The sequence below is a fragment of the Pararge aegeria genome, chromosome 16 (genome assembly GCF_905163445.1).
Source record: "Pararge aegeria chromosome 16, ilParAegt1.1, whole genome shotgun sequence".
Taxonomy (NCBI): Eukaryota; Metazoa; Arthropoda; class Insecta; order Lepidoptera; family Nymphalidae; genus Pararge; species Pararge aegeria.
In genome coordinates, this window is record NC_053195.1 from 9968372 (window position 1) to 10040460 (window position 72089).

General features: G+C 35.6%; 4 protein-coding genes across 4 annotated transcripts; 2 read left to right on the forward strand and 2 right to left on the reverse strand.

Annotated features, from left to right (window-relative positions):
- Nucleotides 1–877: 877 nt before the first annotated feature.
- LOC120630497 (type 1 phosphatidylinositol 4,5-bisphosphate 4-phosphatase) lies at nucleotides 878–9087 on the reverse strand. The gene is made up of 4 exons (XM_039899743.1): nucleotides 8911–9087; nucleotides 8532–8701; nucleotides 7363–7572; nucleotides 878–3189 (listed from the first exon to the last, which is right to left on the reverse strand). The coding sequence occupies exons 1-4, from the start codon at nucleotides 8951–8953 to the stop codon at nucleotides 2905–2907; spliced, it is 708 nt and encodes a 235-aa protein (XP_039755677.1). The 5' UTR covers nucleotides 8954–9087; the 3' UTR covers nucleotides 878–2904.
- A 195-nt stretch (nucleotides 9088–9282) lies between these two features.
- On the forward strand, nucleotides 9283–18022 carry LOC120630530 (U3 small nucleolar RNA-associated protein 4 homolog). The gene is made up of 11 exons (XM_039899780.1): nucleotides 9283–9460; nucleotides 9559–9938; nucleotides 10304–10485; nucleotides 11166–11356; nucleotides 12390–12545; nucleotides 12973–13306; nucleotides 14256–14439; nucleotides 15161–15384; nucleotides 16268–16441; nucleotides 17581–17676; nucleotides 17896–18022. The coding sequence occupies exons 1-11, from the start codon at nucleotides 9360–9362 to the stop codon at nucleotides 18010–18012; spliced, it is 2139 nt and encodes a 712-aa protein (XP_039755714.1). The 5' UTR covers nucleotides 9283–9359; the 3' UTR covers nucleotides 18013–18022.
- On the reverse strand, nucleotides 16540–21217 carry LOC120630531. The gene is made up of 6 exons (XM_039899782.1): nucleotides 21132–21217; nucleotides 20536–20642; nucleotides 20085–20198; nucleotides 19316–19454; nucleotides 18419–18523; nucleotides 16540–16713 (listed from the first exon to the last, which is right to left on the reverse strand). Exons 1-6 carry the CDS (start codon nucleotides 21215–21217, stop codon nucleotides 16683–16685), a joined length of 582 nt encoding a protein of 193 aa, XP_039755716.1. The 3' UTR covers nucleotides 16540–16682.
- A 15575-nt stretch (nucleotides 21218–36792) lies between these two features.
- Nucleotides 36793–38778, forward strand: LOC120630519. The gene is made up of 4 exons (XM_039899768.1): nucleotides 36793–36916; nucleotides 37132–37545; nucleotides 37713–38114; nucleotides 38257–38778. The coding sequence occupies exons 1-4, from the start codon at nucleotides 36793–36795 to the stop codon at nucleotides 38631–38633; spliced, it is 1317 nt and encodes a 438-aa protein (XP_039755702.1). The 3' UTR covers nucleotides 38634–38778.
- Nucleotides 38779–72089: the final 33311 nt, after the last annotated feature.

Here is a 72089-nt window from a genome sequence, read left to right on the forward strand (position 1 = left end):
AAATTCAAAATTCATTCATATCAAGTAGGCCTACTTTTTAGACTGCCGATTAGCGCAGTGGGCAGCGACCCTGCTTTCTGAGTCCAAGGCTGTGGGTTCGATTACCACAACTGGTAAATTTTTTTGTTATTGTTGTTATTTATCTTAATATATATAAATCTCCTGTCACGATGTTTGTCCGCGATGGACTCCTAAACTACTTAACCGATTTAGAATTAAATTGGCACACCGTGAGCAGTCTGGTCCAACTTAAGAGATAGGATAGCTTAGATCTTTAATTATAGTCGCAATTTTATTTTATTGCAAATTATTTGTCTATAATTAATTGACAGTCACATGTTACATCGCTAAGCCTTAATTAGCGTATATATATATACATACTACTATAACCATTTAAGGCTTAGCTAAGGCTTAGCGATACTGAATACTTTAAAAACAAAATCAAACGCAGACGAAGTCGCGGGCAACAGCTAGTATATATATATTTTATAAAAATATTCATCACTCATCTTAGTACCCATAACACATGCTACGTTTACTTTGGGGCTAGATGGCGCTGTGTGAATTGTCGTAGTATATTTATTTATAATTTATTACGTCAAGTCTGCCTATTTGTAGTGAGTCTTCCACCGGTTCCATACAATCAAATAATTAAATGGAACTTATATATTTCACAACTCTAGCATGCACAATTTATACCTCACCACTCAGAAGGTTGTCCTTTATATAATATAAGGATAAACTTCTCGATAGTACCACGTTCAGTGGTGGTTCCAGTTGAATGTCCAGCATATCCAGCAAACAGCGTATTAAAATGACTACTATACGCCGAAATTGACTACTATACGATGTAAATAGAAAATCACCATGCATATGCATGGTGATTTTCTATTTACATCGTACGTAACCTTGGCGAGACCATGTGTAACGCGCTTAAGCTTTATCAAAAAAAAACATGTAATTTTGGATACGTGACATCATGTTTCATAGAGAGGACTCAATAATAAAATATAATGGAATAATATATGGAAACAGCTTACGAAATAAAAATTAACTTATCTATCTATTAAAAATATTAAAGACAAATATAATATGTTATTAATTAGTCATATTTTAAAAAGAATCAACACACTTCTACAGATTTCATCTAACACAACGAGTGGAGTTAATTTATAATGACGCCAATTTGTTGTAAACAAAACTCAATTTTGGTTGCTTAATCTCTTTACAGTACTCAGTGATAAATCGGACCCCGCTTTTCCATTGCATCCCCCGTAGGCCTGCCACCCCTCTACGTTACGTACCGTTTTCGTAACTAGTTTTTGTTGTAATTATTAAACAAGTGACTAATGATAGTATGTTTTTTTTCGACATTTTGAAATATTCATTTAATTATAGCAAAAAGCTCACATTCCAATGCTTTAATTTGAGTAGAGTCAATGTTGAAGCGATATTCGAAGGCTATGATGTGGTCACTAGCTTCATTGATACATCTGTGGCCAGTAGTCTCTTAGTACAAGATTTGTTCGCTCGCTCGAATCGAGGAGTCGTTTTAGTGTACTTATAGAAATACTTGAATATCGAAGTAAATTGAATCTTATCTGCATAAGTTCAAAGCTCAAATTTGCCTACAATTTAGCTCGGGTTTTAAAATCGTTTCTAGAAAATAATTCCGTTTTTATGCTACTTTCTTATCATGGTCAGAAGCTCTATGTTTGCCACAGGTTCAGTGGTAACAATAGAGTTCAGTGTGAGTTCAATGTGAGTAGAAAGTTAGACAACCGCATCCTGACAACAGAACCTCGTGTCCGGGCAATGTGTGGAACAGTGTCCTAAGTCAACCGTATTCAAGAGTTTTATATACAATCAATTGATTACTTACCAATATATTATATAATTTTTAGCTTTACTACTATCAATATAAAATATATAAAAATGACAAACTGCGATCAAGAAGTGTCCTGATAAAATGAATACTTAAATACAATACCTACAAGAACAAAGTAAGCACAAGTTTATAGACGTATTCTTAATTTGACGAGGTGGTAAACACGTGTCATGTCAATATAGTGTGTGTTATGTTCACGCAAGATTATTTGTTTATCTAAGTGATAGATGGGATATTACATTGAATTATAGTAAAATAAAATTCAAAAACAGAATACATACAAATATAACTAAAATAGTTCTAAATCCTTTTCTCCTATCAGAGAGGTCTGTACCCAGCTGTGGGACACTAATAAGCTAACGATGACAATGAAGATACAAACATATCAATTAAGAATATTAATTAATGGTGCTATTTTAAATAATTTGCCGTTGATACATTAGTTTTCACCTTTTCTCCGCGCTATTTATTCTATCCTGTAAAAGTTCATAGTACCTACAGATAGTTTCAAGATTGTTATTGCCTTTTCTTGCCTTATGCCTTATATTATATAACATACTATGTTATATAATTAAATTTCGGAATGCGTACTTATTTTTAGTAGGTACTTACTATTAAATCGAATCATAACAGTTAAGGTGGTAATATTTTTTATATTAGTCCTAGCAAACCTTCCAGAGGGGTCAACATTCCCGCGCGAAACATTGCCTTCATATACAATTTTATAAACTTTTGTTGACAGGTACACATAGTCCCGCGCGTAAATGCGCTAAGCCGCACATACGAAAGAATTTGCTTCTAAAGTTATCAATCCTCGATATTCACGCCGAGAATGTGTTTCCCGCCTATCGATCACGTCACGAAACAAAAAAAACGTATAACACAGTCTATTTTCACAATATAAAGGTTATTACGCAATTTATCTAATAGATCCTATAATATATGTGTATACATAATGCAATATGGAATCGAGATATTTCCTAGTCACACTATCACAAAACACCGTCATCGAATACTTACATCGGCCCCTCGATCGTACTTACTTTCATCGCGAAATAATATATGGCCCGACTGCCTAGAACGAATGCTAGTAAAAATGCTCCAACGTAAGCGACGTAGATTCCTCCTCCGTGAGTTTTTGCTGCCGAGAGCGTGCCGAGGGTGACTCCCAGGGCGATAGTGAGGAATATGAGCGCGAGTACCGCGAAAATGATTCCTCTCACCCGAGCCATTCGCTGTCCCACTGAAGACACTTTCCGGCAATGAGGGCAGCGCACCGGTGCATTTTTCAACAACTGGTACTGCAACAAAATATTTCATTTATGAAATATTTAGTTGTTAAAGAATCATAAACATATTACTCGTTACTCGTTGGCGACTTCCCCGGCGCAACGTTGAGCGCTGTGAGTTTAAGTAGGAGGTCCCAGGTTCGACTCCAAGCAGGGGCAATTTGGAAATTTATAATTTTTGATTTTTTCTTGATCTGATCTGGTGTGAGGCTTGGGCCGGGGCTAGTTATCATCCTACCGACAAAGACGTCCGCTAAGCGATTTAGTGTTCCGGTGCGATGTCGCTGGGAAACCGATTAGGGGTATGACTACCATACTTACCACTTGGTAAGATCGCAGTCAAGGGCTTAGCTTGTTGTGGAAAAAAAAAGTACTTAAATTCTATACGCTGCGTTTGATTGCTTTTCTGATATACGGACTTTTCGTGGTTTAAAAAAAAATACATAATTCATTATTTTGATAATGATTATGATTTTTTATACGTTCGGGAGGGAGAGTAAAACTGAGGGGAACAGCTAGCACTAAATACGTTCATCCTGTTGAAATCGAATAAATTTTTTAATGATGCCTTTGTATAACATTGGTTTCCTAGTAAAAAGAAAAGTGGAACGAAGTCTTAAAAGTGCCACTATACCTAACACCTTCTATGATTTCTTACTGGATATAAAATTGTCCTGTTTTCATTATTTCATGTACAATTTCCATAGTTTAACTTTTATTAAAAAAAAAAAAAAAGTACAATATGGTGCGATAATCACTAATTAGTAGGTATGGTTAAAAAACGTTGAATAAAGTTGGTGGTGGTAAATGGTTGGTTTCTACAATTCGTCATTCGTAACTTCTTGTCAATATCTTCGTAATTCCGAGGAACGTACTTTAAGCTGTAGGTTTGAGCAATTAAGTAGGTACTACTCAAGCGTCGGCATGATAAAATGTATATTATGGCTATACTATTAAGTTGCAATTTAGCTTGATCGTGCGATGTTATTCGTTACTGATACTTAGAACATAGTGTTATAAGGAGGTTGTACTTATGCAGTGTCAACTTTGTGTCAATGCATTCAATGCATGTCAATGGGTAAGGTCACGGATACATATTGACACAATTCTTTAAAATCCAATAAGCTGCTATGTTTAGCGCATTAATCAAACTCTATTACATAATATTATTCAATAATCGTTTAGACTTTAAACGATTAAAAAAATTTTTCATTCCTCTAACAAGTTGGCTCTTTACTGCTATCTCACCTAGTGGTAAGTGATGATGCAGTTACAGTAAGTTCGTCCGGGAGGTATACAACGGGTTCCCTGGGGCATCTAACAAAGCCAACAAGAGGGACATGCCGTGGTGGTTTTTAGATTGGGTACCCCCTTAAGAGGGGGGAGTCCCACATAACTTCCGCCCTGCCCAAGGGTCGGAGCAAGCAATAAAGCTTTTCTAAAACGCCAAAAAAAATGGGTATAGTAAGTTTGAAATTTTAGAGAAAAGTGAATATACATTGGTAGTTAGTTTGATAGATGCAAGCATCTTAACATACTTGTAACAACAGCCTTCAACGCTTTCTGATCTATCTATCGTGCGTGCGTTAGTCAAAAACTCACATATAAGTTATTTCATTTTTTTTTTAATTCCTTACTAGTTTAGTGGTAGGTGATGATGCAGTCTAATATGGTAGTAGGTATATTTGTATAAAACCCACTTTCGGTTTACACGCGTCATGGTACAGGAACACCAAATCGATGGCGACACTTTTGACCACACCAGACCAGAGAAAATGCAGAAATTATAAATTCCCAAATTGCCCTCGTGTGCGTTTTACGCAATTCAAATATCACTTGCTTCGACGGTGAAGGCAAACACTGTGAGGAAACCGGCATAGAGTTCTGCATAAAGTTCTCAAAGGCGTGTGGAGTCCACCAATCCGCACTGGGCCAGCGTGGTGGACTACGGCCTTAAGCCCTTCTCATATGGAGACCCGTGCCCTGTAGTGGGCCGATAATGGGTTGATATGATAATGATGATATATTAAAAAATAATCAATTAACGCTAATATTAATGTGTTCACACTTACATACGAATTTATATAAAGAGATTAAGATAAAAGGTGTTAATGACCGATTTTCGGCGCGGCGAGTTTATGGACCTTGTCTTATAAAGACATTGATTCTATTGGGGATATTATTAGATTTCAAATTTTAGAGTCAAGTGAATGTAGTCATACATCATCCTTGAAAGAACATCCGTCGATAATTTCCTGTCGGGGTTCGAACCCGTGATCTCCCACTTGAAACCACAGTAAATTTGACATTCAAAGATGAAATATTTTTATTTTGACGTTACATTTTATGTGTAATTTTTTGGTTTCTCATGATATATTGACCTGATCTTTCGCGCGTTTTTAGTTAGTCAACAACTCACATATAACATAAACCTGTAGGGCTAGCACAGGGAGGAGACAAAAATTATATCCCCTGACTATATCCCCCGACAGGGGATATAATTGACGTGTTCACCTGCTAAATAACGAGAACATGGAATAGGAGAAGTTAACTCCCGTTTATTATTACACATATATTATTATTTCTACTAGTGCGCCAGTGCTCTGGGAGTTGATAAAGTTGTGGGAGAAGAAACATTTTTATCTTTCATACCCCTGCCCCCAAATCGGTCTCTACGCGACTTCTTACCGGAATACTTAATGGCTTAGCGGCACGTCTTTGTCAGTAATGTAGTAAGTTAACACAACGTGGGCAGTGGGCACTAAATGCACCTCAGTACCTCAAACTTCTTTGACATTAAATAAATATATTACTACATAAATTATGTTGAAAAAGTTTTATATTATAAAACAATCATCACATCAAAACATGTTCGGATGTTTGATAATGTATGGATATTACTGAGATATGTATGTATTAAAAAAACTGTTATAAAATATGTCAAGTCTTTCTAAACAACATTTGTAAAGTGGTTATTAAATGCCAGTTGTTGCCCGCTGTTTCGTACGCGGTTTTTAGATTTTCCATGAATCCTGCGGGAACCGTACATTTTCCCGTAATAAAAAGCTGCATTGACACATAGGCTATCAGCTATGGTGTCAATCCAGGGTACAAACAATCTCCATTTAAAAAGTTTAGTCAAATTGGTTGAGTAGTTTTTGCGTGAAAGAGTAACAAACATGAAACATCCACCCATCCATCTTTACAAACTTTCGCATTTACAATATTGGTTAGATTGTTTGGCAGTGTTTAAATACATATCAATCTGGCATACACTTGATATGTTATCTCAGTTGCTTAAGCAATACTTTCTGAACTGTGAAGTCACAGAATGAATTGATTCCAGATTGTCTAATTGCTTTCTAAAATCAAGGCCCAACAAACTCACAAATCATTCATCTTTAACATAACCAAGATCGAATTCCCATTTGCAAATTTTGCTTATTTTGGGCATAGACATCCTATCATAAACTGGCTACAACTCTGGTGGGGAATATAATAAAAATAATACTCCTATAATAGAGTAGAGTATCTCTACGTGATCAAATCAGAAATGAGGAGATCCGTAGAAGAACTAGAGCGACATAGCTCGGCGAGTTGCGAAGCTGAAGTGGCAATGGGCGGGGCACATAGCTCGGAGAACCGATGGACGTTGGGGTCTTAAGGTGCTAGAATGGCGACCCCGCACCGGTAAACGCAGCGTAGGACGGCCCCAAACGAGGTGGACAGATGACATCAGGCGAGTAGCTGGGAGCCGTTGGAGGCAAGCGGCCCAGGACCGTGCATTGTGGAACTCCCTACAAAAGACCTATGTCCACAGTGGACGTCAATTGGTTGAGATGATGAATACTCCTAACCGTTAGCTTAGCATTATTATTATTATTGTTATAAAATAGATTAAGCAGCTTTGGGCTGATGTGACTATTTAATTTCTTGTGCTTTTTGATGTTTGTCCAGTCTATTCTTAAACTGTGTGGTGACAGCAGATCAGAATACAGCTGTCATCACCACCAGTTGTCTTCTTCCCACGAATGTCGTACGAGGCGACTAAGGTAATATAACGGAGAGTGGGCGGCAGAAATCACGAACCCACCTGTACAAATTGGTGATTACAGTTAGAAGCCTTTAGTCCAGCAATGGACTGTAATAGGTTGTTCATTATGATCATGATGAAAACAAACTTACTAGGAAAGTATCCTGGCAATGTGCACATACAACCCTGCACATGCCAGGCACAGTGGGCACAGGTGGAGTTACTGGCGACGGTGCTAGGTTGATGATCCTCTTGCAGTCCGCACGGGGACATGCTATGCGCTGAGACGAAGACTTGCATATCAGCAGGCAGTTGCAGGGACAACGCACATATTTCTTCCCTGGTGGTGCATTTCTTATCGGCTGTAGTACAAAAAATAAACCACTAAACTATAGATTAATTTTAACAATTGTTATTATAACCATTGTCTTGCTGAAATAGAAAAATAAGTGTGTAATGCATTAAAAATGCACTAAGACTGATTTCCTAGTATTAGTTTGATATTAAATACAAATCTTCAAGAGATTAACACATTTAAACCAAAAAAACTCTTAAACTTTATTGTTAATATATATTACTTTAATTAATTCTGGTAATAAATTTAGCTTCTGTGTTTAGGTTATTGTCTTTAAAACTCAGAAAGCAGTCAGTCAAAATAAGGGATTGACTAAAATTTTTTACATTACAAAGATGCATACAGTAACGGAAAATCCAAGTGTTTTGAATGTTTATTAAATTCTCTTGAAAGCTAAAAAGTATTTTATAGTAGATATTATAATGGTACATACATGCTTAGTAACAACTTCTTTGAAGGACAATATAGTATCCAGTTACACAACAAATAACATAATAAAAGAATATCTAATAGTAGCTATGCAATGTTTAGATGTTATACATTACAAATCATTTTGCATGGTTGAGTGGAATTGAGTTATAACAATGCAAGTTATTTACTTGCAAGTTCAAGCACTGGTTTATATAATGTTCGCTGGTGCTGTTTTTGATGTTCGCAACTCTTTAAAATTATATAATTATATATAAGTGGTCTTAAAGCAGTGCCATCCTTCTTCACCATGTTCTTTATGAAAAGAACAGAACTAATTTTAGACCTTAAAATTAGTTTTGTGTACACAATGAATTCGCACCACTCTACAGGGTACTAAAGTTTATTCTTAACTAAACAAAACAACTGAATCCATTGAAGAAAATAAATAAAAGTTCATATTATTAGTATCATGTCTAGGTGTTTAGTGTTACTAAAGCATATAAAACTCGTAATTGAAATTAATATGTAATCCGGTTTGGCAGGTTGGTAACTTACAGTAGCTTCATTACACTCTGAACATTTGACAACATGCTGTTCCCGTTTGCCAGATATATCTATCATCGCCTGGCAAACGCGACATGTTACCATCGGCAAGCCTGCTTGCTGGTACGGCGGAGGCAGTTCATCAGGCCCAATCGGCGAGATTGTGCTCACGTTTTCCTCATCTGAAAATAATTTAAGCCTCGCGTGAGGTAAATACGCAACAATTGCTAATTTAGGTAACCAATAGACATAGCTCCATTCGCACTATAACAAATTGTTAGTAGACTAGTGATCGGGTAATCTATAGGTACTTTGTTTAGCAACAAAATAATACAAATAAATTCTGGTTGAATCATCAGCTGTCAAAACAACTTAAATCATTATCACTTACCGTCCCTTAAAAGTGGTTGATTTTCACTTTGTCCGTCTCCCATTGTCTTTAAACTAAAGATTTCACAGCACAATTTAACAACTTTGCTCGAATTACGAATCCTAGTACCTACAGAAATTAATGCAACTCCACTCCAGTCTCCACTACAATCACAGAAAAATATCACGAAAACACAGAGATTACACCAACATTGAAATTAAATACAAGACAGAGTTTACTTCTCTGTTTACGTAAGAATCAGAACCTCTGGCGTAGACCACTGATCATATACTTAAAAACAATCACTTAAGTTCTATCCAAACATTCTTCTAGGGCCTGCGGTCTGAGTTCTAATCTATGATCTAGGGCACATGTTACTGTCAGTGTCAGCTGTCATAACATTGCCATGCTTTCATTTTATACCGAAGGTATTTCAGTTTTCGCGATTATTTGAAAATCTTATTATTGAAATGGCTTGTAAACTTCATAGGGTACGATATTACAATCCAAAACCAGTTCAGGTTAACTGTGTTGCATTTAGTAAAAGCAATAAGGTTCTCGCTTTAGCCAGGTACGTTTTGTGTTGTTTGTTTGTTCTAAGCAAGTAAAAATACTTGAGTTTTATGAGAATATATAAGAACAAAATAAAATTTGTAATAATACTTACAGACAAGATGCATCAATTGAGATATGGGACTTAAATTACGCTCCTTACCTTATCAAGTTTATACCAGGCGTAGAGAACACATCAGTTGAAGCACTCGGTTGGGTGGATCAGAGATTGTTATCGACAGGACTTGGTGGTGCGATGGTTGAATGGGATACTGAAAAACTTTGTGTTAAGAATACCGTTATTCTTACTGGTTATGCTGCATGGTGTCTTGATGTAAATTTGACTAATTCTGTTGTGGCAGTTGGAACTGAACAGGGCTACGTTAATTTGTACTCAGTTGAAAATGATGACATTGTTTATAAAAAGTTGTTTGATAAGCAAGAGGGAAGGATAATGTGTTGCAAATTTGACCATACAGGAAATATATTAGTGACAGGTAACATAAGAACTGCATTTAACTTATTATTGCATGTCTTTCAATTTGTCAACAAACTTATGGGCTTAACATTCAGCTTTTAAATTATTCATAAAATGTATGGATAATTTATCTGATTCCCTAGATTTGTGTACCAAAATATTTTTGTCTTCATACAAAAATTCATGTTACCCAGCTATATTACGTCAATATTTTGCTCTTCATCTGGTATAGTCCACATGGCCCACTCATAATGGACATCAATGATTACCTTAGTACTAGTAGAATACAAAGAGTATGCTTACCTAATATTGACAATTTGTACACTACTTTTATCAATTTTAGTAATTCTTTATTGTTTGTTAATTGGTCTTTCTAATTTTTAGGTTCTGTAGATTCTATAAGAGTGTGGAATGTAGAGACAGGGCAAGCAACCTGTCGAATGTCAGTGGCCAGACGTGGCAAGGAAACCATAGTGTGGTGTCTTGCTGTTTTGTCTGATAATACTGTAGTCTCTGGAGACAGTTTAGGACGACTTACTTTCTGGGATAGCAATTTGGGTGATCAGGTAACAATTTTAATAAATTAAAAAAAAACTTAAATTTAATAAAATAGGAATGGGTAAGTGTAAATGTTTGTTTCATTTAAATTAAATAACTGGAGATTAATCTTCAAGATTTCATTTGGTTATCCATACTAAGATTACCTTTGGTTTTGACACACATGTTGCTTGCATTCTGGAGATGGACATAGGAATAGGATAACAAAAGTTCAAGAAAAGCTCCTGTTAAAAGTTACTTGTGAGATTAAAAAATAATGTATTTTTAATCTCTGCATGGCATGGCCACTTAACTTATCCATGCCATTTTGCTTAGACATGAAAAAAGAGACACTAATCAATAAGAAGGACTAGGTTGAATTATTTGATCTCTTAGTATATAATAATATTCAAGAAGTTTAGGTTAAAATTAAATTGCTTATTACCCAAATCACTTGGCTTGATTGTAATATTGAGTATCCTATTGGTACTCTATATTAAGAAATAATGTGCTTCCTGGAGATGGCCATAGGATATATTTTATCACAGGAATGTAAAATGGTCCCTTTCCTTTCTCTGAAAAAACATGCACGAAGTCATAGGCAACAGCTACGTTTTTATAAGATATAATATAATCCTTAGTCCTTAAATTAATTATGTGCCTAGTTAACTGCACTCCTTGTTATTAATAATGTCTATCTGACTTTCAGATAGAATCATACACAACACACAAGCGTGATATATTATCTATAGCAGTGTCAGATGATGAGAAAAGTCTGTACTTCAGTGGAGTAGATCCAGTCATCATGCAGTTTGTCAAAGTGAATAGTGGCTCAGGCAAACAGACTTGTGCAAAGTGGGTCAAAAGTGTGCAGAGGAATATACATGAACACGACGTCAGGTATGCTTTAATTGTACAGTATTGTCCAGTAGACAAAGAAGAAAATAATACCCATTATCTTATCAATCTCAATAGAAAACGATGAGTAACAGGTACAGATGAATATCTTAATTATATTAGTCTTACAGGTCTATTAGTAGTAGTAGTAGAGTATCTATTTCTGAAGTAATTTTAAAAGGACCAGGTGCTAGTAGGCTTTAACTTGAGATTGATTATTTTAATAAATAATATATGTTTATTTTTATTCACCACCTGCCTCTTTTCTTTAGCTGTGTTTTACGCCTTTGGTAGCGATAAGGCCGCCAAATTGTATCCTTTGTGTTCAATTTTTATTTACAATTTTTTTTTTATGTTAATGTTGTGTACAATAAAAGTGTATTCATTCATTCATTCAATATATATTATTGACCTCACAAACAATCAAACTCACTGAAAAGTACAGGTTTCATTATTACAAAACTTATTATACCATCCACATCTAAATTGAATATGCACAATTTGTTCATATTTTAGAAAGATTCAGCTTCCTAAATATCAAACACCATGTGCATAAAACACATGTTACATTAGTGTGTACTTAAAAGTCTCAGCATAACACAATGCAATATATTATTGGCCAAAATTGGTTTAAGCTTTTTTTAAAGGCTCTTTGCTTTGGTCTACACAATGAAATTGAAGCCTGAAACATTATAAAATCGAAATCCAGTGATTGTAACTTTGACCTAAGTTTAGGTCACTATAATTATTTAACATGTAGAAATTGTAGGGCTTACATTGTTACTTATACCCTAAAAAACACTGACTATTTAGACTTTTTAAATGCTTAATTGCTAGCTTATCCTAGGAAAGGATTTATAAAAAACCATATAAATGGGAATGGAAAGTTTTGTTTAAAGTTCATAAGTTTTGTACTAAAAGTCGATTTTTTTAGCTTACTGTTTCTAGTACCATTCTTATTTGACCTATTTATTTGAATTTAAAGTTTTTATGCAACAGAAAAAAAATTAAATTTATAATTTTCTTTTATTTACAGAGCGCTTGTAACACATGATAATAAGCTAATATCTGTTGGAGCAGATGGTTATTTAACAATTTCTAGTTATCCACCTAAATGGGTTACGAGAATACCTCCAATGATTCCATACCCAAGGTCATCTGTTTGTGCTCTGAAAAAAATATTATTATTAAGGTAAGATCTAATAATATACTCAATCACTGGAATAGACAGTGCAATATACATTCAATTGCAAACATTATAATAATATGGATAAAGCTTGAGTTATTCATAATATTATCTGTTATGCTGTCTCTTTCTCTTTTTTACAAAATAGTTTAAAATTACCTAGTTACTTATTTTTAAGTTTGCCTAAACAGATATTTAAAGGTGTAAAATTTTAACAATTTGATTGTTAAAATTTTGTCCATCCTTTGCTTATTGCAAAAATCTAGGCGATTTTATTGCTTCTGATACAAATTATAAACTCAGACTAAACTAATTTAAAGACCTATAAAGTGCCACTATTTATATTATCTACTGAAAAAAAAAAACTATGATTGTCGTCCTGTCAATCAGCGTTATTGATTTTATGCTCTGATGTTTGCCTTACGGGTTACAGGTATAGCAACTATCTTGAAGTCTGGAAGTTAGGTTCATATGCAGTGAACAAAAGTGGAAATGTAATTTTAAATAATATTTCTCATATGAAAAACATCAAGCAAGAAAATAGTAAGAGTCAGATAGAAGAAGATTCTGAAAATATTATTGGTAAAGAATTTGACCAACAAAGTGTAAACCAGAAACAAACTTTAAAACTAACAGAACAGCCAGTGAAACTTGTGTCAATACAAACAAAAGGCAAGAAACAAATTAAATGCTGTGAATTGTCTCCCAGCGGGGAGTTAGTAGTGTATTCTACAGATAGTAGTATCAGAATGCTAAAATTGGAATGTGTAAGTATCCAAATGCCCTTTTTCACTAAACATAGAAATCGCCTAAATCGAATGCCTAATGATTTTGGCTATGTCTGTAGAAAAAACGTTTCACTTTTTCTTAGGTGATAACTACTGGTCAAGGTAGATATAATATAACTAGAAATAGCCTAAAATTACCCATTATTTATGTATTAATATATATAAACCACTGCGGTTTGGTTACCAGTCATAAAATTACGTTTCCTTAGTTTACTCAGCCGGTTCTGCAAAAAACACAAAGAACGCCTAGTCAAACACCCAAACCGTTCACTATTAGTAGCACGCATGAAACGCCTAAAACGAGCTGACGTGCTCGACAATTGACGGACGGTCGAGCGATGGCTTCCCCGTCTGTAACTGCCAATAACTCACCCAGCACATCTGATTATAGTCTCGCGACTGATTGCAGATATTGCACATAATGTGTATTCATTCGATCATTCATTAGATATATAATATAAAAAATAAAAAAGTTTACTATTTTCTTATAAAATTAATTTACGGCAAAGCAACATGACCTACCTAATAGTAAGTGGAAAACCGTCGCCTATTAATGGGTCAACACATCGAAGGGCGTATCTTGAACATGCTGCCCGGTTTCATCATTTCGGTGCCAGAGGCACTTGCAACCATACCCTTTAGACATAAACACAGCATTGCAATATTGCTGCTTTGCGGCAGAAATAAGCATAGTGGTAGTTATTTTTTTATTTATTCAACTACAAGTTAGCCATTGACAGCAACCTCACCTGGTCATAATTTATGATGCATTCTAATATGGTAGTGAGATTGCAGTCAAGGGCTAACTTGTAGTGGAATAAAAAAAAAATGACCTGTGCCCACACCACTTGCGAAAAATACTTTTAAATTATTTTCATAAGTCATACTCGTATTTACGGAACATTACGCCCTTTACTTATTTTTACAGGACGAAGATCAAAGCAACATATCGTTGACGAAAGTCCTAATCAGCGGCATAACATGTTGTGATCGTGTAGCGTTCACTGCTGACTCGAGGACACTGGTAGCTTGTTGTAGTGGAGATCTGAAAATATTGCAAGTAGACCCCGAGGCGGGAGCGACCATAGTACAGACCATAGCCTGTGAAAAATGTGAGTATGGAAAGCAAATGCGGAATGCAAACTTATATACTAGAATTTCGGTGTATCAAAATTTCGTTTTTAAAAAAAAATCTTTCTCTTCAAGTTAGTAGGGGATGATAACGTCCAAGATGGTAGCGTGCTAATCTGTTTAAGTATGCTATAATAATAATATAATAATGAAATTCAAACACCTACATCACATATCAATGTACAAAAAAACTTCTTAAACTCAGAAAACAATTATAACCGCAAACTAAGAATAACCAGTTTCATTAAAATAACTTTAGCATTAATTAGATTAGTTAACAGTAAATTGTGTGAATTAAAAAAAACAACAGAGTAACACCTCAGCTTAATCCTGATGGCCGGTTTACTGCTACAGCGCTGATTTTCCTTGACATCCCGGACTGGCTCGGATTTCTCAACTCAAATTGTACCACCGAATATGTGTCAATTAAATACGTCTTTGTGTTTGAGCCAACAAGGCTCAATTCGAAGAACTTAAAGATATCAGACATCCCATTTCCTTATGTTCTAATTACCGCTTTTAAACCAATTACGTCATAACTAAGCCAAACAATATGAATTTTGACTGAGTTAGTTGAAAGGACTGAGAGTAATAGAGACAGCATCTTATCCCACGAAAACGACCGGTTCCCACGGGATTTGTAAATACCGTTGAAAACGCAAGCTAACAGCGATTAAAATATAAATTAACAATTAATTCCAGACCTGAAAACGAAATCGATATTACACTTAGTAGTGTCTCAAAAAACACCATCAAATACTACGTATGTTGTGGTTGCCGATACTCAGGGGTCTATCGCAGTTTGGATAAAAAAAACTAAGAAATTCGAATTTCACGTAGCACTGCCCAAGTACCGATGCGTGCCCTCTGCTATTACCATCGACAATAAGCATGAAAACCTCATCGTAGTTTATGTGGATCAAAAGGTGAGACATATATCTTTTTATTTTGTATATATCTTTCTTTGTATGACTATTGACTATATCATTAGCCTTACTAAAATTATTATACATGCGAGACCAAATTTTACTTATTGATTTGGACTTGTTTCATGCAGCAACGGAGCAATGATTGACGTGATTTATGGTGTAGAGATAGTTGTTGGGCCGAAAAGGGAGCCTTTTTGTTATAATGTTGTAACCCTCTTATTCTAAAATGGCTAAACGAACCTTGATAAATGGGTTTTGATTGTGAAAATGATGATATGAAAATCTTTAGCAATGGGCCTGTTTTACCTACCGCCATCTTAATTTTTTACCGAAACAGTAGCTACGCAAAACCTTTATTAATAATATCCGGCATTTAGACGGAGAATTCAGTTGAAGTTCATTCATTTGAATGAACGGAGAGTACCATAATACTTTTTATCCCAGAAAAAGAAACAGCTCAAATGTGATCTGTATAATACCGTATCGCGGATGAAGAATGCGGGCGACAGCTAGTATGATATAAGGCCAAGAATAGCACATAGCATGATACAAGTTAATACATTTTCACGGCGCCCTCGCCCTACCTTTCTATTTTAACTGGGTAGCAGTTAAAATAGAAAGGTGGATGAATGGATGAAGCGAGAGATATTATGATAGCTGTGCGTATGCAAAGGGAAGAAAAGAGAAAAGAAAAGAGTAGGCTTTTTATAACTCTTACAAAGTCCTATTCTTAAGTTTTTTTTTTTTATTGGGGATATTTTTCATTTTATATCAACATACTTAGTTATACTATTAGTGCATACCTTGGGCATATCCTGTATGCACGCCACTGCCACAAGGTCACCGCTTCACCTTCCGCTCATAAAATGACATCCTATAGATTATAGAATACCAACTGGTAAACAAGCAAGTAGCCAAATGCAGCAGAGCAGAGCATCATCCGGAATGGAGTAAACGTACGTCGCCCGTCATCTCACTCACCACACACCCTGTTCGCGACGCTCTCGTAATGCAAGACGATGTTTCACTTTGGGTACTCGAGCGAGACGCAGAGGTATGTATTATGTTAGGTCGGATATTCGGATGCATATTTCGTCATCATCATCGCAATGTTCAAACACGACGTCCACTGCTGGTTATATAGACGTCTTTTCTATTGACTCCCAAAAGGCACGACGTCGACTGTTGGTTATATAGATGTCTTTTCTATTGACTCCCAAAAGGCACGACTTCCACTGCTGGTTATATAGACGTCTTTTCTATTGACTCCCAAAAGGCACGATGTCCACTGCTGGTTATATAGACGTCTTTTCTATTGACTCCCAAAAGGCACGACGTCCACTGCTGGTTATATAGACTTATTTTCTATTGACTCCCAAAAGCAACTCCACCAATCTGCACTGCATCAGGCGTAGTGGTCTGCGGGCCCGATTTTCATTGTGGGAGGAGACCCCTGTAGTGGGCTGGTAATGGGTTGATATGATGATGATGATCATTGCAAAAAAATGCACAATTAATTATTTATAAAAAAAAAATTGTGGAATCCTGTTTTTTTTTAAATTAGGTAAATAATTTTGATTTAGTTTCCATACTACTTCCATACTAGCATTCGATTAGTGATGCATTCCCAATTCTCACAGGCACCACAGGATTTATAAAATACTAGCTTACCCAGCCCGCTTCGCCGGGCTAGATTTTGATTTATTTTATTTAAACAATAAACTTACGACATTAAATTTTTAATTTAAGTCTCATAATATATTAAATCATTTATTTCTCTCCGTATTCATTCTCTTCTCGAGCGGGTGAAGATCATTATCTACACCCATGTACACCCAACAATAGAATATCATCATAGTAAATAAAAGCTGTATTTGACAATTCAAAAATAGGAGTGCTCCGATCGTCACCAAACTTTACAGGATTACTCGCCAGGTCAATCCGGACATTCGGAGCCTATACGGAACATTTTAAAAGAACTATCCTGAAATGCGATTTTGTTATAAAAATAAAATCTTCCCCTTGCCCTTTATGTTCTTGTGTTTAAAAACACAATTACCCCATCTACCTGGTCCAATTGTGTTTTCAAACCATCAAATTTCATCTAAATCGGCCCAGCCGTTACGCGGCGTTAGGTTACAAACACACGTACAGAAGTGTTATATATATCAATATATGCTTATAAAATTTTAGAATGATGATGAAGAACAGCAGCCAGCGCCTAAAAAAAAGCAAAACTGGTCTTTTAAATCGAAAAAAAATAAAGGACTACGCATTATTCCGCTCAAGGTTTGTTTCTTTCTTACATTACAAGTTATAATATCAAAGACTATTGAGCCTATTGAACTTACCGAATTAATTATGATATTTTTAGTTGTATCCACTGTTTAAGACCCCAGTGTTTTACCTGAAAAAAACGGCCTACAAATTTTCTTTTTTTTTAAGACATTGCCTTGTTGATCGTTAAAGGAAATGGGCGCAATTGAGACCTGTTTTTTTTCATTTCAGTATTTAAGTGGATTCCACTGGCTGGGAGACGATGAAGCGGTGGCGTTGGAAATTCTGCCCGAAAATATAGTTTCACAGTTACCACCTGTTATAGCGACTAAGAAACACGCATTGTAATAGAATCAAATAAAAAAAAAATTATGTACACGCGTTAGAAGTTATACTTCTTTGGCGTAACAAAATAAAAATCTTTTCAAAAATTTTATCTTTTGCCTTATTCTACGTTTTTTGAAAAAACGACACTAACAATAGATAAAAGATATTGTTTTAATTATTGAGTCAACTGTCAACCTTTTCTAGAAAAACTAAAATGTTGACTATAGCGAACTTCATGGTGTCGGGTTTTTGTGACGGTGTAAAACGCGCGCATCGTAAAAATTTACTCTCACCATTTTTCCCAGGCGCGCCAAAAAAAGTAGCTTCAGAAATATAAAACACTTCTTTTCATAATTTACTCTTTTATTTATTGCCACAGCTTCAACTTTCTTGATGATAAAAGTTCCTATCGTTTATTTTATCTAATGGAAATGAGCTTATACAGAGCTGCTGCGGTTCTGCCCACATCTCGTCCTTGATTTCGAATCGCGCTCGCGGCAGTTTGTACGATATTGGATCTCCTTCCACGCTCCTGTAATATTTTTATTATATTTGTCATCACCATCATCGTTATAATCATCTCCATCATTAAACATTAACTAGACTGTGAGATGGTGATAACAAAAAAAAAACCTGGCTATATTTTTTGTGGGCTCTTCTTATACCAGGCCGCGTTTGAAACCCTCCTTGCTTTAGTTTTTAGTTAATGAATACAGTTATCACTATCACCTAATATTTGTGTTAACATGTTTAATGTAAGGACGCTTCATAAGTGCCTGCGATAAGGTCTACATGAATAAATATTTTTGAATTTGAATTTATCAGGGTTCACTCTCACACGAGAATTTAATTTTGAAACATAGACCCGTCACGCTGTTTCAATGCGGGTTGGTGGGCCGTTTTTCTTACAAAGGAATGCCTGCTAGTCGGGCTCAAATTCTATCAGTTTAGAAATTTCGATCTGTTTTTTTATCAGCAAGAAGCAAACAAAAACGTTGTGAGTGGAAATCTGTACAAAAGACCATTGTCAAGCGTGGTGTCCTATGGTTTTGGTGATGATGATGAAGAAGATGTTAATGATTTTAAACATAAATATGCGATATCTCCTATCGTCCTAGGTAAATGTATGTAAGATTGAGGTAAAAGCTAAAAACACTATAAAAATATATTATTGTATTTAGTGACGTCAGTCTTAATGACGACGACCGACCTGTTGATACGAGTACCTCCTGTCATGTTTTACGTTACTCATTACAGCTTCGATCATAAGCGAAAAAACTATGAGTATATAAGTTCAAGGTAAATAATTGTTAACAAAACATACCCTAGGAATACCATTGTCTGCTTATAAGGGTCGTATATTTGTCCGGGCGGTAATGGTGGACGGATGGGGTAGTCACGAACAGTTTTCACTTGTGGTCCGAATCCCTCTAAACCACACAGTGCTCGACGGCCTATTACACCTGAAATCAATAAGTGATACACGTGATCCTTCACTAAATTATAGGCACCTACGTACAGTTCGACTCCTGGGTTGTTAGTTCTAGCTTATACCGCTTTACGATGTGGGGCGTGGACTATTAATTAGGACATGGCAGTCATATCAAACTGTGACAAACATGTGAGTCAATTTCAACGCAATATCCTACCGGAATACGAAATCACTTAACGGCATGTCTTTGTCGGTAGGGGTAACTAGCCACAGCTACCAGAGAAAATTATAATTGAGTACAATTTTTGTTACTACAATATACTATAAATAGCCATTCAACCCCAAATTGGATTTACATTGACGATCCCTTACCTCCCTTTAAGAAATAGATATACATTTTCTTGTTCAATTTTAAGTTAAGAGATAGGCATACCTTAATTTTCCATTGCGAGTTAGCGAGCGCAGGTAAGTTATTAGCTCACATCAGGTAATATTTAGTGTCAGGTTCGGTTAGATTTCGGAGCAGCTGATTTCAATAGACGCAAAGAGTTGTAGATATCATAATAAGGGTAACGGATATTCATAGGATACCGACCTAATCTGAAAGGCACAAGTTAGTCTCGTTTCCAAGAATTCGCTTCTATAACATTTAAGTTATTACCGGCACTGGTGAGCGGAAGTGGTAAAGACGAAGGTTTAACAACGACGGAAATCTCTTTTTCCGGTTTGCAGCTCACGGATCGAACGGCTGCTCGATACTCATCCAGAGACATACCTAAGAAAACAGTACACAGTGGTGAGTTTTGAAATAGAATGTTTCCCCATAAGTATATCTAAGTTTGTATTTTTTAAACGCTCCAGTAAGAAAAAACTCATAAAGGTAGGTACATGATACTGGAAGCAACATAACTAAAGTCAATATTGCGTTTAGTGGGCGCCACATTGAATTAGAACAAAGAAAAAAAAACGATTCTTAGTATTTGAACTGTCAGTAACAGCTGATACCTCCTAACTATGCTAAGTATATATTATAATTATTTTGCTATGAGTGTCTTCTCATATGGATCCTATGTTAGAAGAAAGAAATTACACGCGTATAAATAAGAACCTACCCATGCTCAGGGCTTCTTCTTCTTGTACCTCGCGTACCCGAGTCAAGAAATCCCATCGTTGATGCCAAAGACGTGCAGCGTGCTTCTCTTTTTTGCTAACCGATTTTCTGAAAACAATTTCATATCATCCCATTACCGGCCCACTACAGGGCACAGGTCTCTACTCCGGATGAAAAAGTTGAGGACGCATTCCACAGCGCTGATCAAGTGCAGTTTGGTATCTAGACTTTACAGGGCTTTGAAAACTTGGAGAATTCTCAGGCATGCAGGTTTCTTAATGTTATTTATTTATTGCTTTAGCAAGTGATAAGAATTCAATTTCTTATTACTGAGCATTAAGGGGTTCGTGCCGGAATACCCATGAAAGGAAGGCTGAAGTCGTGACCAATCCGATATTACCCTTTATATTACCTACTAACTGTAGGTAATTTCAAATTTGTATGCAATGCCATTAAGGTATCTCACTAAATTAAATGATTCACAAAGGTGTTACATTGTTATTTAAATATATTATACTTTAAAGTGGGAGTAATAAAAAGTTTAACTAGAATAACCTATAAGACAAAGCAAATGTTTAATTTGGTAACAATTCTTACAGAATTCCTTGCGCTTTGACGGGATCACTAGATGGTTCTCTGCGAACGCCAATGCCGGCTGTAGGGGCCTGATTTGTATTTTCCATTGAAAATAATCACTAGACATTAATATTATCCTTTCTTCCAGTGATTTATTATTGAAAGTATCTTATTATGCGTAAATGCTAGCTTTGTTTGTCATGGTAACCAGAGCTAGGTCGGAATTGATCAAGCGCGTTTCAAACAATGATCTTAAGTTGGCAAAGTGCCTCCCATATCAATACTACAAGGTGTAAATACACTTTTATTGCACACCTAACAAAAATGCAAAAACAACACAACATACCGTATACAATTTGGCGGCCTTATAACTATTTAGCGAACTCTTCCAAGCATCCAATGGCGTCGAAAACACAAGTACAAAAGAAAATATTATTAATGTCCTAAAAAGCTTGGTAGGTTGTTGGAATGCTATCTACTCCAAAAACGTAAAGGTATATTCTCTCCAGCTGCCTCGAGATTTTAATTTGAAAGAGTGTCATGTTGGTTAGGTCGGTTATGTAAATGGTAATGGTCTTATGAATGTCTTCAAAGATAAGTTGTCTGGATTTTCAACAGTTTACCATTAGTTGTATTATTGCTAGGTTGAGTAAAAACAAACAAATATTCTTTATTCATGTGGGCCTATCACAGGCACTTATGTAGCGTTCATACATATATGTTTACAATATTGTGTAATGTTGATAGTTTCGTTCGACAACTTAAACCTAAAGCTACGAGGGTTACAAATGCGCATGGTCTATGAAAAGCCCACAACAAACTTAGCCAAATTTTTTTGATGCTATGAAGTTAGATCAATTCACACCCAAGCTTTTTATCGTTTAAATAATCCTTAACATTTAATTAATTAATTTTCCTTAATTTCTCTTTACGCTTACGTTTTATATAAACTCGTTGAGAGACATCTTAAAAACTTCATTCGGTAAAAGCAGTAGTAAAAAAATTGCCAAAGATATGTTATTATGATGATCTCGTTAACAGTGCCAGTAGTGGAATTGCGTTACTTAGTAATGCAAACCACAAGGCAAGTACACCGCTTCGTGGTCGATGGTTATTCGTAGGACGCTCTACGCGGTAACGCATTGGCCGCTACGGTAAATTGAATTGAAACTGCGCAAGTTCTGTGGTGCCTATACAATTCAACCGTCGCGTTATGTAGAATGCTATTTAGACTAGGACGTCCTCTGTACAAAGTCTTTGAAACTTCGCCGTTGTAATTATTTAACCTCTGCTATTGAATGAAAGTCTACGATGAATCATATTTATATTTTAGTTTTTTTCCAAAGGCCTAGTAGATACAACGTAAATCAGTGTGGCATTTTAACCATGCATTAATATTAAGTTTATACATTAAATATCACTAGCTTTAGCGGTAAAAGAAAATATTGTGTAGAAACCTGCATGCGAGGAGTCTTTTATGCACGGAATCTGTGTTGGTAACTGAATAGGGGATCAATGTGATAGGTTAGGAAGATGCCAATTCGTTATTTACCACCTGATCCTCTGGTCAAAGGCAGCATAGTGAAACCTAAACCTTCCGTCTTAATATAGAGAATCCTGTGTTAATATATAGTTTTTTTATCATCCGAGACTTTGTGTACGAGGCTTCGAGTTGCTTAGTAACATAACACCATGCAGGGTGTTACGGTATGAATAGGCAAAATGACTAATTAAAAAAAAACTGCTCTATGATGTTCGGAAGAATAGTATAAATATAACTATCTTTATCTACTATTCTATTTATCTACCTAAAAAATATTTTATTTCCGGCGAAAACGTTCGTAGAGTGTCATAGCCGTACTCGTGAGGCAAATTAGTGCTTTAGAAAGACCTCGTTCCATAGCTAAAGAGCATTTCATTTAGATATTGTTAAAAAAATACTTAGCAACTGATAGTTTGAAATCACAAAACACTTGATACACGCAGAGATTATCGAAGTTCAAGCGGTAAAACACTATGTTCATATTGAAGTGACGTCATAATTTTGAATTCGGCGTTTCACCTGTCATGATCGCTAGAATGTGCAGTTTTATCTATTGAAAATAAACACCAAACTCACTTCGAATATAAATAAAAATACGTTTTCATAAACATATATTATTAGATACTCGTAAATACAATATTTTCTCTGTTTCTGTCAGCATGCCTTATCTGGTTATAATAGATCTTGATATTTAACTGTGTAATTTTTCTATTTTACTACAAATAATATTACAGTTAAGATGATAGTGTCCTTACCTGTTAGGGGTATGGCAGTGGTATTAAAATCCAACCAGTTTATAAGCGGCATCGCATCTAAACGCTTAAACGTTTTCCGGCACGTCTTTGTCGTTAGGGTCACAGCTGAAGCCAGACCAGACCAGACCAGAAAAAATTGAGATCGATATTGAACAGCTTCTGCCGTGTACCATAGCCAAAACCAAAGCGCCAGGGATGTCGCCTTTATTCATAACGTTTAATATGTACTAGAAAACAAATCCTTTACAGATATACAGTCAGTAATCTATCTTATCAGGGTTTCCTTTTTCCATCATAGGGTATTAAATCATAAAATGTTGTTTGACCAACGTAATAATTTCATATAGCAATTTTCCCACACAACCCTCACGTAATAAAATATACTGTGACCCAATTTTGCAGGAGCCGCTGAAGTGGAAAGGTCGTAATTCTTTCGGTGTGATCTCATAAAGTATCGTAAACTTATCCGACTGCCGACGCGCGGTGTCTAGACTAAACTCCACTATAAGTCAACGTATAATATTATGTATAAGATACAACTACATTTTCCATAGCTTTAGTCTTCAATTTTAAATTACAACAACACATAACGCTAATCCTATAGGTATAGAAGTGGTCATAGCCTAGTGGTTAGGTTAGGTTTCACTTTCGAATTCGAAAAGTTATGTGCGTTTGAAGCAATTAAAATATCACTTGCTGTAACGGTGAAGGAAAACATCGTGAGGAAACCTGCATGCCTGATTGTTCTTCATAAAGTCCTCAAAGGCGTATGAAGGCTTGAAGCACACCAATCTGCACTGGACTAGCGTGGTGGGCTATCGCCTAAGCTCCTTTTCATTGCAGAAGATCCATGCCGTCGATCGGTAATGGGTATGGCTATGATAAATGACATCCGGTTGGCGCAATGGGCAGCGACCCTGCTTTTTGCGTCCAAGGCCGTGGGTTCGATTCCCACAAATGGAAAAATATTTGTGTGATGAACATGAATATTTTTCAATGTATCTGTGTGTGTTTATGTTCAGTATTATATTCATAAAAATATTCATCAGCTATCTTAGTACCCATAACACAAGCTACGCTCACTTTGGGGCTAGATGGCGATGTGTGTATTTTTGTAGTATATATTAATTTATTTAATAAGAAAACTTGTCTTTTAAGGTAGGTGTATGCATCTAATTCATCATTCTAATAAAACTATGTGTAATGGTACTCGAGTAAAAGCCTATAGACTGATTTTAAATTCAATAATGACCCTATTCTTTGAAAGCCGATTATAAATCTGATTTGGAGTTACATAATTGCTTTATAATTTTAACCCAGATTACGATTGAAATGCCCATTAGCTTTAACCAACCAAAACGCACTTTGAAAAGTTCATCGGAGTAATACATAATTTTCTTGTTGCTAATTTCATATTAAATTTACGAAATAAGTGGCATTAAATTATATTTTTGCTGTCAGCAATTTCAGTTTGCAGTTAACAGCAATTTCACGTTAGTGCATACGGCATTAAAAATAGTGTTTCACACGTTATTTTTTTGATGAAATTAATATCATAGAACAGTAGCATATTAAATCAATGACATAGCAATGTAAAGGACTACGCATCCCTTTTCCACTAACTTAAAAAACATAGTCGAATTTAGAGACTATATGTTTTTTTTTCGTAGTATATTTGTTACTCGATTACTCCGCCGATATATATGGAGAAATCGAGAGAAATGTTCAAATATTATAGGCGCACCTATATGAGTATTTTTTAAAGGAAATCGTCACCATATTCTTTCGAAATACACCATGTGGTCAAGTGGAAATAACGATGGATGACATTTAGATATTATAATTTAGATAGCAAACTATCCACTTAGAGGAGTGAAAAAGATTTTTGATATGAGTACTTTCCTTATTAGGTACTATAAATTTAGTAATTTTACCTTTTCTTGGCACCGACTTAAAAATGTTGTAGTATATATTTATTTCTTGTCTGGTTAACAAACTAGGATTTGTATTGTCAAAAGAAATTTTACAGAAACATTCGGTTACCACAAAATCCCACAGTGCTACAATTTGCTCAATTTATTATACCGGTTTTTAGTTACGGCTTGTTTAATTTGTATAAAATAAATGATGATTTTTTTTTTATATTGATCGATCAATAGATTCTCAAACTTTAAAAAAATCACGCGATACCTACGCCATTTGATCTTTTCTTAGGGCAAAGTTAATAATAAAGATACAATGTAACCTACTTCTATAAAAGCTGCTGAGGCATAAAGGGCGTATAATTTTCCCGGCGTGATCAAACAAAGTGCGTTAGGCTTACCCGCCCGCCCACGCGTCTAGACTGCCGCACCTAGGTACTTAAATGATATTATGTACACCGACATAATATATTAAACGAAACTATGTCGAGATCGTTATACAAGATTCTATATTTTTGCTTCAATAGAAACTTAACTTATTGTGAAAACAAGCTGCAAAACGTAGTATCGTACCTTCAATAAATTATTGAATACTAGCATCGCCACTAAACTGTACCATCATCATTGAAAACTTACAAAGAAGGTAATCTCAGACTATTTATTTCTTCTAAAGTTCATTTGTTATTTGTTAATTCAACAAAATAGTACCAAGCAATAGTAATCGATGGAGAACCGTCAATAAAATAGCAAAACTATAACGTGATTACTTCCGTCAATGAAGAACTATATTTTCCGCCCGCCCCCGCGTCTAGACCGCCCTATTAACAATCCAGTCGCGCGTAAACCCAACCCGTCGAACTTCATTCGGCTTGTCTGATCTTTTCAATGGTCGAAATGCCTATCTATACCTACGAAAATGGACACTTTGTACTCATCAGTTTCCTCAGCTACATCGCCGCTGTGCATAGTCTTACATTCTCATAGAAGAGAGATAGAGAGGGAGGGAGAGAGAGAGAGAGAGAGAGAGAGAGAGAGAGAGAGAGAGAGAAAGAGAGAGTGAGGGAGACAGAATTATAGCATTCGACTACCCACCACGCTGGTCCGTTGTGGAGTGGCAGGATTTGACGATTATTATCACATGCGAGTAATAATTAACGTGACCGGCAGCTTTACGTGCTCTTCGAAGTAAGGGCAAAGTCAAATCCTTTGCTCCGCGTTGTTACTGGAAATCACTCACAGAAAGTCACAACACCAAACAATTGTTTGATCCGTAGTAGAAACATGCTAACCTAACGCAGAACCTTAAGGCAGATTTATTTAGTAGCTATTAAAACGAAGTAAATAAATATTATCGCATACTTATATTATAAATGCAAATTGTTATTTGTAAGTTATCTGTTGCTGCTCTGATATAGGCTTATTCACAACAAGGATATTAATGAAATTTAGCACCCTGGAGATGGCCATTACCCACTTATACTTTTTATATTGGAATAGCAGCAGATTATCTTTCCAGGATATTTTATTTAGTTTCTTCCGGGGATTTTTAAAATAACTTGTTACCTATGCAAGACTTCAAAGATTATACTGATTTTGACGAAATTATGTAAGTATAGAGATAGATTTCATCCTGATTAGGATACTTTTTCTTTCCCAAAAACTAACGGTTCTCTCAGGAGTTTTAAGTAACCGAAAAACCCGACGAAATCTCGGATTATAAAAAGAAATTCCATAATCCATATTCCATAATTCCATTCCAATTATTTAATATCTCCGTGTCTTTAGATAAAGATTTTGGGTAAACAAACAAAGCTACGTTGCATTTCAAAGTCAGCATTGAGGCCTTCATCTCACCTCCAGACGTTTTGCATGCCTCACTTGTCCTCCAGCGTGAAGTCTAGACTAAGCAAATAACCAAAGCGCCTTCAATATTAGATACATTGTTGTATAACTTATCATATTGCTCGTACATTTCTATTATCTATGCAGACCCATGAGCACAAATAGATAATAGACAAGTAAGTATCAAAACTATAATCTTTACTAGGGACGTCAAGGTATTTCATATAAAACTGTCATTTTAAAATAATACTGTTTGTTTTATTAAATTTTGAGATTTGGGTAAATATAATTACACTTTGGATAAAAATATATACATTTTATATACCATTTTAACAAATGTTAAAATTAAATTAAAAAGAATTAAAATTATATTCCATTCACATTTCACAGTACATTTTCATGACATTTTGTGGGTGGGTATTTTATATAAATACGGATGTTTTCGACACAATTCAGTCTTGTATTGAGACTCAGAAGTCACAAACATTCCTTCTTGTGTCTTAGTCGTTCTCATGTTATAAACGACGGCAGTAAGCCCCCAATTTTTACTAACACTAAAAATAAAGTTACCAAATCAGAGGGTAGTTTGTTGAATATTTTTTAAATGTAATTATTTATTTAAATAAATTTATTAAATGTCAGATTTATGTAACTGTGCGTGCGCTGCGTAGCGTTTTACAAGTAATATTGCTGATTAAACAGTTATACAGTTCGTGACGTAAACTTTTGATGTTTGCTAGGACCGCTATTAAAACGCCAGTAAAATTTTCATTTCGGTCAAAAGGGGCAACCTAACCCGGTAAGGGTAACCACCAACCCTCTCCCGTTTTACCTCGTTGATATGAAGTAACGGTTGGCCGTGACTTCGCTGCAGACAATTATCGCGAAGAAAAATTTTCTGATATTTAAACTTTTGTTGAGGTTTTAATTTATAAATATGAATCTATTTGCCTTTTAGATGTCTCTTTAGAAACAAAGATTTAAAACCATTTCAATTTTCGTTACAACTTTATGGGGTGGATATTCATGTTTTATTAAGTTAACAATCATTTATTACTTTTTAGTGCACATACCTGAACTAAAACTAAGAACACATTTAATTATTTTGTAATCCGTGTCTCTTGCCCTCTTAATTCTGTTTACAATGACCCCGAAATTGAATTATTTTATGGTAATATGAATAGTGCACTTCGCAACCTATTAGATAAACTTTGATATTGCATGTTAGGTAAACTTAATTTTTAGATATAGTTTGCTGCATTTTTGCTGGGTAAAAATGTAGGTAAACGTAGGTACCAGATATATACCAGGTACCCTTGTTTATATAAAACTTATCGGTGGAAACCTGTTATTAGTTTTAACTCAACCAATTTGTTAACAATTTAGTAATTACAACTGTTGGTTTTCCAATTAAAGAAAGAATAAAATTAAATACAAATATTTTTATTTAATATTGGTAAAGAATATTCGTTGGATGTATCTATCGAAGCTGATACAAAGCGGCGCGGCGCGACACAAACGGCGCGGGCGTATAAAGTGCAGCGCTCTGCAACTATTATTCGCTTCACCTCCAGACGGTGTTCTAGCCTAGCACTTAGTTCGGTCTAGACGAATTGCATTATGGAAATTTATATATCTAGACTCCTATTTATACGAGTTCAACTAATGTACAGATAAATGACTTTAACTATCTTAATACTTTCTGTTCGTGACAGCTTTTGTTTATTAATTCGTCTCATACCGTATTTGAATGTAAGATTTAAACATTCATTACTCACAAAACCACCGCTGGCAGGTCTAGTCTGAGTAACTTTATAAACTTTCATCTTTTACTAATTCTTTATATAAGAATAAGTACGAGAGGACGTAGACAATTGTATAGAATTATTACTATTCTATCAAAAAAAAAAATCTAAAGAATATTCAATGTAAATTTTAAAATATTTATCCACTATAACATTTATTAAACTGACACCACTAAATAAAAATTTCGCACATTATATTATATATAGTTCACGCGTAGTTTTTTAAAACATCTGCCTATAGAACAAATACACTTAGCCAATATTATTGTTTTGTATTTTAAAACGCAAAGAAAAAAGAGTCCTTTCGCAATATTTCATTAACTACGGTTACCTATCTACGATAGGGATCGCAAGAATCGTACATACGTAGGTGCCTGATTTTGACTATGCAGGGTTGTGGACTAAACTAATCAAGTATTTCAATATCATAAATTACTATACGTAATACTTTTTTATGGTATCATAAGGCACCGAGGGAGTCTGTTTCCTGGAAATTTTTCTGATATACTCTTAAACTAGTACGTACGGTAGCAAAATTTGTTAATGTGCCGAATGTTGACAAATTTACCTCCGACAAATATATAATTGCCGAGAATTTATGCTTTTTCAACAATATCTCGGAAAATGTAAAGGAAATTTAAATCAATGATTAATTTAGATAACAAAATCTTATTCAACCAATCGTTTTGGAAACCTATTAAGAAAATGTATTAAAAATAGGGGGATAAAAGTTCAGACTCGAAGTTAGTCGATGTAAATAAGCCGAAAGTAAACTCAGGAAATCGTTTAAAAACCAAGAAAAAAGCTATGCCACTATAGCGTCATGTGAAGTAGCCCCGACAATTACAAGATACCTCCATATAATTATTCATAGTCCTAAGTACAAGTTTTGTGGACATATTTGTTTCTAACACTACGACACAAATTCAAGCTACTATTTTTGTAAATGCGCAAAAATATATACTGCGCAAACGGTAAGTACTAAGTACCTACCTATATCTATTATCTGCAATCGTTATAGTTTATTAACTATAGGTACATTAATTATAGATAATATGCATCATAGGTAGGTCATGCAGATGTTTATGTAAGAGTATTTGTGTTGTATGAGACGGGTAATTAGCTGAGTCAATTATATTTGTAACTGTACCTAAGTACATATAACTATAGCAAGTAGGTATGCAAACTTTACATGATTTGTTCGTTTACTGCTATAATTAATACTGTATTAAAAATTGTAATAAATTTCCAACCAACCTGAGACCTAAAAACCAATAGTGGTAGTTTGGTAGATTAAGTATCTACTCAAGCATTTTCTTTCAGAGATCTCCGCAAAGGCATATAGCCAGTGGCGTGCATACGGTGTATGCACAGGGTATGCACTAAACGGGCAGATGATATAAAATTGAATAAATCTCCAGTACAGGTTATGAAAAACATAAGGATAGGCATTTTAAGAGTTATAAAAAGCCGACCCTTAAGTTTTGATAACCGGTACTGTAGATTTTCTTCATTTTTTATCATCTGCATACCCTGTGCATTGATACGGTGAATCAATCGTATTAAGGTTAATAGAATAAAACATTGGTTATGTTTTAGTACAAGGTTTGCGATTTATGATAAATATGATAGATCATTGGCGGGCCTAAAGTTTACTCTCCCATGCGTTCGTCCATGTACCAGTAACTTACAATTTCTTTATTCTTCATACGCACTTCCACACTGGTCTTTCAAATAATACGCTCTTATGACGTGTCAACAAATCTTGATACATTATCTACATAAGTCTTTGGTACATACGTTTTTGCTCTACGTACTTTTCCCTTTTTGCCTTGCTCCGCGGCCACGCAACTTCGCTATACCTTTGCTTAACTTCCTGTACGACCTAATTGTGTTTCGTGACAGCCAATCTGACTACCACTAATCTGAAATGGCTAGTATTTTTTATTTCCATCATAACCCATCACGCTCTAAGCACGTTGAAGCAAGCATCTTTAGTAAATAGGCTTAGGCTCCACAACTCATTTGTCTCACTATGATAATGAAGAGTAAAGTGACAAAGTAAAAGACTGGTTATTTGGGCTAAATTCCTTAATAGGTCGAGTGCGGACGAGCGGGTCGGATGATGGGGGAGCGCGACCCCACGCGTCGCCTGCCGTCCTATTTTTTGCCGAGGCGCAGATTGTCGTAATCGCGGACAGACGACGCGCCAACCGTTAGTTACGGCCGCTCCACTTTAAACCTCATCCATTTTAATTTAACAAAAGTGCCGGCCGATAGCGCGGAGGAAGGACTCATTTCCGTCGGCTGCAGCTCGTCTGACTCATGCCGCCAATTTCGATGGTAAAAATACTACCCCTCATATCCTATAAAGGGTGCTGTCAACGCTCCTGTAAGGGAATTGAATCCAAGCGCTTCAACTTGTTGAGTTGCTCTTGCTGGGTGCATGCCTTAGGATATTTTTATCCTGTTAGTTCCATAAAACTATAGACTTTAATTAGTCTTTAACTAGCTCTCAGTAACACAATGGAACTAATTTAATTTAAAAACATATTTTCTTTAAAACATAGTTCAATCGATGAAAAAAATATATTGCCTATGGATCAAATATGGGAAAATGCGAGCCGATGGGAAATACACATTTTTCTTTCTGTGCATGGATTTTGTGGCCCACATACAAAACATTGCCTAAGTCTCTTCACTTAATTAATGAACCATTGGTCTTTTCTCTCAGAAATTTTAAAGATTTCAGACCTGTTTCAATTTTGTGGACTACCTTTAAAGTTGGAAAACTTCGTTCGCGAGATAAAGAATTTTGCTTAGATTTCTAATTTTATGATTTTTTTTAATACGTACGTACTATGTATTTGAAGTGACGATCACTAAAATTAAAGCAAATTCGACATTATTTTTTGCCAAATTTATACATGTTGATCTATAAATTAGGTATAGGTTGATATTGTGAGTGACGGAATATGCGGCTTACAAAGCGTCTCCTTAGAAAGAAATTTGATTTAATCACAGCTCCAAGGAATCGCTGATCTAAGTAATTTAGATAATTTGATATCTATTACTATTTGTCACCTCCCGAGTGGACTTGCCTGAAAAAAAAAGGACAGACGAAAGACTGATAAACGAACGACCACGGCATGGCAAAATATTGAAAGACGACCGACTGCCAATAGACGACTGACTAGTACCACAAACTGACGTCAGATCGACAGACGACTGACGCTATACTGACTAACGACTGATGACAGACCGCAGCCTGACTGACGACTGACTGTCTAACGACAGAAGGTGAATTGGCTTACGACAGACCACAGAATGACTGCCGACAGACTGACTGACGAATGAATCTATGATTTATCCCAACAGTGGTAAAAGGTTAGAATAGAAATTGACTTACGACAGACCACAGATTGACTGCCGACAGACTGACTGACGACTGATGCTATGGACTGGACTGATATATTTCTACCAACAGGGGTAAAAGATTAGAATAGAAACAAGTTGACATCAATATTATATATATATAATTAAAAAAATTGCATTTTGTACCCTGGATGGGTGGACGCTTAACTTTTTGACATTTTGCACAATTCACAAAATAAATATTTTACATCCTGGAGACGGCGAAAGGATAGATTTTATCCCGGAAAATATAAAAGTCCTTTGGTCGAAGGCTAGTGTGGGACAATAAAAAACAATAGTAAGGCGTTTTCGTCTAATTGTTAATTGATGCGCGCTTACATAATGGACTTGCCATTCCATTACCGTCCCTTATACAATGTCGCCTGTGACGTCACTTAATAGCATCTCGTCTGCGACGGACGCCGAACAGTCTGCTCGCTCCGCACTTCGGTACGCGCGTATGCACCTTGAACGTCGTCATTACGAAATATTTCGATCGTGACGCGTTTATGAACTTATAGACGTAACTTCTTAGATTACATAATGCGAATCTACATTTAAATCGCTATAAAATTGCATTCCGATTTCTTAACTTAAATTTAGTAGGATTAAGGTGTACAAGGCTAGCTGTTTGGAAATGCCGATGGAATACCAAAGTATTCATGGTTATGAAAAACTTTTGTTTCACAACGTTTTCCTGGCATCACTACTTTTGGAGAGAATGTTTTCTGAGTAGATACCTATATTACACCAGTAAAAAAGTTACCACACTTTTACCCATAAATATCGTGGTGTCAAGTCATGACAATAGATCATGTCAACAAGTTTCTCGAGCAACTTTAGAAAAATTGAATTAAAGGTACGTAGATACTTATCTTAAAATGATAGCGGACCAGAAAAACTGTTTAGTTCAAAAAAAACAATTTAATGAGTTATTAGATATAGTCCATTCAATAAAACTTAACCCCTATCTTATACAGTCCCGTATATTATACCTACATATACCATTTGAAGTGAATAGACTCAATAGGTATTATTATAATAAGTCAGGTAGAAAAAAATTATGCGAACGCAAAGCTGACCTATTTAGCTTTTAGAATATTAAAGAAGGTTTAACTTAAAATATCCAAAATATTTCAACTAGATATTTGTATTAACGCAAGAAGGTCTGCCTTAATAACAGCCTCACAAAGGAAAATTTCTATTTAAATTTAAATGAAAACCTTTAGAATGTTTTTTTCGATTCTTTTCATTTTGAATATTGTTTGAGAAAGGCTATTCTTATTATTATTTGTAGCACATTATAAAAATCGTATACTACTGTCATTCAGGTTTTCAATGAAGCATCTTCCATAAAACCTACCCACTTAATGACATTAATTAAATTTTCCGAAACTAAGACAACGTTTCTAGAAAATTAGGAAAGGTTGATTGTTGATCTTATTGATCAGTAATTAATTTTCATTGATCTTAATTTAAATAGATAATAAAATAAAAAGTGCTTTATCAGTGAAGGAAAACATCTGCTATGCATGCTGCTATAGTATTTCCATTAATTACCGGAAGTGCATTGAGATCGGCTCAAACGCCTTATAATACTCCAGCTAATATTATGGCAATAATAGTCAGCAGCTTAAACCAATTATATAACCCGTTTTCTATTATCTGCAGCGTGTAAATAACGTCCCACTGGTAGGCACCGACAATTTTCTAATAAGGTGGTAATCAAAATTCTTTAACAGAAAAAACCCCAGTTTTGACAAGACCCGCGATCCGTAGTTGAATATGCTAAATGTTAGCCACTAGACAAACTAAATGCTAAATGTTAGCACTTTTTCTATGATAAAAAATATTATCTTTGTCAAAGAAGCATCATTCAAATCTATATGACGTAACTTTTAGAGGGAAACTCCGACTTTTATAGAAATTTTACGTCCTGGAAAATGCGAAGCGCTTGGCAACATTCGAAGACGTAATTTCTGTAACGAACAGGTTACCTACCTAAGCGTTTTGCCTGTCGCCCTTCACGCTCAGTTCGCCCGATCCATTCTTTGAATGACCGTCACGAATATTTGGCTCGGTCGAATGTATTGTGGAATATTATTTAAATACTGCAAATGATTTTTAGATGACTTTTAATACACCGAGAGCATGTTATTATATTATTAATAATAACATCAATTTATTACGCCTTTGTTGTTCTTATGTGGCGTCAGATGGTGTTAGAAATAGGGATATTTAGACGTAGAAGCACGATGGGTAGTAGAGTCATGCTTTACTGATAATTTTGGAAAGTTCAAAAGAAGTTATTTTGAAAATAGTAACTTTATAGATGACACACAGAAAACTACCTAGATATCTTGTATCTATGAAATGATCTAAGAAACAAATAACACCACGAATATTGCTTTTTACGATAACCTGCTGTTCTCCCTAGGACTAACAATTGTTCATTACGTACAGTGTATCTAAACATAGATACCTACGTAGGTACGATACGTAGATTTTGGTATCATATTGCTAACACAAAACCTATTTCGGGAGTAAGTGCTTATAGAGGAATTGAATTTTAATTTAAATATAAATGATATCGAAATATTTTTATTTACATCACGACTATTTATTAGTACCTTCAAATCAAGAGTGAATAGGCATATTCTTGGTAAGCGCGCTCTACCTTATTCTGCATTATAACTTATCATCAGGTCAGTCAAGCGCTCGTCTATATACATAAAAGACTACATTATTCGCAGAGGTGGGTTCAATCCCACTTATGCGCTTAATGTGGTCGTCGTTATTGCACATGATGCAGATATATCTATATGAATCGGTGGGTTTGAAACGTTGCGTATTAAACGTGATTACGCGCTTCATTTATGGGCGTTAGGTGGTGCGGGGGGACTAATAGGGGTTGGAGACAGGGTGGCCGGGACGTCGGGGTCAGACGGCGGCTTTCAAGGTGAAGGCCGTTCGGCCCGCGCTACGCATACCTACCCACCTAAATATATGTTGCAACTTATACGTAACAAGCTTTCTTGGGCGTTGTTTGCAAATGAATTCCGATCGTCATTTAAAATCAATCTACTCCTTCATCGAATCTTAGCGACGTTCTTCATCGAATTACATAGTTATTTTACCTGGCGCATTTTTATCTGCAGCTAAACAAAAGCTAAGCAAATCGCAACTGTTATTATTTCAGAAAGTTTAAAACGATGCTAAACTTACCTTGGCGATCACTTAAGGCGATCTTACCACAATCAAATAATGAAACTGATGACAGAAACAAAATCAAGAATTAATAAACAAAGAGTCTATGGATAAGATATTTTATCATTATCAACGCATTACTGGCCCACTATAAAGCACGGATCTCCTCTCAGAAGAAGGGTTTAGGCCGTAATCCAACACGCTGTCGAAGTACACATTGCTCGACTTCATACATTAGTGAGAACTTTCAGGCATGTCTATTCTTTACGATGTTTTCTTCCAGCATTAAAGCAAATTATACAGATACAATTTGTAAGAAGGAATATGTCCGCGTTGTCTAAGTATACATTGCGCGACTTCATAAGCGTTTGAGAACATGAGTTCTATTCTTTACGATTTTTTCTTTCACTATTAAAGCAAATGATTATATTTAAAGCAAAGTCATTTAATGGTTTATGAGTATACCGTGCAAGTTTCCATGTGTCCCATGGTTAAGTGATGTAAGATTGACTTTCAATAGGATTTTTAAAGGGTTTTAGACTGCGGTCTTAACATATTTCTTTTAAGAAATTGTGATAACTTAAGAAAAGAGAGGGTTTGTTTAAGTGTTAATTTTGAAATATAGGCAAACCCCGCTTTTGTTAGAGGAATATGTCCTGAATAAACCTAAGGAGATGGAAAATTCATAAGTTTAAATTAACTTTATGATTTTGGCGGCGGAGGTTTGGCGAAGAATTCTAGGTTCACAGACAGCCAGTGCTATTTCTTGAACTTCAAAACACCTATTCTTTAGATTTTTCAGCTATCTCTTTGGGTTATTCATTCGTTTTTTTTTCACAAGAAAAATAAATTAAAATTGGTCACGCCGTTTCTAACATGAACGGTACTAACGAACTTCGAACAGAACTACTCATTTACAACTTTTCAATATACCTAGGTATATGAAGAGTATCAAATAAAATGATTAAAAAAAAGTTCCACATAAATCACGTGATTTAGTCATTTTCATGTTCGTAGTTATTTTATCACGTCATTTCAGCGATAAAAATGTTTGAATTATCAAACAAATATTCACATTTTTACTACATTATTGTGTCTACAAAACATTGAAATATAAATAACTTCATAAATTCTTAAATACCAATAACAGTATATATGTACGGCAAGAACCTTTTTTTATTAGAACATTGCAAAATGTTATCAATCATGAAAGTTATTTCCTTTTTTTTGCTTCATTACTATGTTTCTGGGAAACTTATTCAAAATCAACCTGTACCTGAAATATATGGCACTACAAAAGCTCCCCAACAAATAAAAGGTAAGCAATTTTTTCATTACAATGTTACATTACTCTAAAAGTTAGGAACTTAAATGCTACACAATTGTGTTTCCTGCTAGTTTTCAAAAGAAAGGAGGATTGTTTGCTAAATGGTGGAATATGAGTTTTCCATGTAGCGTAGATCTCCTATTCTCCTATTATCATGAATATAATCCGTTTTCAGTAAATATATATTAATAAGAATTATATTTCAGCCGCCACTCAACCAGGCATAGCATGTGCGCCAGATAAGAGTTTAAACAGCAAAAACGATATTAAAGTCATGATAGCTCATATATATAACGAAACGTTCTTAGATAAAATAATTAAACAGAACTATCACTCAAAAGCCGAAGCAATACGGGATAAACATTTACAGAATCTTAATTTTTTTAATGATTGGTTTAATAATCAGCCAGAACGTTTGAAAAATGTCCTGCAAAGATTAGATAGATTAAAAAAAGACCAGGTAGAACCAGTTGTTGCAATAGTTGCCGGTGTCCTTAGTGATTACCCGAAATTAGAAATATTATTTAATGATAAAAATAATAAAACGAATGAACTTTTAAATAAACTTAACCGTTTCAACATGATTTGTAAGCTTAATTGCGAAGATCAAGCAACAAAAGGTTAGTACAAAATTATAAATTTGCTATTAAAATAATTATTATAAGTATCTAAATGAGTTGTTTCAGATACAGTCTAACGACGTGTTGATATTTTTTAATGATTAAAATGAAAATAGCATGCAAAAACATATTTTTAACCTTCAATAATATTATTACTTTCTTTCTAGAGCATCATAATATAGCCAAAAGAAACGTTCGCGATGAATTTTATTGCAGTTCTTTAGAGGATTTACATAACGAAATTACTCAAAATCTTGATCAGCTTGTTAAAAAATTAAACCATACTAAAATCAACGAACTTTCTCTTAATGACAAATTGTATAAAGATAGAATTGAAAAAATAAAATCTAAATTAAAGGACAAAGCATTAAAGGAGTTCGGTCGAACTATGTACGATGTCCTTAGCTTAGAAGATGAGTATCAACATTTTATGGATGACATAACTTCTACAGATTTATATGCAATTGTTTATGCTATTAAAAGCTTAGGACTGCATATAGATACAAATTTATTACAATTAGAACAAGCTGTTGAGATATATGGGCAGCAGTGTTACAGGTGCGGCGCTAGTGAGTATTATTACTTTTATATTGTTTTATATTTGTATTGTCGTAGTTTATTTATTGATTTATTCATATATTCCATGTGTTGCATGGATTTGCTTTATTGTTGTATATTTTATCTTTGTAATTATGTGTATTTAACTTTTAGATCCTCTGGTAAGACATGTAAGAAAAGTAGGCAAGGAATCTCAAAAAGAAAAGAAAATGGTGCCACCGAGTCTCGTTAAAGAATTAATAGAAATAAAATTCAAAGAAATTTCAGATGAGATAGAAAATGACTGGAAAACTATATTTAACGAACTTGATTCTTGGATCCAGAGAATTGATGCAGAGGAAGTTAGTTTGGCGAAATTTAAACCATTACAAGACCAAGTTAATACGATGACTAACGCCGAGAGAGAGGCTTTGGATGAACTTAAAGAACTTGTACCAAGGATATCAATCAATCAAATATTGGAATTGGTTAAGAATTTGCAAGATTTATTGAAACGCATTTTAGATGTTTTAAATCAGTTGACTAAATAAAAACCATTATAATTGCTTATGATACAAATGCTATTCTAGCTTTCCGTTATATAATATATACGAGTACATAAACATTATGCAATTGAAAGCTATTGGTACCGCACAATTTACATTTTCAGTTCTCAGCGTTTGAATTGTTTGTCTTATAAATAACTACGAACACTTTAGTATAATATATTGCACGATATAACAATAAAATTTCGAAATCACTTTGTCCTCTTTGAGTTATCCTTATAATGCATTTATAATGTAGGGTGAGCGACCGGGCAGATAGCCGATTACCGATTCAGCGATCCTCAATAAATCTGAATAGGTATTGTGCGCGGGCGCATACAAAAGTGTTGTTGCTTATTGTGAATTAAGTTCGTGAAGCAGAGGTTCAAGAAGCCGTTGACATCAATTTGCACGACGTGTTCTGATTGACACATGAGTGTTTCAAGTTTTAAGCCAAATTTATATTATTTTACCCAGATAATAAGTAGGATGCGGAGAGGTCGCGGTGAAGTCGTTTGACTCTAATAGAGATAAGCTTTGTATCAAATTTTCTCATTCACATTTTATGGCATATAAATAATAAATAAATAAATTTAATTCCCAAATGCCGCCTGCAAGCCGGCCTGTAGTAAGGTAGCGAGCTTAAAATGGCGATTCTGGAACATATAGGTTGCAGATATAGTAAGCTTGGTAAAAAATACAACATGACTGCTTCTTTGGTCTAGTGATTACCATATTCGGCTCGGAATAACGAGGTATTACTCTCGCGGTTTCCTTTACAAAAAAAACGTGTTGTTCAACACTAATTTACTTTCGAATTCGATACTGCTTATAATTACCAAGTTCCTACAATAATCATTATCGTTCACTAACCCACAATAGAGTAGCGTGGAGGGTCATTTTCCTCCCTCCAACCAGAGATGAGTGCTATATCCAATCAATTATATTATTAAGGTAATGGCCTGACAACTTGGGAGCTAGACTTGTTTGTAGGTTCATAAAATCCACATTTAGAAATCAATGCACCTTAAAAAAAGCTGAGGTATCGCAGATACGTTCAAAGTTTATCAAACACTGCATCAAAATTTGCCACAAACTCTTAAAATATTCCATTCTTATATACCTGTCTGTATACTATACATAGTATATAGTTGTTGGACTTCAGCCTCCCTTTTGGGGGACCGAGCTACAGCACTCAGCCAGCGTGGTGGGCTACGACCTAAATTATTATTAGACTCCTCTTACCAATGCTCTGTATTGGGTCGTTAATGGTTTGTAACATTTGTTAACATTTTAATTGGTTGAGTCAAGACGTCGTGCGGTGCTGTTGAGGCGGTGGCGACGCGTTGTGTCTATTTAAGCTTTATAGGTATTCAAAAAGTCATAACTGTATATGAAAATAAACAAAACAAAAATCTCCGATGAGTACTGAGATTTATACACATTTTTTGTTATATCGAGCCCCGGAAAATTAAATTGACAAAAAATAGCACTTGGGTATGATCACTGATCTGTCCTTATGATTAGAGGTTAAATAAGAGGTTAAAAAATATCCTTTAAAAATAAAAACTCTCGAATTTGGCAGTTTAATTAACTTTTTGTTGCTACTGAAAAATCTAAGGAACGTGGAGTTTTGTATGTAATTATACGTACCTATCTGTCATACCGATCAAAGTGCAGAGTGCTCGTCTTAAGATAGACACAAATTAGTAACACGGCATGCAAATTAACAAAATCGCAGGTAATATTTTTTTTTAAACTTATAAGCTATAAATACAAAAACATAGCGCGCGATACCTCTTAGCTTGAGGCTTCGTCTCCTATTTTTCAGCTACATTAACGGTATTTGTACTCTCCTGCTCATTTTATGAATGTTGAAGTTGCGCGTGAAAGCAGAACAAACCATCACTTTCACATTCATCATATTAAGCAGAATCTATATAACCAACGTCATTAGAGCAAGTACTAATTTACGATTAGTGGGTAACGCTTCGAATTTCCTTTCGGGGGGACACTTGCTGGGACGGTGAAAGAAAACACTGAGGAAACCCGCATGCCTGAGAGTTCTCTATAATGTTCTCGAGGTCCTGTGAAGTCCACCAATCCACACTTAGCCAGCGACTACGACATTCTCATTGAAAGAGGTGACCCCTGCCCTCTTGTGGGTCTTTAATGGGTTGATGATGATGATACGATTTAATTCGACTTAACACGCATCTCAAGGGTGAAGTTATAAGTATGTTCCTGTATTAATTCTTCGCCCGGCCTTTGAATAACACATGACGAATCGCACTCGACCGAAAATGCACAAAACGATAAATTTATCCGGTCGGCCAGACATGAATTGGAAATTGAAGTTTTATGTAGGCCTTAAAGGAAGGGCATTAGTAACAGACAATCGTTGCATAAAAAGATACAATGCACCCAGAAACCATTAATATTGGAAGCAGGATACGAAATGTCGCTCGTATTGCAACAACATAGGTATAAAGCATCTACTTAGATTATATTGAAGTTGTATACTGCTTACATATATATGTAAATATCAAAGCAGTTTCCCGCGGCTTCGTCCGCTATGAAATTTTAATTTTCCCTGAAATAAAAACAAATAGCGGGACCGTCTACTCCCACCTCCAGCAGAACCATGATATTTACGTTATCAGATCATCATCAGACAGAAATACATAGCTGGCATTAATGTTTCTATCACATTATATTTTTAAGTTTTAAAAAAAAAGTATCAATATAAATAACATTTTTGACTGTAAATTTCGGTGTCTATGATCGATGTTTCGGTGACTTTAAAAATCAGGACTTTTATTCAAACTTTCAACCCCTATTTTATTTATATTTTTTTAACCTTTTATGCCGGCAAGAACTTGTATCCCGTATCGTGACCTAACACCAGCACCAAAAATTTGTCGATTGCTCTAGTCAAGCAACATAGACTTAAGTCTGTAAATGGATGGGTGACTAAATTTGGAGGTTTGAAGGAGAATTTAGCGTTTGTCGGTTTTAGCTTCTATCACCAAAGACGAATGGTAATCGTTAAATTCAAGAGAACAGAACTAAATTAAAACTTAGCAACCAATCAACTTGATTTTTGGCATAGAGTTAGTTGAAAGGACGGAGAGTAAAATAGACTACTTTTATACAAAAAACAAAACTTTACGGCTCCAAAGATATTTGTAAAACCCAGAAATAAACGCAGACGGAGAACGCGGGCAACAGCTAATAAGATATAATGTGAACTCATTTAAAAGGTTACCTCAGCATGATTTAAATAATAACAACAAACTAGCTGGAGCTTTACTCCAAATCTAAATCTTTACGGTAAAATACTACAAATATCTTATTTTTTATTCTACACAGTTGAAAGGATTCTGTATTTAAGCGGACTTGCCATCAACAGCTACGGCAAGTAGGGTTTGCAGATGATTTATGGCAAAACTCGGGTATACCTCAGTTGAGTTTCTCAACCGACGATATCATGTCTAATACTCATAATTCACTCGTCCCACCCAGTAAATGTTGGGAACTCTGCATTGGAATTTATGGACGAGGACATAATATATATATATATATATATATCTCTGGATCTCACGGTCAAGCTTGGCACGTCCAATTTTGAGATAAACTGCCCAATTCAGCTCGGATGGACAGCGTTCTGAAACTTCGTGATATCTTTACGTCCAAAATATATATACTGCTTAAAGATTATAGTTCCCGAACAATGCTTGCTTAGACTCAAACGGTCCAGTGGTTTTACTGAATGCAACAATTTACACAGATTCTTAAACAAACTTCATATAGGTATGTAAAAATAAAAAGGACATGACTAAAATGGCCCTCCCTCAAATATTGTGTGAATTTCTGAAACGCCTTCAGCGTTGAGAACGGACGGACACGGTCATGCTTATTCTCGACTGGTTGAGTCGAGAATAAGCATGACCGTGTCCGTCAGAAAGTCAAAAACACGATTAATGAACTATAACTGTTTTCCAACTGTACCTTTTGGTTGGATCCTCCTTGGGTTTCTATTTCGAATCGTTTCGATGTTTTAAACATACCTGCCGATTTATGTTATATGCTTTATAAATCATTTATATTAGTTTTTTTTTCCTTTACATATCTCAAAAGCTTCCCTGCCTTCATGCCAATTTTGGCATGGCAAGGCATTTCAAGATTGTAGGTCGACGGAGTATGGTAATAAGCATTTGAAATTATATAATAGAGCAAAATAAGCGATGGATGCCGTACATGTGTCGCGTACCTTATTTTTTGTGCGCGGCGACCTACCAGGCGCAGTGTCAGAGTCCCTCTGAGTCAGAGTATGTCTTGGGTTCGATCCCTGACAGAGGCAATTTCTTGCTTGCTTTGAAAAAGTTCACATCACTTGCTTCGTCGTGAAGGAAAAAATCGTGAGGAAACCTGCTTGCCTGAGAGTTCTACATAATGTTCTCAAAGGTATGGAGTTCACCAATCTGCACTGGGCCAGCGTGGTGGACTACGGCCTGAACTCCTTCGGTGACGAAGCGAGTTCCATGATTTTTGTTCACCCAAAAAGTGCTAAATGCGCCCAAAGAAGTTTTCACTTCAAAAACATGTACAACAAAGTGCATTTTCACTTGATTTCATTCAATAAGTCAATTTCGTCATTAAAATGCAATGCGGGCGGGTGTCTGCTGCACGTTGGTGAGTGGCGGAGTCTGTCGGTGCAGGGTGCACGCACCGTCTGTCTGGTCGGCAAGGGCAGCGGGGCATGCAGCGCCCTTGCGGCGTCCGCTGTGCCGCGGCCTGCGCGACCTCTGTGACCGCCGCGCTGCCGGAGGACGCGGGGACGTCTGAAGTGGACTAACTGAAATTGTTTCGCACGGCTAACATGGGTAGGAGACGTTTTCTACACAGGCAAAAGGCGAAAAGAAATGTACAGTAAGGCTAGCAACGGCAGGAGACATTTTAAATATTATAAATAATAAATATAGTACAAAAATACACACATCGTCATCCAGCACCCAAAGTAAGCGTAGCTTGTTATGGGTACTAAGATGACTAATTAATATTTTCATGAATAATAAATATATGTTCTTAGAATATTCATATAAACACCCAGACACTGAAAAACATTCTTGCTCATCATACAAACATTTTCCAGTAGTGGGAATCGAACCCACGGCTTTGGACTCAGAAAGCAAAAAGGACGTCAAATAGTGGATAGAAGCAGGCGTTACTTTGCGGAAATCCATGAAGTCATGAAAATTAAGCTTAATTTGCTATACTCCGCGATAAGCAGGAGAATCTAGCTGTATTGTTAAACTTAACAATTATTCATTGTAAAGTCAACATCTCCTGAGGATACTCCGGTTTCGGAGCAAAAAGTGCGTAGAGATCACATTGCCGAAGATCTGTTTGTTGTGGAGTATAAGGATAGGAGAAATTATAAATTACATCAAACAGATTCACCTGCTTATCGCGGAGTATAGCAAATTAAGCAATTTTCATGAGAAGACATTTTTCTCCACGGGGAAGGGACAGAATATTATCTTCTCCCACGGATTTATCAACTCTCCGCGCCATTAGCGAGGGTAAACTTGATATTCTCTTTTGCTTTGGATACATAAATTCTATCACACACTGCTAGCCTAGCAGTAGTCAGTTTAAGAGAAAAATACAATGCTTTACCGACAAAAGAACGAGGTTATCAATTTGGGCATTTTTTTTCTCCGACATATATAGATTGATTTGCAAAATTATTTTTTTGTTCGTAATGGTCCCACATAAATTTCATATAAATCCGATGTAGACCCTCGGAGACAGACTAATTAAAAAAAAAAATTTACAGTGAATTTCCATTATTTACGCAATCGCAAAACACGTAATGTGTGATTGATCACGTGTGATTGCGAAATGTACACTCGAAAAAGTCGGAAAATTAAAATGATCTGGATCTCAACAATAATAAATATCACCTATGAACTATCCTAATTTAAAAACAACAAAAATCATAAAAATCGGTAAAAGCTAGTTTTCACAAGTCAGCCCTCGACTGCAATTTCACCTGGTGGTAAATGATGATATTATAGTCTAGGATGGTAGCGGCTATGGTTAGCCGCTACCATCCCATAGCCGCATAGGCACATGCATAGCCGTTAACTGGTGTTAGGAAGCATTGCAGTTATATTTAACCCATACCATACCTATAATCGGTTTCTAAGCGACATCGTACTTACCGTAACGCTAAAGCGCTTAGTGTTACGTTTTTGTCTGTAGGGTGGTGGCTAGCCGAGGCCGAAGCCTCCTAATGTACAGTAACGAAGAATTACGAGCACAGGCACACGCCAATTTTATACATAAAGATACGTGCACACAAACATTACATAGTATTGTAAGATTAAGATAAAAACAAAGCTATCACACAAAATGCATTCACATTGCACTACCTACGTACCTATTGTGCAAGTAACTTATGTCGGTACCTGCAGTGTCACCGCAAGGACGGCAGGTCACCGTCGTCCCAGCTAAGCTTGCCATGATGAAAAAAAAACTTTAGGATATTTCTGATTATTGATATCGGAATAAAATTTTCTCTAATCTATATCTTCCTCAATTTTTAATATATTAATTTCTACTCTTTTTTGCCAGTTCTTCTTAATAGATATCTGGAAAAAAGGATCTCAAAAAATAAAATCACGCAACAATATGTTGCAAAACAATAAAATTCGAGGAAATAACTCTTAAAAAAAAGAAATCTTATTCAGAAATTGTAGACTTTATTTTGCTAGAATAATTAGTCATTAATGGTTGAGATTAGCACCCACAGTCTGTTGTAAAACAAAAAACTGTACTGTTCCATTCTATACTTTATTTTATCTTCTGCCACTTTGCGACACTCTAGACTCCTTCTATGTTAAACTAAAACCGTGTTACAAAAATGGTGCGATATCCTCAGTATTTAAGTAGTGTGGCCTTCCTAGTTCCAGCCGTCATATCAGCGTCCGCTCACTTATAATCCAACCTTGTCCTTTTTTGTCACACTTTAATGACCTACCGAACGGTTACGATTTTGAGACTCCGGCCCCTTCTCAATTGCTCACACACAGGGCCTATAAATATACCTAATTGCATTATTTCTACGAGGATCGTGCGTCATCATCCTCATAATATTATTTCTTTTCCTAGGAGAGAGGAATTTAGAGCATGGCCCCACCACGGCGATCCAATGCAGGATGGCGGACTTTGATAATCATAATCACATGTTCGTAGGTATAAAGGCATACGACGGAAGTGTAACGTGCACCCCAAGGGTCGGCTGGTACAGAAAAAAATTTTAACAGTAAAACTCATTAGGTACCTAATTAGACAACACGCAAACAGTGGTGAGCTCTGTGGTCTTACAAGCAGGATGCGTCGGGTTTTATCTCCGACACTTGCAATGGGCAATTTGGGAGTTTGTAATTGGTCAACTTTCTTCGCTGTTAGTCCAGCTGTTTATGATTATGAATAAACTATATACACGGACACGTATATAATCCACGCGACGCGACGTCCTGTGAGGCATCCGTACTTTAGTGGGACATGTAAATGATTTTATAAGGATTCTGGATACCGTTTTCCGGTTGAAATACGAAACTCCTAAATCACTAGGGTCAGGAAGGCCGGATATTTGACGGCCGATTGTCGCAGTGAGCAGCGACTCTGTTTCTGAGTCCAAGGCCGTGGATTCGATTCCCACAACTGGAAAATGTTTGTGATCATGAATGTTTTTCAGTTGATTTGTGATGATCATGAATGTTTTTCAGTGTCTGGGTGTTTATATGTATAATATAAGTATTTATGTATATTATAAATATAAAATTTCATCAGTCATCTTAGTACCCATAACACAAGCTACGCTTACTTTGGGGCTAGATGGCGATGAGTATATATAGGTATATGTGTTGTGGATAGGTAGGTATTGTCGTAGTATATTTATAATTAAAAAAAAAAAAATTTAGGCCTGAGCACGAAAGGGCAGAGCCCTTGTGCAAACGAATGACGTAATTACATACGGCGGTACATTAGTATGATTTTGTGATGCCAAAGTTTTAGCATAAATATATTTGATTACAGGCAAATGAAGCTTTTCACACCTACCCTTCAGGTTGATTGACAAAAGCCTACACTTTGCAGGACATGTCCCACGCATACCCTGCGAAGCAGTGGTGTGCACTTCATACATGCACAAAAGCACTGCATACCCTACAATTTTTGGTAATATATAAAGGGGAATGATTTTATGCCATCTTCCTTCTTTATGCATACCCTGGTCTTTTGACCAGGAGTGGTTTTTACCCTGTGCACGCTACTGCTGCGAAGTGTAGTTATAAAAAGCTATTTAAATTCACTTACCTTCAGGTAGACCATCTGTTTTGTCCGTTAATTACTACTTTAAAAAAATTGCTAAAGGATCAATGAGTAACCAAATATATATTATTTAAGTGTTTCTAGACGCCCTTTCTCTAATGAAAAAGTTGGTCTATGTTATGATATTGTATGAGTTACATAATAATATCGTTCGCTATGCAAGTTTTACGAGTTGGGGTTTGACTTTGATATTAGCTTTTATATTATGTCGTCTGACCTTTTGTAGCGTTTAAGGGCGAAATATTAACACGTTGGGTCTACAATAAATCATGTTAAGTTTTGAGTTGTATAGAGGTTTTTGTGTCAGCGCTCGTTTGGGGAATTACCTATATTTTAATGGCGTGGTTGCCAAAGGAATTACAGGCTCAGAATCTTAACACTTACGCCTCAGTTTGATGGGTACAAGGTGACACTTTGTGCTCCTTGCATGCCTTGAGAGCAGTGGCGTGCACTTCATACATGCACAAAAGCACTGCTTACCCTTAAATTGAAATAAAAGCTCGTCTAGGAGGAGAATTTTTGCCATTTTATGCAATTTTCCTGCTGTATGCATACCCTGGTAAGAATCCCAGTGCACGCCACTGCTTGAGAGGTATTGCACTGCTTATAGCCGATGGTTTTCCCTTCACTATTAGATTAGCCATCTACTGGTTCCGTCAATCATTCCTATAAAAAATAATAAAAACTTTGGTAGGGGGCTTAAGCGTCAGGTACTGAATCTATTTAAAAAGTAAATATCCACTCCACACTCCACAGCCGACTTTATACCAAAACCAACAAGAAGTAGGTACCTGTCTATTAGATATTTTAAAGTAAGAAGGTAGAATTATTCCAGTGCTTTAGAAACTTTTGGCGCAAGCGAAGTGGCAGGCCATTCTTAAATCGCCTCAAGTACCGCTCCACTTAACCTAGTGACCAAAAAACTTATGTAAGGCATTTTAAAATGCACTGCACATTTACGTAAAATCAGCCAATAAAATGTCGTCAGAACGTAAATATTTGAGCAGAAATCCGCAAAGTTGGCGCCTCTCCAACACTCCCTTGTCTGGCCGTAATGCAGTAAATTTTCTCTACCTGTATTACACGGGGGAACGGAGAGGTTGGGAGCCAGTATCAATGAAATACGATGAAGTTTCCACCCAGACGCGGATTGGCGCCCATGCCAACTCTCCAAAAGCAGGTCATCTATTTATTTATATTATTTAAAATAATGACGATACTTTGGCTCAGCGATCCGTTAGATAGCGTTCATTCTGACTAACAATAACTCAAACACTGTTTGAGTGTTATGAATTTTGACTAAAATTGTACTAAATAGGTAAATATAGCATTGCATAATAAATAAATTAGAATAGCTCTAAGGGTAGACCTACAGATAGACCGCTAAGGGTAGACCTATAGGTAGACCTATGATCTACAGGAGAATTTCAGATTTCCAGTCAAGTGGAACTACAAGTTACCACTTGACTGGAATCATGAATTGTGGCATGGCACGTATTTTGCGGTAGAGTTGTAAATAGCCAATGGCCATGTCAGAAGCCTTCCACTAGACCTAATCAAAGAAAATTCTGAAATTATAAATACCCGAATTGCCTCTGCCGGGGTATAGGTCTAGATTTAATAATTTTTTAGAAAGATGCTTCTAAAACCTGGATACATAGGGTTGAAATAATTAAGCTATATTTGCTATATGAGACCTCTTAAAAGAAGTATTTATTACATTGATTCCACTTTAAGTCATGTTTGTATATTTCTTTTACAGGGAGAAATATAGCTTGAAGCTATACGACTTCTGTTCTCTGTGGCTCAGTCTGAATGGTTTTTTTTAAACCTTGCTAAAAGCATATAAATAATTTATCGTTTCTGTGGGACTTGAAACATAGGCATTTAATGTATGTTCAAAAAAAATATATATCTAAATTTAAGAGAATATGACTGAATTAATTTGAACATTGGAATCAGAAATGAAGTTGCAGTGCCAATATACTAGACTAAATAAAATAAGAATTTCGCTTTGTATACTATTTTGCAATAAATTACGGGATGATATCTTGGAGATGTCTCTTAAAAAGTTCAAAGTTTGTAATTAACGTAATCTTATAGAAAAGACTTATTGTAGTATAAAGGAAAACGTTGAAGATAAAAACTTTGGGTGTGAATTACACGTATTATTGCTCTTACCAGGTTGCTTCTTAAATAGTCAAAAAAAAACAACCGGCTAAATCCGGCGCGTTTGGAAACCTTGTTAGTTTTAAGTTTACGAATGTAGTTTTGGTCATCATCTTATCTACATATTTTACATGTAATGTACCTACCTACACATAAAAAGTTATATCTATGTGCCTATTTAAATAAACAAGAAACAACGCAGAAATTTGAAATTTCGAAATAATATTTTATGAACGATTCAGAGGTGTATAGAACAAAATGGTTTTATTTTAAATTGCACCGATCAGAGGTTTATCAATTTTTGAACCCTAATCGGGTTAAATGTACATAGTTTATATGAAAATCCATAATTTTTCGAGATATTTTTCATTTGCTTTTCTGCTTTTCACTTTACCTGTAGCTTGGTTCCTGGTGAGAGAGCGGTAAAATTCCTTAAACTCATGGGATATCAGAAATTCAACGCAGACGATGTCATTCAAGATGCCGGCAGCATTTGCTAGTTCATACTGCTCCCAAGGAATGGAAAAATTACCTTAAGAACCGACAACCCGAATTGATTGTTAAAATGTACATTAACGCGAACGAAGTAGTTTTCATAAAAAAATAAAAAATCGTTTTTTATTTTGATCTATTCTTCGGACGAATGCACAGAACCTTATTTCGAATATTAAAGACGCGCGTTCATAAGTAAGTGTTTAAAAAGAAAATAGTCATTGTGATTGCCACTAAGCCTGCGTGCTGTAGTAACACCGAGCCAAACTTATTTTTGTATATTCATGTACCAGCGATGTCAACAACTTTTCATTGTTATCCATAGCTCACAAATAAGCTGAATCACTCGATAGAGGGCGTATAAAGGTGTCAGTTAAACTCACGGTAAGGGCAAACGTAACATAATGCTGACACATTGACTCAGCCGCACGCTTTTTACATTAACAAAGAAACCCGGATGACGTCAGGCTTTTGTAGGAAAAATATAGCCACAAGGGACTTCTTGGGTTGCACAGCAGCACCAAAACATAGGATACGATTTTCCCTCACCCAAGGACTTAAGAGCGCCGAGATGTTCTCTGTATACATACGTGGATTCGTGACAAATAGTTTCTGCCAAACTCCGTCATGAATAAAGCAATCCCAAATGCCCTTCTCGCTGGAACTGAATAGTTGCGCTTACGTCTAACATCACAGTTATTCTACAAGAATCAAAATTATAAATTACAGAAATTTGTAATTTCTGAATTTTCTCTGGTATGATCTGGTGAGAAGCCGTGGCTAGTTACCACCCTACCGAAAAAGATGTGCCGCAAACGTGCTGTTACGAAGTGCCGTTATAACCAAATAGGAGTATGGCGTCTTACTGTCATACTTGTAACAGATTAGCCCACTACTATCTTAGATTGCACCATCCCTTAACATCAGGTGAGATTGCAATGAAGGGCCAACTTGTAGTGGAATAAAAAAATATTTTATAACGATTTAGAGTTCCGGTAAGATGTGCTGTTGAAACCGAATAGGAGTATGGCTTATAACTTTCAAACCTGTAACAGGTAAGCCCACTACTATCTTAGATTGCACCACCACTTAACAACAGGTGAGATTGCATTTGTAGTTGAATAAAAAAATAGTTTTTATGTTGGGAGGCAACGAAAACACGAGAGCACTGTAGGTATATGCTGTAGGAATCTTGAGTTAGTTATGAAGGCATCTGATGTATCGTGCATCACGTTTAAACCTGTAGGTTCTTAGTTCAGAATACAATTGGTTTGAAAAAGTAGTAGATACTTATTTGCCCTACGTTAACTCTACCTACCACCAGGGGTTAACTCTACCTATTAAAATAAACGGTCTTTCTTTTCAAATTTCAAAACTAAAGAAACACGATGTTCTCGCCTGACTGTTGCACTTGCAGTAGGACAAATAAAAGGACTATAATTGCATGAAATTGCTTTTATGAACAAAGAGCGCCCAGTACAGGCTTGTTTGAAAATAAAAAAAGAATTTTCAGGTACGTTGCTGTTTAATTAAACCTGCAGGTTATTTTGTTTGAACTTTTTTTTACAAGATTTATCTCCCTTGCTCCACCTTTTATTTATTTTTTTTCTTTATCAAAAGCACTTGTTACACATCATATACTATTAGTATTATCTAACTTTAACATGAATTACTCTATTATTTTTGGCAGGTATATCATACAATAATCAATACAAAGTGGCGAGGCGTAAAAAGAATAGTAACGTTTTTGTTTCGATAATTTTTGCTTGCTTTGGTTCTTAGCTTTTCCTAACGATTCTATACGCCATTGTCAATACATTGGTAGTACATAGTTTTTACAAACTTAACAGTTAGTTTGTATCAAATACCATCATCATCGTCGTATGAACCTATTACCGGTCCACAACAGGGCGGAGGAGGGTTTAGACCTTAGTCCACCACGCTGGCCCAGTGCAAATTGGTGGATTCCACACGCCTTTGAGAACAAAGAGAACTTTCTGCGCTGCAAGTTGCCTCACGATGTTTTCCTTCAGTGTTGCTGCTGATATTTTTTTTTTTTAGCTGGACATACCTAAATAATAAATATACTACGACAATACACACATCGCCACCTAGCCCCAAAGTAAGCGTAGCTTGTGTTATGAGTACTAAGATGACTGATGAATATTTTTATGAATTATATATACATAAATACTTAGAAAAAACACCCTAACACTGAATAACACTTATGCTCATCACACAAACATTTTCCAGTTGTGGGAATCGAACCCACGGCCTTGGACTCAGAAAGCAGGGTCGCTGCCCACTGCGCCAGTCGGCCGTCAAATTATAATTAATTCTAATTGCTTGAAACTCACATAACCTACAAATGTTAGAGGTGCGTGCTGGGAATCGAACTCTAATCATATATCAAATATGTAAATTAAGTGTAAATTTAATTAGTAACTGAATTAAAACCCGCAACTCTCTGGCATTCGAGGCTTAAGTTCTTTGCCAATTATTATTGGTGATTACCTACTAAGTTTAAAATTTTATAGACTCATGTCCCATAATTAAAACGGGTAAAACAGAGGGACACAGCTAGTCAGTGGCGTGCATAGAGGGTATGCACAGGGTATGCAGATGATATAGAATGAAGAAAATCTTCAGTACGCATTATAAAAAACTTAAAGATAGGCATTGTAAGAGTTATGAAAAGCCTACCCACAAGTATTTTTAACTCGTACTAGAGATTATCTGCATTTTATATCATCTGCATACTCTGTGTATACCCTCTATGCACGCCACCGCAGCTAGTTCATAATAAATGTAGTAATACAAAAGTTTATTAAGTTTATCTTTAAGATAAGTTTTATCTAAACAGAAATTTTCATTTATCTTTAACTTTAAAAACAACAATTAAAATAAATGAAAATATTTTGCATCGAACATTAAAAACCAGAACAAAGACAGGCATGAATGTCAAGCAATGGGTTAAAGGCTCAGGTTCCCCTTAATCGAGGTGGGTGCATTTTAGGATTCCGTTTTCTTGTATTTATTTTGTAAAACCTCTGTATTATGAAACCGATTTTAAACGTAGATACATTTATTTTTAATCCTCTACAATCTCTTGACTGCAATCCGGCCTGATGATAAGTGATTATGTAGTCTAAGAGGGAGGAGCTCACCTGTTATGGGTTAGGGCAGTTATATTATTACCATACCCCTAATCCGTTTCTACACGACAAAGTACCGGAACGCTTAATAGCCTAGCTTTCTTTGATAGGGAGGTAAATAGCCAGACCGGACGAGAGAAAATTAGAACTATTCGTTGAAACTATAGCGTTCAGTTAATACATGCCTTACATTCATGTTCTGAGCGATGGACAATAAGTTAGTAAGCCCCTAGTGAAAAAAAATCAGAGTTTATTACCTACTTTACATTATCCTTGTCATTTTTAATCCTTTCATATTAAATTTCTTTATTCATGTAGGCCTATCAAAGGAACCTAACAAGCGGTTATATAGCAACAAAACCTTTTTCATTTTGAGGTTAGGTTGATAACTACATTGATTAAGTTAGAACTAAAGCTACGAGGATTCCAAACGCGCCGTAATCTAAGAAGGAACCCACCAGAAACTTAAGTTAAGTTTTCCTGACATCTCTAGGTATTTTTATGAAAACTTAACTGAGACAGGATGCTATAGAATGACATATACAAACAATAATAAATAATGGTACTCTCATACTGCGTAAGTAAAGAATTAACGGTACGAAAACGATTTTTGCCATAATGCGTAACAAAGCAGCCTCTCTTCTACAGCGCTTTCGTACCAGTGACAACGGCATTCTAAAGGTATTTGCTGCCAGATTCGACTGCCCTATACTGTGCCACTGTGTGAGAGTAGCAATCGGGCGAGTGTAATTTTGTTTATTTTTTATTTATTTTATTTATTTTTATTATTTAAACTAATCAATACTAACTTAGTGGTTAAGGAAAAATTGTACCTAATATACTAACAATCTATGGATGGAAACGTCTGAATTAAATGATTATTATTACTATTATATTATAAACAAATTACTATTTACACCTGAATTTCTCCACTGCCCCTTCTTTTAGGCGAGGAAGTTCTCTTTTCTATTCTTAATCTCTTATTACGTTTGCCATAGACCAAAATCAGAATCAAAACCGTGGGCATCGGCCCTGTTTCTGAGACAAACGCTGTGGGTTCGATTCCCACAGCTTTGAAATGTTTGTGTGTTGAACGTGAATGTTTTTCAAGTATCTGGGTGTTTGTCTAATTTTTTATTATTATTTATGTTGCAATTATTATTTATACAAATGTTCATCGGTCATCTTAGTTCCCATAACACAAGCTTCGCTTACTTGTATAGCGATTTGTGAATGTCGTAGTATATTTATTCATTGGCCCGATCCCAGGATCGCGTGATCTGCATTCGAACATGCTCACCACTAGACCAACGCAGTAAATTGATAAAAATAACAATACGGAACCCCTATCACTAGTTTTTCACCCTCTTATATTCGAGTGTATAATTTGGTATGTATGACCAGGGTTGGCCGATTTAACCGGAATAAAAAACAAAACATCAAACTTGCATGAAGTGAAAGAAGATGATTTATGTAGTGGATGGAAAAATACAAGCAGATAATAAATGGTTCATATATTTGTAAAATTTTTCATGGTGTTCATTTTCACTTCGACCTGGGAGTCGCAAACTGTTCTCGGTACTTCGAAGCTAGCTTTCTGTTTAATCATGATGACAATCTTACTTGATAACATGCACCTACAAACTCTTTAAGGAACATGATTTTCTAGAATACAGGTAATTTAAAGTATCACAGACAAGCTAGACGGTACCTGCATTTTTAGTAATGAAAGAAAAATTTTGACAAAAAAACCGACTATGCAAACCTAGAGAAAAAGAGGAAGATAAAGATTTTCTACAACATCAGTATAACAAAGTCAGTTTTTTCTGTAAAATTAATAGAATAGCAAAATATCAGTTGCTCATAATCTATTTCAAAGTACCTATTTATTTAGGAGTTCTCCCGAGACCTCACTAACAGCTCCTTTATTGTGACAAGCATAATTTGCATTACATTGGATGAAAATGGGGCCACATTGAAAGTATAACCTTTCAACAAAACAATACTTTTTCAAATCTTCATTTTCATCAATAAATGACAGAGTTTTGAGGTAACAAATAAAAAATACAACCGAATTCAAATTCAGGTAAGGCATCGTTTATAAGCACTTTTGAAGCGGCAAGTCAGTCAAGTCACTCCACCACCGGTTCGGATGGCAGATTCAACTTAGAAGAGCCGGCAAGAAACTCAGCAGATTGCTCTTTTCCAACATCATTTTATAGTTTAAAAATCTTGAGAATTTTTTGTTTTGTGAGGGATGAGAGCGGAGTGGCCTGCTTCCAAGCAGCCTTGTCGTTAAGGAATTCATCAATTCACAAAAAATGGGTTTTAATGTGTTAATTGTGTTTAAATATATTGTTGAAACTTAGGTAAAAGGTAGATCTAATTGATAAACTTCTCCTCTTTTGAGGGTTGGTTAAAAATGCCTTTCATAAGACACTCAACTGGAAGCTTCAAGTCTTCCTGAAATTCTTCTTCATGTGGTAGAAATTCAGTCACCCAGCAACTGAATGAGAATGAATGAATGATTTGTACTATTTCCGGACTTTGGTACATTGGTTTATCTCTCTTACCTTTCGAAATCAGTATCATTATTTGTAGTCATGTAAAATAGCTGACGGTTAAAAATTTAAGAGTCGGTATTAATTAGTGTTAATCTGTCAATAACCTGGAGTTGTGAAAGAATTATAGTCGTCCACATAAAAATACAGATTTACGCTTAAGTTTCTTTACTCGAAACCTTACACTCGGGTGGAAAATCAGGCACCCGGCAACCCTGCCTGTTTATGTTCACACGTGAAGTAAGCCGAAGGTACAATGGCTGGGTTAACACAAATCGTGTTTTAGCCGCCATCCGGCCACTCGCCGCATTTTCACGCGACACTGCTCAAACAGGACTTCGATCTTACCGCTTCACCAAAGGATTTCCTTATTATTTTTAACTTGCGAAATCCCGCGACTTCAATACTTAAATATAAGTACGAATACAATCTCACCTTACCATATATTAATTGAAAGGCTTAAAAGAAGCAGGAACTGTTAAAGCTTACGACTAAATAAGCTTTTTTGTTTAGATAGAACATCGAAACAAAAAAGCTGATTTAGTCGTTGTTTACCTACATATTAAGTTTTATTGGGTCGATTCATTTGAATGATTATTTCATTGCATTTAAAGGACATGGCTGCTTGAACGCAGAACTCCGCTTTCAGCTCTTTACAAGAAAGAGATATGATTGTTAAACTGTAAAAGATGTCTTAAAAGTGTAACTGCTGAGTTTTTTGCCGGTTTCTTCTGAGTACTTTCTAGGCAGAAAGTACTGCAATTGCATGTCAATATCAATATGCAGGCTGGACGTTTTAAAAGATCAAGGAGGCCTCCTTAATAACACAGTCGGATTATCAAGCTTTAATATTATTATAATAGCTAAAGTTCCTAAGCTAAACACTACAATTAAGATAATAAAACGTTTCAGCTTTAACAAACTTGTTATTGGGCATTCCTGATTAATAAGTTTATATATTCTCCACCATTTTATTTAATAATTTGTACACTATATATTATAACCATCATCACTTTAATTAAAGGACCAATGCCTAGCACAGGTTCTCTGTTCCAAAGAACATAAGCTTAACAGAGACCCACTCTTCTCGCTGCTGCTAGAAAAACTTCCAAACCGATTTAGGTCATTACAATCAATCTAGTTAAAGTTTCGGTTTGTTTTATATGACCGGTAAAATTCAGAAACCTTTTATTGTTCTATTTCAGAATTACATCGGATCTGCCTTCCGAACTAGCGTTAGTGTCACTACAAACAGACAGACTTGACGTTTCGATAGTGCTTATATTAGGCCTACTTGAAATAAATCAATTTTGTTTTTTTTTAATTATAGATACTAGAAATTAACCGGTCAATGAAAAAAAGTGACGTTAGCGCCAAATATCAAACAATAGACTGAAGCAGCGGAACGCTCTTACGGTGTCCAAATAATACAAATACATTAGACATATCACGTTTCACCTACATAAACCTTTACTTAGGTTAATTGAGCGGTATGAAATCGTTTGCTTAAGTTTAAACAGATATCATTTATTTGTAACCGGTTACTAAAACAACGTTTACTGGCAAGTTAAAAACGGTTCAAAACCCTGATCGCAAAGCGGGTTAGCGGCGGATTTAGGTAGCATACTGCAACTCCTAAATCTTAATTTACGATTTATACCTGGTGTTATGATGACCGTGAACAATACTCCCTTAATGAATAATACTCCCTTTCTTGATAATGTATAAATATTATAAACGGCCCTTTATAGTAACAGAATGTTAGTGTCAGCAGTTCTAGTGCTCATGCTCGCCAACTGCCCGCCAACTACATATGGACTGCGAAATTGCTACTGTGAAACATGTCAACTGCAACTTGAACTTGGTTTGCCATCCAAATTGATATCGTCTCTCTAGACTCTATAGTCTAGACCCTGAGAATATAACATATAGTAGAGGCAGTAAATAGATGCACTTCAACCCCCATTTGAAATACAGAAAGGATTCTCCACGAGATAAGAAAAGTTGAAGCGATATACTTACTATTCATTCAAAACAAAAGGGTTATTCTCATAACATTACTGTACATACCGAGAAATGTAGTAAAATGCAAAAGAATAAATAACTGCAATGCCATTGCAGTGCATTCACTTTGTTATGCAGAGCGGGTATGTGGATAAAATTTTGTAAATGTTAACGAAATCGGTGGCAATGGCCAGCGGGGGGGTCGGTGCATTGCATACGGTTGTCGGTTGCACCCGATGCAGCTCCCCCCTTCCCCACCCTTCACCCAGATATATTGAGGTTTTGCCTTTTGTTAACTTGTGAACTTGACGATCAAAACTATACCAAAATGCTGATAAATTAGCGTCTATACGTAAGGGTGCATTTTTAAATCTAGCGTTACCATATCTCATCACCAAGATTGGGATATCCTTATACGTCTCCTCATCTCTTTGGCCTCCTCACCCTGTCTTTTTTACACATTGGAACTTATTTATTATTTTAATTAAATAAAACAAGTGAAATACGTAAAAGTTATAATTATATTATTGATAAACAAAAATATGAAATGAGGAACAAACAAAAATTAAAAATCAGATAAATAAAAAAGTAGCTATATTCAAGCAATGCTGCCACGTAGTACGTGCATGATCAACGTAGGTACTCTTGAGATCCTTATTAAGGTGGAATCATGGAGACTGGAGACCAGCAGTGACGTGCATAGAAGGTATGCACAGGGTATGCAGATATTATAAAATGAACAAAATCTCCAGTACGAGTTATAAAAAACTTAAGGACAGGCACTGTTAGATTTATAAAAAGCCTACCCTCAATTATTTATAACTCATACTGGAGATTTTCTTCATTTTATATCATCTGCATACCCTCTATGCACGCCACTGGAGACCGGTGTACCTACTCTTCATCATTCCTTTTCCGTCTCTTCGACTCTATATTTGGACACCTAACCGTATAATTATACTGCTTTACACTTTAGTAAAACTGCAAGCATTAATACACCATTCTGAACAAACGTCCCTAAAGACTTATTTTTATGATAAGGGTAACTTTTCGAAATAAAAACTTCAATTCTTAAGTGACCTCTATACACTTCCTTCACTCTCATGCAGTTGACTTTATAGGATGGGTATTAAACCGGTAAACAAATGTCAAGAATGTGTAATAAATTAAAAATTTTATCTGAACGTTTAGGTTGTAACCTTACAAATTTTATATATTTACTTTACTTTATTTTTTTAATATTTGTCAATAAAAAATTTTAGGTGAATACATCGGTAACTATAATAAAAAAAATATACTGCAATTAATAAATACTAAGCTCGTCAAACTATAAATATCGCAAGGCAAATATACCCACACATCAATTCACTGTTCTCGAATAATCCGTGCATTGACGTTGCGATTGCAGCCATAATCGTGCTGGTTGACACCGACCTGGAGCGATCGCTGATGTTGACGACGATACAATTTTTATGTTTGTACTCGTATATGCATTTCTTTGTTAAATTCGTTCATTAATAAACTTTACATAAAAAAACAGGATACAAACTGGCCTCCTTATGTTCATTATCATCAAGACATTAAACAGCGGTCGATTGCTTTATCTGGTGACAGAAGGGCTGGCTTATTTTTTGCGCGAAGAATCAGCCTGGCAGTCAAGCGCGGAATTGCAGTCATCATTCTTGGCACCATTCTTCATGGCCATTACTTGTATAGTAATTAGTTTAGGTTACCTATATATAATATTTAGTTATAAAACTTATTTTTTTCAATGTTTTCAATAAAATTTAACTATTATCTTTCTCAGTTTAATAAAGTCCAACTTCCTCCTCTTACAAGAGCGAAATACAGACAATCGGTTTCCTTTCCCACAATACCGCAAAAAGCACGTTATGCTTTCGGCCCCGATTATCAAACTAAAATCTTCTTCTTTTGGTCTGTTATCCGTTCTTAAAACTTTTCATTCTGTTTTACTCAGATAACTCTTCCTTGCCAGACTTGTTGCTTCAGTCATTCAAACTCACTCCAGAAACCTAGCAGGCCGCCCAGATCATTTATGGCCTAAGATAATCTTTGCGTTGGTCTGCCACTCCAGCATCACGTGCGTTGGTGTTTCGTCCCTAATGCATGCATGTTCTGCACAAATAATGCATCAGTTACACCTAAAACGAAAATGTGTTGTTTATGTAATAATAATAATCGTTGGAGTTCGTGATTTGGAACAGGCTAGAGGGTTTAGATACGCCCTAAATCATCAATTTTGCTGTTAAGCAAGTCGCTTAACTTTCATCTATCACAAGATGGAATTATTATTGTTTAAACTGAAGAAGTTGGAAAAGAGCAATAGTGAGTTTATTGCAGGCTTCGTCCCAGCAGGATCGAATTTCCGTACTGGAGCAAGTTTTTATAGCTTACTTTAAAGAAATGAATTTGAATTTTAATATGATGTTTACTTAGGCCCTGCTTTCTGCGACTAAGGCCGTGGGTTCGATTCCCACAGCTGGAAAAATGTTTGTATGATGAACATGAATGTTATATATTTATTATTTTATTTATGTTTTAACATAAAGCTTAACACAACTTACTATATAACTTTTACACTAAGTGTAGAACATTGCTAGGAATATTCTAGGCTACAAATATAGAATTTTCTTCTAATTATTTTCTAACTGCTATAGTTCTTTATATTGCTTTTAAACTAGGAGATCCAAAGTAAATCGATATATCCATGCTTCTGCTAATAATTAGATTTGTAAAGTTCACCATAACCATTCATCTGAAATGAACTTCATCTCTTCGTTACCAGGTAAACTTTAAGCAAGTCAGCCTCCTCTTGAAAGAACTTTATTTATTACGTCTAGACTAAAACCGTACAATGCTGACGACAGCACAATACAACTTATTACAGTTAAATAACAGGACCGACTTCAACCTTAAGAATATTGTAATTTTTTTATTAGAAGGAACCTCGGAGGCCGCTTTCCTTTCAGGCTTTATTTGAAGGATCATGGTTTTCGGAGATACACGAAGATACATTTAAATTAACTTGAAAAGTAAATAGAAATTGGCACAAAATATTGCGGAATTTAAAATTTTTGACAAAAAAGAACCGACATTGTTTTTTTACAACTAAAAAAGCAAGAAATAAATATATACTACATTCTTTCTTTTTAAGTCGGTGCCAAGTTAAAGCTAGAAAGTTGTATAGTATAGATAATATACTTCGTATATTTATATAGTAGCCAGCAAAGTACCAGTAATTTTCTACATTATTCTTTTTGGTAAATTTTTTTTGTTCTGTATTTTTGAGTCTGTGTTCAGTTCTCAATCTCAATTATGCAATTGATTACTTAACGCCATTTACAACATGATGATGATGACGATGATGATGATTTCTGATCGTCCATATCATCAGTTCCTCGGTCCCAACTACTCTTTGGAAAATACTTGTACAATGTAATAAAATGTACCCAATTTTATTATTTTGTTTTCAAAAGTAGCCTTTAAAAAAATTTTGTTTTATGAGCCTTCCAAATAAAGGTAGAAAAACTTGGGGATAGATATTTGTCACGCTCTGACATCTGGGAGATGAAGGACAAAACCACTATGATTATTTGCCATATAGGCTGTATCAGTCCACTGCTGGACTTCAGGCCTCTCGTAACGGGAGGGTTTGACCATAAACATGATGGGGCGAAGGATTGGAGATCGCAGTAGTTGGTAGTAGAAGGTATCGTAACTATTGGGAAGAGTACGCTGCAGCCCGTCCTCAGTGATATTCCCTTTGTTACGTTCCGTTATATTCCCGTTAAACCGATTGATGACAGCCAGATTGATGATAGTGGCAGTGGCGTGCATTTCATACATGCACAAAAGCACTGCATACCCAAATTATTTTATATAAGTCGTATTGGAATGGTCGTGGGGGAATATTTCCATTTTATGCCATGTACCGGCTTTATGCATACCCTGGTCAAAAACCCTGTGCACGCCACTGCCTAGTGGTAAGGAATTAGTCTTTAACTTTGAAAGACCGAGTTTTAATCCCAGCACGCACAACTTTTCTAAGTGATGTGATTTTTATGCAATTAAAAAATCACTTTCTTCAACGGTGAAAGAAAGCATCGTTCCGTTTTATTCCCGTTTTACCGAGCGATGGTATGCCTAGTGGCAGTGGCGTGCATTTCATACATGCACAAAAGCACTGCATACCCAATTTATTTTATATAAGTCGTATTGGAGGGGACTATTTCCATTTTATGCCATGTATTGGCTTTATGCATACCCTGATCAAAAACCCTATGCACCCCACTTCCTATTGGTGAGGAATTAGTCCTTAACTTTGGGAGACCGTGTTCCAATCCCAGCTCGCACAACTTTTGTAAGTGATGTGATTTTTATGCAATTAAAAAATCACTTGCTTCAACGGTGAAAGAAAACATCGTGAGGAGACCAGCATACTTGAGAGTTCTCTATATATAGAGTGCCGAGTCCACCAATCCGCACTGGGCCAGCGTGGTGGACTACGGCTTAAACCCTTCTCATGTGTGGGAGACCCGTGCGCTGCAGTAGGTTTATAAGATGATGATGATTACAGTTTATTTTAACAAGGTTAAAATTTATTATCACACGAATTTGTGTTTAAATTCTGTTATGTATGTAATACGTACTCTGTTTTTATGCCTCTGTCTACGGCCTGAACATTCATTGCGTCTAGACTAGATGAAATTTACAATGCCGACAAGAAACGTAGCAATTCAAAACCCATTACAATTACATTGCAATTGGACACAAACAAGGCTGGCCTAAGAGCGACAATTAAGGACCATTAAAAAATGTAGACGTACAAGAAAAACTGCTCTTGACGAATTCTAGACGTGGTTCCATTTTATATTATTACCTGCCAGTTTGTATTTAAGTTACGTAATGACATCATAATGATAATAAAGGGCAAATTTTGACTATTTATATTTATTATGTTAGCTTAATTATTGGTTTAATTGCAGGCTAACTTGAAAGGGGAATGGAATTTTAAATAAACCCAGGCCCTTATCGGTTTCCACTCGGCATCGCACCTTGGCAGCACGGCTCTGCCAGTAGGCTGTAACTAGCCACGGCCGAAGTCTACCACCGACCAAAGAAAAATACCATACATTTTGTTCTTACCAAGGACAAAGCCTCCTTGTCGTCTTATACATATTATGAGAGCAAACACGACAAATTTACCTACTGATTTTAGTTAGCGAAGAGTAGTGTAGTCTGCAGACTGAATGGTTGCAACATCAGTTCAAGTTTCTTGCAGTTCTGTGCAGATGGCACACCTAATAGTAAGTGAAAAACTGTCGCCTATAAACAGACCTGTGTCCATCAACCTGAGGTGTAGGTTAGCACTGGCCATTTGAGATTGAAAAACAATGGGACCATTTTGAGTTTTTATAATTCTCACAATCATTCGACGCAACGGTGTCGCGTAGAAACCAATTAGGGGGATGGGTTTAATATACTTGCCATTAATTAGCCTACTACATATAGGTAATAGGTTAAGTGCCCTCTATAGAGGTCCAGGTGAGTTTATAGTCACGTGCTAAGTTATGGAATAAAGAAAAAAAAAATACGACAGACAAACAAAACAACGCTGAGTTCCCCACGCAACTCTGAAATCGAGAATTATACCTTCTCTATTTTATGAAAGTATGTAAGTCTAGGTACTTACTTTACTATCTGTAAAGCTAATAAACGACACTAATCACCAGCAACCATAAGTCAAAATGAAAATTTTGAGTTTTTGGAGTCGTAAAATTATATTAATAATGATGAAAAAATAATTTATTGTGCCCCAATAGGCACTAAAATAACTTTCAAAAATAAACATAGGTATTTACTCTCTCTGAAGTCAGATAGTTTCAATTTCATTTAAAAAAAGTTGGCAACCCTAAACTCACCCCAATTTTTGCTATAAAAACGCGTTAAAGACGATTTTTATTTGCAAGTTAGGTGCTTCGATATCTATTGCGTAACCGTAGTGAAGGAGCGCGGCCCGGCCGTGAAATGAGGACTAGCAGAGGGTGAGGAGTATTTCGGCCTTCCTGAAGAGCCTTCAGGCCGACGCGACGGACTGTCTAGACGTCTGGCATCTACTATGTGTCGTAATACCCATTATAAAATTCATGTCATTTGAGCGACTTTGCGCCGAGCCGGTTTTTTGTTTACCTCCAATTTGTATTGTTTAACATATGGTATACATGTAAATATGTACACAGTACGTTCACATTATGCAAATCGCGAGTTCATTGTTCTAAGATTACACGTTTCGTTGAAGTTACGATTTAATGGAGCTCAAATTCTATAACACGAAGCGACGCGTTTTATTAAAATCTATTTCTTACGGTTAACAACCGGATGTGTATGGTTAAAATTTTTAAATAAATAAATTAAGCTATTAGCATGTGTGTAAATGGTGTAATCAGCGAACAATCGGCCGTAATTACGGGTCATAATTCAAATTCGTTCTACTCGATATGATCTGTGCCCTCAGCATGAGATTTGCACGCTCACGATCGTCGAGTATCAAGGCACAGTAAAATGAACCGAATGGAACGCTTTTAACCATCGCACATTCTGCACTACAGATTTTTAACAAGTCGTTGATGTGTACGCGAATTTGTGTATTGAAATAATGTGCAAAAGGTCTATTTTACCATTACTTGTCAAACTCTTACTCGCGGCTAACTCGAAGTTAGTGTAACCATTGAGCCACAGGCGCTATGTGCAGACTACGGCCCGTAGTGACGCACGAATAAATCCGTGTCGAGACAAGGTCGGCGCGAGGGCGCGGGCCTAGTTCGCGTAGCATATCAATGCGGGCGTTTCGCATAGATGGTTGCAATGAAAAGCATGCACTTCATACATTCCCAGAAGCTCTGCCTACCTTAAAGTTTTTTTATCACACGTAGGTACTGGAGGCATTTCTGCCTGGTTATATCGCGGCTAGATTTGGTGTCCTTACCACCAGTGACGGTATGAAACACATCCCAGTATCAATGTCACAGAGGCTGTACCAAAGAGTATATTTTAGGTACCAAGCTAAGATTTTGAGTTTTGGCATATTTCTATTTTATTTGCAATTTATTTATGTTAGATAAATCTATCGGTGAACTGAACAAAACATATATATATATTGAACAAAGCAACTGACTTCTATTTTTATCACAGGACTATTTGTGCGCAATTTATTTACGAAATTGCGGCGCTGTAAGTTCTGAAGCTGCAATACGTTAATTTTAAAACAGTATGCCTACCATTAGATCCAGTGAGTGCCATATGTAAAACACGCTTCAAGTTGGGAGAATATTTCACCTGTTTTTTTTATAGGGACAGCCAATCAGCCAATAGTTACAGATTGATACAGGATAACGATTTTACGGTATAAAAATGCGAGTAAAATGTAAAGGAACCCTAATTAAATTAGCCTATGACTTATTTTTCCTGGCTAAAATTGTATTCCTTCCGTAGTATGTATTCTCCTTACCAAGTTTTGTCGCGTAGACACAGTTTAGGTTTAGGTACGCATCATTGATACCACCAGATGAGATTATAATATTGGAATGGAAGTATAGATAGTCAATTTATTTATTAGTATAGATTAACAAATGTTGGTCAGTCGAGTGTGATAAGTCCTCGAGACACATTGATTCGGCGTTGCGCGCAACTACCTATCGCCAAACAATGGCAGACAGGCGTGAGTCAGCGAGCGGGCGGCCGCTTCACTGCACGGTTTGCACCGCTCGTCTCGGAACCGTTCACCTGCGCAGACCGGCCCCCGTACCCACTAATTTTTTTATTCCGTTGCTAACCGCAGCTCACTTGTCATCTCTATGATTTTCGATAAGTCAAACCGGAGCTAGTATTTAACAAAAATCTTGCACAGGAATAGGCACGACAATCACCCATTAGATTCGATTACAACCTAGGCTCTATCTGGTTTTAGTCAAACCCATATACCGTTGAGCTGTTAAGGTTTATTGTCACTGTCTCATTGAGCAAAATTGACATATGATCTTATTTTTGTGCAATAAGCGATCCTTGGACAAAATATATCTATTGTATCCTTAAATCTAAATGAATTTAAAAATTTGCTAGTTTAAAGTACTCTTATTGCGAGACTTTCTTTGTTATCTCGACTAGGTAATATCTATAATTATCTATTTTAGCAAATATAATTAAAGTGTTGCCTGCTGATGTTATCAACGATCGCTTTTGAAATGTTGACTAAAGCCTGCATTTCCTATACTAAACCTATTTTTCCCTATTTTTGAACTAGGCTATGCAAGACAGGCTGCACCGATCTCGAAGGAATTTCGTCGTTCAGAATCGAAATTTGCAAGGAATGTTCTAGGCTAATTAATAACACGAAAAACGAAACTGCACTCACAAAGTCCTAGCTAAATGGTATTTTTGAAAAAAAAATGAGTACTAAATAACAAAACATTTAATATAGATTTCACGTATAGATTTCACGTTCGTTATCCAATTATTTCCAGATTATCCAGAATAAACTGGTGTTACTGGTTACTGGTTTAAAAGAAAAGAATAAGCTAATCGGGCATATTAAATTGTATTATAAATAAGACGTCGAAGTATTTTTAAGACATAAATTTTAGCTACATATTATTTCTTTCTCCTAGCTCTACCGTACGACTTAAAAAAAGTTTTGATTATTTTTGCAAACGTACCGTAACAATACCGTAAACACATTTATGAGTTTAGGACAATTAGTTCTGTGTGCTTATTAGTGACGATTTCTTTCAGGGATTGATTGCATTACCATTCTTTATCCTACGGTTCTGATTTTCGTTTCATATGTCTAGCATAGTTAGTAGTCTTGATTTGATCCGCGGCACAAGAAACTTGGGAATTTCTTATTTCAAATTCTTCACTGGTCTAGTCTTGCGGAATGCTGCGTTCGTGGCAAGTTACCATTCTACCAATAAATACCCTTGCCCCTATGTGATTTAGCGTTCTGATACGATGCCGTATAGAAATCAGTGAATCTGTTAGAGGAATTAGAGAGCCTCGTGTGAGATTAGAAAGTAGGTATTTACAATACTGGGAAACAGTATTGTCACTAGATGGCACTCTATCGATTCCATGCAAATTTTAAATAAATTCTCGTGATCCACTAGGTAGAAAATAACCAGAGTGGTTATATTGCGGTGATAGGCTAATTTTTATTTTTATTCACAAATAAACTTGAATAGTCACAATTGACATGGGTGGACATCAATCTGCGAGAAAATGGGCCATCTTACATATCAGTTGATGGATATTGTTGTATTCGTTAACTCAAGCTCATGTAGCAAAGTTTATCTTTATGGATGGGCACCAAAGCAATCCGAGCCGAGAAAAACAAAACGTTTGAAGTTTTTTAGTCGCATTCGAACTTGAGCAAGGCTGGTTTCCGTCATTCTTGTCCAATTAATGTGATTACTTCTTCAAACTATAGATACCAGATTTCTCCGCATAAAGTATGCGGAGAAATCTGGTATAGAGGGTTAAGATCGAAGAAGTCGATTTCTACGCGAGTTTCGTAACAGAATTCGCGACGACTGCTATTTATTCCATAAATGTTATGAAACTCTGCACTTTGCATTAGTAGTTTGTAGTTTTATGGTGATCTAACTCAACATACAACAGAGCAAGCAGTAACGTAGGCCGAGCCTAGTGCTCCCATAATCATATACGCAGCGACCGAAACTCTGTACATCTATTTGCGGTAGGTACATAGTCAATAGTGCTATTGTACGTTTATTGGTCTGGCACGGCGAGACACATCTAAATTTTACATGACAATTTTTTTTAAAGGCTTATGTTGTCTAGCTCTAAAGAGATTTGATTATTTAACGCTCGCCTTTTCAAACAAACATACGCGAACAAAGCCGTTGCCAACAGCCAGCTAATAATACAAAATTACCTTTTATAATAATTAGGCTATCTATTAGGCTCCTATTTTAGATTCAGTCTCCCGAATTTACATTAAAATCTGTCGACAAGGCCATGTTGTGTCACAAAATTAATTACCGACAGACTAGCAAATTAGGTTTAATAAAATTAAAATAAGATTTTTAGTGGTTCTAAATCAAAACCATAATTTTTTGTCGGATTTTGCAACCTTTTTTAGACAAGAAATATATTATAAGACCAAACGGTTATGTTCGATTTATAATTTTGTTAATTTTCAATCCCAAAACTAAATCGATTTATCCAAATACGGTGCTGTACCGTACGAACGTTTTGCAGTGACACTGGAGCATCCACAGGACCATTCTTCGTAACGCAAAATGTGGATGTAAAATACGGACCAAAGAACAGACGCACAAACATGAAAAAACTAGAAGATTTCCATGTTAGACTACGGAACCCTTTAAACATACCCATACCCAATGTGTCATGGAATAGGCATGTAAGTATATCTCGATAGCTGTTATCTGGAGCGTCAATATCGCGTTATCAGAAATGATAACACTCGATACAGCTCGTTTGTAGACACCTCCAGCGTGTCTGGGCAAATATTTAGATAGCCAATGTCTGACGCTAATAAGGGCGGCCTCGTCTGCTCGATAGCTCTACCATCACGTTTTCTCTTTACGTGATGGGTTTTTTATATAAGTTTTCATAATAGAATAATCGGAGAGGTCCATACAGTATGCTTAATACGAATATACTTTTAGCATTTATATCGGAGTAATTATAGTAGTACTAGTAGTATTTTAGTCGTAGTCTTTGTGAGAGGGCTCATGTAATCAGGGAAATACTACCACTACTCCTATTTTACGCTAAACAGCATTGTTGCAATGCTATGTTCCAGTCTTAATGATTCTGATTTTTCTAATGAGAACAAAACATTAGACATGAGGCTATTTTCGACCAACGAATTTTAGAGGTGCTTTAACACAATTATGTCACACAACTAAGTATTTCAATGCGTGAAGTAGGTAATCATCAACTTTGTGTGACCTCATAAGCAGTTTACCGCCAACCATTTACTGAGTAGAAACGGAATCCCAAGATATTCAAATCTACAATTACAGTGCGTAGCGTAGAACCTAAGACATACATGAGTGACGTATTGGGCCTTAGGCAAAAATGTGCCGCTAAAAGTTAGCGACCGCCTGGAAATCATATTGAAAAGAGCGTAGCTACAAAAATATAGTTTTTTTTTAAATAGTTTTAGAGTTAAAGTTTAACGAACCTCAGAGCAGCATAAATTTTAAACGCAAGTGAAATTCTTATGACGGCCATAACACAAGCTACGCTTACTTTGGGGCTAGATGGCGATGTGTGTATTGTCATAGTATATTTATATTTATATTTATATTTATTTTTGGACAAACACAATTAACATTTCGAAACTTGTATGGCGATTTATCTGATTTGCAAAAGATAATATTTACCGTCGTCAGATTACCAAGAAATATATAAACTCGCAAGCTCACACGAGCACAAAGAGCTGATAACAATAAAGTATACAAATCTATGTTTATGATATGCATATTATTTATTAACATGGAGATTTGAATACGTCCCCGAGAATAAAGAACCGACAGTACACAGCGGGGTTTCTTTCAATTACGCTTTACAATTCTCTCTGATCCGACTTCATGACGCCCGCATGACATGCTGCTCCTAATTAAGTAAATAATTATTTTTACTCCCCAGTCATTTTCTTTTGCGTCGGAGGAACAATGGCTCATCCCCGAGGTAAGGCTGTCGACATCGGCGGAAACAATTATTGAATGAATGTGTTTCCTTTGCGGAATAACTACACGTAATTTTTAGCCCGACTACGGAAGGGTTAAAAATTGCGTGTAGATCTCGAATCTATATCTGTTTTTTATGTTTGTGTGTTTGATTTTAACACATCTTGTAAAACATATTGTGAATTTAGCAAAAAAACAAACGGTGTTATGTTAATATTCAGAAAAAAAACCTTATGTTACTGAGAATATTGAAAGAGTTGTGAAAAAAACAGTCTAAGATGGCGGACATCTTGGACCGTTTTGTTTTCTTATCAAACATAGCTAAAAGTTCCGACTAATTTACCTTTCAAACAAAAAAAAATATCTAAATCGGGTTATTCGTTCGAGAAACACGATGATATATACACACACTCCCACACACAGAGACTTCAAATTTATAAAACCCCGTCATTTTTCCTTCGGGGGTTAAAAATGACCAAAACTGGTCATTCATATATTGATTGTGAGTAAATAAATTTAAATTGAATAGCGACTACGGGTATCTGCAGTACAGACAGAACCTCTGACGAAACGGCGTTCCTGGAATCTAGTCATCACATAACATTGTAATTCCCTGTACTATCAAAGGATTTGTAACGCACAGTAATGTTATTTATAAAAGATAGCAGTTTTATTATTTTTTGCCATGATATCGTTATCTAAATAAAATCTTGTATAAAACTGTTAAAAATTGTAGTGTTTATTCAAATAACTCTTTAATTATTTAAAAAGATGCAGATGTAGGTGTTAATTAAAGTTAAATCTTCTTATTTATGTTACTTCAAATATAATACCGAGTTGCCAAGTAATTAGTACGTACTACTTGTGTCCGGGCGGCGGGCACTGAACTATTCTGGTACTTCATCAGTGGATTTACAGATTACATCTTTTTAAATGTACCATTAACATTTATAAAGGACCGGCCTAAAATTTCAACCGATAAATATTAACAAAGTATTGAAGTGGGGTTCTACTGGAGATAGATACGCGGGGTCAATCGTCTTAGGCAGTCGTGATTATGTGTTTCTGCAAAATGCTAAGTTGGTTACTAAATAGTTTCACTATGACATAATTCATGATCACAACGTAAAAAGATGGCGCTTCATTTTTCCCCAATAGTCAACGCTTCAACTTAGCGTTCGAAGCACCGAATATCTTAATATTGTATGTCTACGACTGAAGCATTATTAAAAAGTATACCTTTGTTCACGTTTACGGCTTTTCCTACTATTTCAAAAGTTGGATTAGATCATTTCATTTTTATATGTCACAAATTCTTGGCGGCTCAATGATATTGGATCCAGATTATTTTAATGGACATGTTTTTTATTATTACATGCACGAACTAAATGTTCAGGTCCCTGTAAAGATCGTGATGTTCCATGTACCAGGATACCTTGGCTATTACCCTAAATACCTTGTGCCGACACGTTCCGAATAGCGGTATGGGCTAGTACATCACTATAAGTTCCTGAATCCCTGGTGTAACTTATCAAGATAACAACCTTGACTTTGGAGTACATCTCTTTTTTTAAGGAACTCTCCGTCTACTCTACAAAAGTTCTTCTTCATTTCACAGTTTTCTTCCGTAAGGTGAATTCAAGAATCACATCACATAGTCCGATACCTTCATGTTAACTAGTTAATAATACTTTAGTATTTATTATTTATTACACATACCTAAGTAATAAATAATAGTCCAAGCATAGTTAAGGTTAGGCATAGGTAAGTAACATGTGACTACGCAACGACTTAAAAGAGTATAATTAGGAATAATCACTATAATTAACGAATGCACCTAGAGCTGGGATATAATTATTTTAGCACTTAATTAGTTTTAATTAACCACAAAACGTTTGGCAACTTGCGCTATGTATTTGATGTTGATGTATTAATTTATTTCATTATATTTAATAGACATCAGATAAATAGTCAAGCTATGATTCTATACAGCACCGTTATTGTATCAACTTAATTCGTATTTTAGGATTAATTCCTGAAGAATTTTAATGTCGATCTTTCTGGATCAGTCGGTGTTGTCTAAATATACAGAATAGTAAAAATATTACTCAGTATTTACCTAGTCTCCTCTATGATGTGACTTATGAGTTGTATACCTTTGTGCCAAATTTCGACATATTTGGCTAAAAGGTAGAGCCAAATTTGTATTCGGTTTGTTACCTATGCAAGTGATTTTCTTAACCTGTGTTGGGGTGTGCTCTTTCGTCTTGTTGCTTTAAACGTCCAGCTTGTGAGCTATGCGCTAAGTTTCTTAATGATCAGTTGTTGAGCCGTGAATAGGTAACAAATAGTCAAACACATATACTTTTAAATATATAACTGGCAATATATAACGTGCAACTACTAGATCCCGTCTTCTGAATACAATTTATAGATAAATGCCAATTTACATCATTTAAGAGATTAACACAAACAAACAGAATCACACACTTTAGTATTCTAACTTATATTAAAATGTGGACAGATTTAATTTCTTGTATGTTTGTATGTAATGGATGTAATCAAAAAATGCTGCATCGAGTTTAAAACTTTTTTCGTCTATAAAAAGCTACATTTCCAGCGAATGACAATGATTCTATAATAATAAGATAGTAGTGATTGATTCATGTGTTTGACTAATCTTGTGTGTTTGTTCTTTTTTTGCATTTAAAAGCTATTCTCGACGAAAACTACAAGCTACTTATTAATATATAACTTATACATTTTCACCGCCTAGGCCCCCAGGGGATAAAATAATGGTAGATGAAATTGTGTATGAAAATCTCTTATTTTTCAAGCGATATAGCTGAACATTGTATAAGGGTTGTCAATTAAAATAGAAAAATACACATTTAAGTTTCAGGATTTAGATTTTTTTTTAAA

Bases quoted from the DNA above. Each gene is read 5' to 3' on its own strand.
- LOC120630531 (XM_039899782.1), bottom strand. From the start codon at position 21,217: ATGGAAAATACAAATCAGGCCCCTACAGCCGGCATTGGCGTTCGCAGA. The intron at 19,455-20,084 runs GTAATAACTTAA...TATTGATTTCAG, and splicing joins ACTTCCGCTCACCAGTGCCG to GTGTAATAGGCCGTCGAGCA. The intron at 18,524-19,315 runs GTATGTTTTGTT...AAAATATTACAG, and splicing joins CAGACAATGGTATTCCTAGG to GAGCGTGGAAGGAGATCCAA.
- LOC120630519 (XM_039899768.1), top strand. From the start codon at position 36,793: ATGTTATCAATCATGAAAGTTATTTCCTTTTTTTTGCTTCATTACTAT. The intron at 36,917-37,131 runs GTAAGCAATTTT...ATTATATTTCAG, and splicing joins AGCTCCCCAACAAATAAAAG to CCGCCACTCAACCAGGCATA. The intron at 37,546-37,712 runs GTTAGTACAAAA...CTTTCTTTCTAG, and splicing joins CGAAGATCAAGCAACAAAAG to AGCATCATAATATAGCCAAA.
- LOC120630497 (XM_039899743.1), bottom strand. From the start codon at position 8,953: ATGGGAGACGGACAAAGTGAAAATCAACCACTTTTAAGGGACG. The intron at 8,702-8,910 runs GTAAGTGATAAT...AATTATTTTCAG, and splicing joins TCAACCACTTTTAAGGGACG to ATGAGGAAAACGTGAGCACA. The intron at 3,190-7,362 runs GTAAGTTTGTTT...ATTTTGTTGCAG, and splicing joins ATTGCCAGGATACTTTCCTA to TACCAGTTGTTGAAAAATGC.
- LOC120630530 (XM_039899780.1), top strand. From the start codon at position 9,360: ATGGCTTGTAAACTTCATAGGGTACGATATTACAATCCAAAACCAGTT. The intron at 11,357-12,389 runs GTATGCTTTAAT...TTTTATTTACAG, and splicing joins ATACATGAACACGACGTCAG to AGCGCTTGTAACACATGATA. The intron at 15,385-16,267 runs GTGAGACATATA...GACATCCTATAG, and splicing joins TAGTTTATGTGGATCAAAAG to ATTATAGAATACCAACTGGT.